This window comes from Acartia tonsa, chromosome 9, assembly GCF_053477335.1.
Source record: "Acartia tonsa isolate MP-2025a chromosome 9, ASM5347733v1, whole genome shotgun sequence".
In the NCBI taxonomy this organism is placed as follows: Eukaryota; Metazoa; Arthropoda; class Copepoda; order Calanoida; family Acartiidae; genus Acartia; species Acartia tonsa.
The window spans coordinates 39,681,243-39,753,331 of NC_137268.1; the positions used below are offsets into that span (position 1 = coordinate 39,681,243).

A 72,089-nucleotide genomic window follows, 5' to 3' on the forward strand; every position below is an offset into this window, starting at 1 on the left:
TTACTGGGAGGGATTTGACATTAGAATTTGAGTTAGCCTCGCACCCAAATTTTTATAAACACGCTCTCGTATTAGTTGACTTGGAAAGTTTGGGAACTTTTATTAAGTCATGATTGGTGAGTTCAAACTAGCTGTTTTAACCAAAACTTTGAATCTAAATAAGGGGAAATTTTGTTCATAATCATTAAGGATGTACATCAATCTATAGCCCATTGTCCTATTCTATATGCTTCCTTTAAGATTTGAGTTTTATTATTATACTCCGGAGTAATTCCTGTTAATTTCTCAGCTTGTGAAAAATTGTCTCAGCCAATCATCATTTAACTCTTAGACTACACAAGACTTAGATCAGTTGAAATTAAATTCTAATAGTCTTTCATTATAATTGAAATATGATTTATAGGTAAATTCATTTGTCTCTCCATTTTAGAATGAAGAGGATTGTAGATTTCGCTTTCTTGATTTCTGTTTGATAGCTGGCTGTATTTCTTTGGTTATCAGTATTCTTGGTTTGGCACAAAAGGTAACTTTTAAGTATTAACATAATATCAACACTTAATACTTATCCTGTGACAAAAAGTCAGTTTTTTTGTCTTCAGCTTAAGATTCCGATTACTACTGAACAAATTTTATATTTTAGGTAAGCTTCAAATAGGTCCCAGGATTGTTTTAGGCTATTTTATTGTTTTATTATAGTTTATTATGGTTATATCTTCGATAAAGAGCCCCTAGATGCTTGGGACGCAGCTGCTAGAAAGGAATATAATAGCATAAAAATATGTTGGTATAACTCAGGGATTGTAATGCACGATTTTTCAGTATGGCTGAGAACCAGTTCTCGTCCAGCAGATATTAATAGGTTTTGAAGCATTCTTATTATGATTAGATTATGGTTGAGGATGCCTGGGCTGATGGAATGTTGGCTGCAAAGGAAAGTACAGTTGTTTGGATTATTGTTAATACTCATCAATTTATGCTCCTTTCTCAGGTATAAAAAGATTAAGGATTGACACAAACAGGGACGTCTAAGCTTTTTATTTTAAGGGGAGTAAAAAATTAAACATCTGTGGACACAAAATAGAAAAGGAAATTACAAAGATACAGACACTTATATTTAAATTTTTTAGATATATTTTAGTATTATATCCAGGAAGGGTTGCTGGCATCTTTTCTTTCTTTCCATATTCAAAAGTCAATCAATTATGTCCTTAATTTTTTACGAACAAAAATTAGACATGAAAACCGTTTTCTTAAATTTTATTATATATAATTTTCAAGTATGGCTATAAAACCAAATGGTATTTGCTGAATATTCAGTTTTCTGCCCTACTGAAAAATCATCGTAACCTTTGGATTCCCGGGGCAAACAAAACTGATTTGAAACTTAAAATTTTTTCCTTTTTAATATCTGCGGAAAGCTTTCTATAATATGATGCGATAAATTAAGGTTGTCATTTTCTTCGTGTTTTTTGTTTACTTGATGGTGAATTATAATACAGTAAACTATACAGATAATACCAGGAATAGTTATTAAATCTTTAATTTACTTACATTAGGTTTTCTCACATGTTTGTTAAAAAATAACAAGGATGACCACATATATAAAACGAAGATCAAAGATAAAACTGTAGGACAAACGATCATTAACACTTGTAGAGTGTCAAAACTTAATAAGCATAAATATGAATTTATAAATCTAACAAAATTGTATGTAACTTTGTTGCAAAATTGCTTAAATATAGGATTCTGTTTTGGGACATACCTTAAGTTTTAAAACTTATTTGTGTAGATGCTTCGCTCAAGACATTTTACCTTGTTGTCGCATAAATCATTGATCCAAAAACCAGATGAATAGGATAAGCATAATATATTTGTATAAACTTATCAAAAAGTTAAAAAATCAACATGTTTTAAATGGACGTACAGACTTTCTGGTAAAGATAGCTTTCTAAGTCTTACCTAATTTTTACAGGAATCGTCATGCTATGCTTAAAATTAAAAAGTTTAAAATATTTCTATCCTAAAAAATGGCAATTACAGCTATTTGTTTTAGACGTACGGACACAAACAGACCGACCGAACCTAATTATAGAATAACTTTGCTTTAAAAAAAGATTTAATAAAATCTACACCAGTGAGTTTTACTGCACCCAAGGAATCTACAGAACTTCATTGACAATATCTGCACTATTCTGTGCCTCTAGCCTGTATGCTTCTCTCATGATTCTGGGATACTTGGCGTATGCTAAGATTGGATATAAAACTAAATATCCAACTAATATGAATAATGTTGAGATGGAATTATCTGATTAATTTCAAATTTATTATTTTCAATATTTGGTCAAGTTTTATTATTTGATTTAAAATTTTGAATGGTTTTCCAAAGTAAAGTTATGCTCCATAAGAATAAATAATTTACCCTAAAACTTTTCTGACAGTCCAAAAGTGTATTTTTTATTGTAAGCATTAACAAAATTTCGAAAATAAGTTCTTTTGTGTAAAAATTGTAAGGTAATATGTAAAAATAAATGTTAAGTTTTAAAAAAATGTTTTATCTACTAAATTTAAAGAATCTTATTTGCCGCTAAAAATACCTCCAACTCGCATAAATTTTGTTTTGTCATTCATCTTTTCTTGGCCTATCAGCATTTGAGGTAATATTCGTAAACATCGACGTTTTTGCGATACGCCAAATTTTATTGTTATTTATAAATTGTGCTATTGCCAATATTTTTCTTTTAGTCGCTCAGCTTCATTATAACTAGGGTATTTATGCATAAACTGAGATAGTTAGCAAAAATAACTATCATATTTCTTGATTTATTGACGTTTGCATAAAAAAATATCATAAAAAACTGGTTTTAATTTTCGAAAAAAGATGTCTATAATATGATTAACCTAACGACAACTTATAACATTATTTGCTAACATTACACATTACATATTTTTAATTTTTAGCTTACTTACAATTAGAATTTTAATTTTATAATTTTTCATATTAATATCCGCGGATAGCTGTATAATCAATATGAATATTTTATAACTATTTGCTAACAGCTGTTTTTTCTTTAAATTTGGATTTTTTGTGCGAACATATTAGATTTGAAGATTCGTAAACAAATCCTTTTTGGCGCTGAATATATTAACTTTTTAGGAGTGTTTCACTTTTCTTGCTTTAACATACCCTGTATATGAACTAAAAAGTATTAGCATGATAAATGAAATATTTATTTTTGAAGAAGCGGTGATATATGATTGTAAACAATTTTAAGATTATGTTAAACACCTTTTTAGACAATTTAATAGTGTTTTTTGGGTCATGTATGTAAAGGAATTTTCTCAACGTCTTTTGAACAGTCATTTTAGCTTAGGTTAGATAAATGTTAATGATTGCCCCGCAGGGTTATAGCCCTCCGCAGGGGCTAGAAACAGGATAAAAGCTATTGTGAAAAATGATGAAACCCGCAATTTCGTTTCATACACATGACCATAGGCGTCCAAGGGGGGGGGGTAATGGGGCGATTATCCCCCCCCATTCAAAATTTACCCCTACCCTGGGGGTGCCGTAGGCACCCCCAACCATTTAGGAGGGGGTATTTACCCCCCCAAACAATTTTGGGGGGGTAAATACCCCCCCCAAAATAAAAAATCTCTAATAAAAAAAATTTTGCGCGCTTCGCGCGCATTTTTAATACTATATATTTAATAAAATTTAAATTACCCCCCCCAAAAATTTTACCCCGGGGGTAAATTTTGGGGGGGGTAAACTAAATTTACTCCTGCCAACAGATTTCAGGGGGGGTAATTACCCCCCCCCCCAAGCAAATTTTACCCCCGGGGTAAAAATTTTGGGGGGGGGTAAAAAAAATTTGCGGCGCGCTTCGCGCGCCATTTTACCCCCCCAAACACGAATTACCCCCCCCTAAAAAAATTTTACCCCCCCCAAAATAAAAAGCTTGGACGCCCCTGCACATGACCCTTATTTTTTTGAGCAAAGCTGTTCTATTTAAAGGGTCAGTCCGTCCGTACGTACGTAACGTACATTTTTGTATGCTAGAATGATTTTTAGGTTTGTTGAAAATATTTTTTGTATAATAAAATCATTTTTACCTAATACAATTAGGCATAGCGGCACAATGTTATAAACGTGGGGGGAACTAACACTGCGGGGCATCTACCTAACCCTGCTAGGCTACCTAGTACTCAATTTGGCTTAGATGACCTAAAGTAATAAACAAACCAAAACCAGCCCAACCCCCATATTCTCAACATATCAAAACAAAAAAGGAGGGGGAGTGCTCGAGAAGACACTTTGAAGAAAATTACCAGAAAAAATAAATAAATTAAGACGGTTTGAAAATATTCCGGGAACTTCTTAACTATGCAAATTTTTGTGCTATTTTTACTAGAAGCATTCAGCAAAAAATGAATTTGGCCAAAATTCATCAAGTTTGATTCTTCATGGCTTAAAAGTGTGCTTTTACTTTCGCGCTTGTATCACATTGTCAGTATTGCAAATTATACAAAAGCCAGGGATCTAAAGGGATAAGACAAATGCCGATGAAATAATGGACATTCCAGATTCCCCAATAATTATGCACGAAATTTACTCTAATTTAGTTTACAATTAGTAGTTGAAACATTTGGACACTCAACTTAATAAACTAACCAATCAAAATTCAATAAAAGTCCCCAAAGTTGTTAAACCAACAAATAAGAAAACGTTACTATAAAACTTTGGGGACTAGAGTTATAAACAGCCCAATGTCCCCTCCCTGGGGAAAGGTTATTTTTTCTAGCTACGATTTCCATTTGGAGGTTGAAATGAAAATATACTCCCCAAAAGAGTCGTTCATCTTTCTATGAGAAGCTTCACTGTAAAGTAGAACCAGACAGACAGACAACCTATTACTTTATCTAAGGCTTACGTCTTGTTGCGTCTATAAAACCTTATGGGGAAGTAAATGTACACCCCAAAATATATGGTGTCTCCTTTTTACACTGAATGTTGCAAATATAAATTCTATGTGCAAGTTTTTCTGCAAAAAACGTACATTAGCGAATTTAAGAGATTCAACGCCGATATTTTTTTCGAGCACTGATTTTCACTCGACCTGTTAGCAAGGCTGAAATACTTAATTAACTGAATCATTTTTAAAAGCGAAGCTTTTCTATAATTAGGGTTGGACCGTCCGTCCTTACATCATAGACAGATAGCTCTTTTCGTTAATTTAAATAGGTTATAATTGTCCTATTGATTCAAAACTTTGTATAATGATTCCTGTAGCAGTTAGGTACGATTTAGAAAGCGTAGCAACTCTATGCCCGTTACAGGAATGTCCGTACGTCCATTTTAAACATGTTGATTTTTAACAACAAATAATTATGTGATAAAATTATCCGATTGATCTGATTTTTGGAATACTGATTCCTAGGACAACAAAGTACAATGCTATAAGCGAAGCATCTCTATAATCAAGTCCTCAAAATGTAAGTATGTCCTTTAAAATATCCTGTAGTTACGTAGTTTTTTAATAAATTTACTTACAATTTTGATTCTACTTTTATACATTTTTATTCTCATTATTCAGTTCTGATACTCTTCAATTATTAATGTACGTTTGTCTTACCGTTTCAGAGCTTCGCTTTTATGGATGTTGTCCTTGTTTATGATGATTCAAATTCTTTCTTAATAAATAGTAAAAAAGATGGGCTTTTTGTGGATATACTTGGCATCGCCTAACAGTATGCATGTTGACATCTTTATTGAAGGTTGCTGTAAACTGTTTTATGTCATAAATTCACTGAGTGAAAAAGTCTTTGATACTTCTTAGTTATTGTTTATTGAAATATATTTCGGTGGACATTGCACCCTCTTAAGTCTTGAGTTTAGTTGGATGTTAAAAGTAAACCCTGTCAAATAAAATACTTCCAGTTTTATCAGTATTTTAAAGATTAAGAATATGACATAGATTCGGAGTATATCTTGCTTCGTTGCTAGAACATTATAATATTTAATATTTTTAGCATATATAGGTTTTCCAGAAGTAAAATAGTAGATGCTGTTTTTTTATGACAATATAAATAAAATTTTAAGAAATATGCTTATGTTGATATTTAAAAGAAAATTTATATAATTGATGCAGTGTATATCCTTATGATAAAGTAACAGGATGTCTATCTGTTTGTCTTTCCGTTTGTACCGAAGGATCTCGCTTACCGCTGAACCGATCGGGTTCTCTTGTTATACCTAAAAGGGAAGCTTTTCATAGTTTTTAAGGTTATTAACTATTTTGGGGGAGGGTACCACCACAATACCATGAGAAATCACAAAAAAATCGAAAAAACAAACATTTAAAGTGCACTAGAGGCCTCTAGGGGGACTTTAGGATGTTTGTCTTTCTGTACCGAGGGGTCTCGCTTACCGCTGAACCGATCGGGTTCTCCTTTACAGGGTAACTTCTCTAAGTCCCCGTAAGGTTTATAACTATTTTGGAGAGGGTACCACCACCCTCCCATGAGAAATCACAAAAAATCGAAAATTTTAAAAATATTCTCGCTTTTGCGTAGAGACTTGAACGCAACATAGACAAGTTATTTCTTAAATTAGATATTTGAAATTTAACAAATATATTTAAAGTGCCACTAGAGAGGCCTCTAGGGGCACTTATTATGTTTGTCTTTCTGTACTTAAGGATCTCGCTAACCGCTGAACCGATATGGTTCTACTATACTGGGTAGCTTATAATAAGTCCAGGGAAGGCTTATAACTATTTTGTGGGGGGGAACCTCTACCCTCCCAAGAAAAAAAATATTGAACAATAATAAGCTAAATCCTATTAAAGTTCCTGAGCTTTTGCAGAATTCAAATTATTTTATTTTCTTTATTTCGTGCTAAAAAATTATTTAAATGTGTTAATTTTATTTGTTTATAGTTTTTTGAATGAGTTAAAGTAATATCCCAAAGGAATCTTGCAGGGAGGAAGGGGATATTGGGCTGTTTTATTACACTAGTCCCCAAAGTTTTATGATATGGCTTAGAAACTTTAGGGAGTTTCATTGAACTTTGTCTGAACGTTTCAACCACCAATTACAATATACAGTAGGGGTAATTTGTGATCATGATTGGGGATGTAAATATTGTCTTATCCCTTTAGATCCCTGGTTATCTTGTGCTAAAAACATATAGGAAACGAGGGATAGGAAAATAAGAATAAATATTCTTCCCCTGGCAAAAAGTCATATTTTTGTAATTATGTCATTGGTCATTGTTAAATTTTGGGGAATAATTGAGTTGTGAATTAATTAAAATAGCATTGTTCCTTTCATTTTCTGTAAAAGTTACAATATGTATATTAAACTATGCTAGTTGCTTCGTCTTGAGCCTCTAGGCATTTTACCCCTAGAGAGGAGAAATCAAGAAAAATAGGATGGGAAGTATTTTTTTCTTGTTGGAGTTGGGGTGTCCACGGACCACCATCCTCAAAAATTAGCCTAAATTATTACAGAATGCTAAAAATAACGAAGGGAGATGTATAACTAAAACAGTACTTTAAGAGGCTCACTTTTTAGACAAAGTGTCTGGAAAAATCCCCTATTAGTACAGAGCAGGCCAATTATGGAAGTGCCCCTAAACCCTGCGGGCACAATATACACTTAATGAGTGTTAATTGTACTAAGTAGGAAGAAAGGTACATGTAAGTTTACAAATTGAGAAAGAAAGAGAAAAAGGATGACAACATCTATAAGTAGCGAAGCACAAAACAATCATGGATGGACAAACGGACAAAGTGAGTTATAGATTATAATGTTTAGTTGACATAATAAATATAAGAAACAGAAAGAGATAGAATAGTCATAATTAGATAATAGATTATCACAATACTTTTGTAGCTTGACAGACTGACTGACCAAGTAAGTTGTATACTGGATGCTCTTGGATAATCCAAAAATCAGCAATCTATTTTATAGAACAGCCGAGAAAATTACAATTTACCCATAATATAAGAACAAGCAAAGTGAATTATAAAGTAGATTCGCTATTAAAAAGGTAATACACAATTAAAAAGAGAGAAAAAATAAGCCATATAGAAAGAATATGAAAGAAAGGAAAAGATAGCCAAAGAAAATAAATTAAAAAGAAAGAAAGGTATAAAAATAGTGAAAGAACGAAAGAGAAAGAAAGAAAAAGACTGAAAATGAGAAAAAAAACACAATTGCAATTTTTGATTTTTAAACTAAAATACTTAGCATTTTATCTCTAGGTAAACCAAATTCATTGGGGGATTTTTTGAATGGTATTTTACTTTTAGCTTCTTGACCATTGAAAGTTGTTTAGTTTAGTCCTTAATATTAAACTTATCCATATATGAAAGTAACGGAATGTATGTCTGTCTTTCTATGTGTGAGTCTGTAGCTTAAGATCTAGCAAATATGGTTTTCCTTAACAGTGAAGCTTCTTATAGGTCCAGGTAAGGTTTATAACTACTTCGGGGTAGGGTACCTACGAGAAATCGACCTTGGAAACCATCCCTGAAAATATTTTTAAAAATTTTGATTGCTATAACAATCTACAAACAGAAAGAAATGAGAGGGGACATTGGACTGTAAATTATAATGGTACCCAAAGTTTTATAATTAATACTTCGTCTCATTTGATGGCTAAAAAACTTTGGGTGGAACTGATTGGTTGAGTGGTTAACCACCCCACTTTCGGGACCTATTGGAAGCTTCACGGTAAAGAAGAGCAATTTAGACCCTGCTAAAGAAACACAGACAGATAAACTGACGGAAAGACAGACATCCTGTTACTTTTACAAAAGCATTGTACACAAATATTCTAAACGAATTATAGAATATCTTTTATACTGACAAAATTCCAATTCGTGCCAAACCCTTTAGAATTAAGATTTGAATTTTATCCTCTACAAATCAATGTGTGAAAAGAGAAAAATGTTTTGCATACCACTTTGGAGTTTTGTGAGGTCTTTATTTTGTTGGATTGCTAATCTATATATTCTAATGGTGGGTACGCCCCTAGAGGCTTCTGGGGACAATGAAGTTGGAGAGTTACACTGTAAAGGAGAACCTTATCAGTTCAGCGTTTGGTAAGATCCTTCAGTGCACACAGACAGATCCTGTTACTTTTATATAAAAATATTTTACATAGTTTTTATGATTTAAAAAAAATCTTATTTGTCTAATTTTCTTGAGATGTACTTTTAACAGTAATTGCCTGCTTGTCAATAGCGAAGCTACACTATAATTAACGTTGTCTCTCATTAATTCTATTATTCTTTCAGTCCACCCGTAAAGCAATGGAAAATGTGATTTTCTCGGCTGCTAATTCAGATAGACTACTGATTTTTCTGGTAAAGATACACTTTACAAAAGAGCATTCAACTTACTTTTGTAGTCTGCTTGTCATACTACAAAACATATATTCGTGCTTCGCTACTTCTACTGGATATTGTCATCCTTGTTAATTTAAAAAAAAAAATAGTTTGTTCTTTTTTATAATTTTGATAAAGGGGCGGGTTTAAGAAATGCGTTACAGGGGGGGAGGGAATTTTATTAAAAGGGTAGGAAATTAATTAAAGAAATAAAGGGGTGGGGGGGGGGGGGGACTAAGGTGAAGATTAAAAAACCTATAAAATATAATTAAAATAATAATCTTAAGACATCTGCCTCTTGCAGCCAAGGTTAGTGAAAAGTAATCTCAAAAACAATTTTTTTATTAATCAAGAAAATAAATAAAAAAAAGTCAAATAAAAAATCTGAAGGCTCTATACTCGAAGAAGAGGCAACGAAACTGATTTAAAAATAAAATGGCCTAAAACTACCAAAAAAATTCGGATTCCTCCTATATTTTTTAAATCCTGGACTGTAATAAACCTTCCTAAAAGTTGTGATCGAAAAGTACAGTCGTTTACGAGAACTTATTGGTCATTATATTACATCTACACAACTTATTACTTTTTAAATTACTAGTGGCTGTAGCATCTAGGGGCGCTGTATTCAAAGGGGCAAAAATTGGCTGCTAGAAAAATACCTGAAAACCATCCCAGGACTTAAATCTAATATAAAAAAGCCTAAAACCATCACTAGACCGGTGTGAAGCTTACCTAAAATTGAGAACCCAATCTATCAAGTAATTATTGAGATCTAAAGCTTCATACAAACAAAAAAACCTTAGGATTGGATAGGATTGAATTAATGTACATATATTTGTCCCTACTGCTGGTATGGCAGGTTCTTGGCACTACAGGTGACCATGGTATTACGTTGGGTGGAGTTCAATTCAAATATTTTTACCTACATCCTTGTTCAAATTTAACAGAGGGGGGGGGGGACAGGGATGAGAAAAATATTCTTTCCAGTATGGCTTCGAAACCGATTAATATCCGCTGAATTAGAACCGGTTCTCCACCTAGGGTCTAACAAAACTGATTTTAATTAATAATTTTTCATTTCAAAGTCCACGGAAAGCTGTTTATAATACCATGTGATAAATAACTATTTACTTTGATATTTATTTTACTATAGACTTGGTAGTGCTTATAGAGTTACTATGCTTAATAAATTGTACCTAACTTTTACAGAAATCAACATGCCAAGTTATAAATCTATAGGACAGTTCTGACATGGCTAAATCAATCAAAAGGCTGTCCGTTACGTAGAGATAGACATATGAACAGACCCTAATTAGAAAAAAGCTTCGCTTTTCAAAATCGCGCCCTTTTATTAAATTGTCAAAAAGAGCACGTATATCTTCTGTAGCATTATAAACGTTAACGCGAAAAAATGTATACATTTTTAATACTGTTTAAAAGAGTCTTTCTTTATGTCTAATGCCCTTTATATGTTTCAGAAAAGCTTCTTAGTGGTCATAATTAGGTTTTACCTCTAGATTTTTCTAAAGATAGATTGGAATAGATAATAGTTATTTCTCGCATCGTACTATAAACGGCTTTTCGCGGATATAGAATGTAATTATAAGTTTAAAACCAGATTTTTATATTCGTAGAAAGCTGGATATAATACGATGCTAGACAAAGTTTTTTCGTATGGATGAGAACCGGTTCCTATCCACCGGATTCGAATGAATACGAGAAAAAAATTAGCTTGAACAATCTGAAGCTTGACTGAAAAGAAGAATCCGATAGTTAAGGCAGATAGACAAATATATTAAACATCATCCTTTTTGTATTAATGTAAAAAAAAATTCAAGTGACATTTTGAAAGGCTAGCATTTTATTGAATAATGGGGTTCTTAAAAGGAACATTCAAGCAACAATTTTAAAAAAAGAATTATAATGGAAAACCACATAAAAGTAGAATAGGGGGTTTTAGTTCCAACCTAGGATTTTGCTTTTTATGTTTCAAGCATTTTTTTTGTTTTATGAATTAAAAACTGCCAGTAATTGAGGAAGACACAATTAGTTTTGAAGGACGATATGCTATTACTTTTTTTGCTAGTGGCTGTTCCCCCCAGCATCTGAAGGGAGAAGGAGTTAGTGTAAAAGAAGCATAAAACCATCAATTTAAAACAAATAGCCTGAAACCATCCCGGAACCAATATCAAGCTTTCCTATAAAACAAGGATGACAACATCCATAAAAGCGAAGCTCTGAAATTATAGAACTGAATAAGCCGAATATTAATGCATTAATCTAAACATAATTGTAAGTAAATTTGTTGTAAAACTTCTTAAATACAGGATACTGTTTACGGAATTAGTTACATTTTTAGGAGTTGATTATAGAGATACTTCGCTTATAACATTATATCTTGTGCTAATATGAATCAGTATTTCAAAATTCGAAAGGACGATGCTAACCTAATTAAATTGACGAAAACAGCTACATGTCCGTGACAGACGGACCGACCCTTATCATAGAAAAGCTTTAATAAAACAAAATTAGATTAAAAATTATTTTATTAAAAACCTGTGTTTGAATGTTCTTTTTTGATAATGTTAGGGTAGCCATATGTTAAACCTTTGCTTTTTTCAATAAAACATGAGTTGTTAATTTTTTGGCCTTTTTTCAATGATTATTTTTTGTCTTTTTAAAAGCGAAGCTTTTCTATAATTAGGGTCGGTCCGTCCGTACGTCCGTACGTCCGTCCGTACGTCCGTACGTCCGTACGTCCGTAACGGATAGCTTTTTCCGTTAATTTAGGCATGTTAGAATTGTCCTATCGATTTCAAATTTTGCATGGTGATTCCTTTAGTAATTAGGTACGATTTAGAAAGCGTAGCAACTCTATAATCATTACCAAAATGTCCGTACGTCCATTTTAAACATGTTGATTTTTTTACTTTTTTAACAACAAATTTTTATGTGATCTAATCATCGGATTGATCTGATTTTTGGTATATTGATTCCTGGGACAACAAAGTATAATGTATTAAGCGAAGCAACTCTATAATCAAGTCCTAAAAATGTAAGTATGTCCATAACAATTTTCCTGTATCAAGCAGTTTTTCAACAAATTTACTTACAATTTTGCTTTGACTCTTATAAATTTATATTATGATAATTAAGTTCTAACACTATACAAGTGTTAATGTCCGTTTGTCCTACCGTTTCAGTGCTTCGCTTTTATGGATGTTTTTCATCCTTGTTTCAGTTAGATTAAAGGGAGGGAATTTAATGTGACGTTTTTTTTTTTATTAACAAAGCTACTTTTTAACTAGTGGCTGTTCGTAAGTACGCCATTATATTGTTAGACGCTTAGGTTGGCAGAGTAAAATGATCTTATAGCAAGAAGCCAACTTCCCAAATAAACCCGATAAACCTATCCTATTTTTGTTAACCTAAAATTATTCTAAATATAAAGGTTTTAATTGTAGATGTTTAATGCCTCAAGACACAGATCAGAGGTTTGATAGAGGTTAAGGCTATTTTTCTTTCTGTCCTATGTGAGTCTATTTGATAAAGATATTAGCTTGAAAATATTGGATTAAAAATCAAAACAAGGATGACAACATCCATAAAAGCGAAGCACTGAAACGGTAGGACAAACGGACATTAACACTTGTATAGTGTCAGAACTGAATAATCAGAATGTAAATGTATAAGAGTCGAAGCAAAATTGTCAGTAAAATTGTTGAAAAACTGCTTGATACAGAATAATGTTTATGGACATACTTACATTTTTAGGACTTGATTATAGAGTTGCTTCGCTTATAATGTTGTACTTTGTTGTCCCAGGAATCAGTATACCAAAAATCAGATCAATCGGATTATTAGATCACATAAAAAATTTGTTGTTAAAAAAGTAAAAAATCAACATGTTTAAAATGAACGTACGAACATTCTGGTAATGATTATAGAGTTGCTACGCTTTTTAAATTGTACCTAACTGCTACAGGAATCACCATGCAAAGTTTGAAATCAATAGGACAATTCTAACATGCCTAAATTAACACAAAAAGCTATCCGTTACGGACGGACCGACCCTAATTATAGAAAAGCTTCGTTTTTAATAACTGTCATTGCCCTACCTCTACTTATTTCTTCTGGGATGTTATTAACCCTTGAAATCTTAAAATGTCTATTTGAAGAAAGGGGGAGGAAGAAAATCTTAAAGGGTTAAGAAATTTGTTCCCCGGGAGAAAGAGAAAAAAAGAAAGAAGAAATGGGGAAAGAGAGAGAGAGAGGAAAAGAGAAAGGAGAAGAAAGGGGGCAGGTGCAGGAAATAGGGTCCTGACGCTCCCACAAACCCGAGAATAATAAAGCAAAAAAAATAAGATAAGGGGGTAGGAGTGTAGATAAAAATTCAAATATTACTTTAAGTAAGGGTTAAGAGAGCCCATTAATGCTAGGATCCCCGAAAGGGTTAGAAACAAATTTCCAGTATCGCTTCGAAACCTATTAATGCCCGCTGTATTAGAACCAGTTCTCAGCCATACTGAAAAATCATGTTTAGTATCGTGTTACAGACAATTTTCCACAAATATTAAAATAAAAATCATAAATTAATATCAGAGCTAATAAAACAGGTTTAAATCTTTTATTTTTTCATAACATAAAAAAAAGAACTATAACATTTTGTGTAATTCTTTATGATCTTTTATCCTTTACATAAACATTTAATATAATTTTAATAAGACATTTAAACTTTTTTGCTGTAGGTATTTTTTCTAAAGGGCTTTAATGTCAGAATGTTACAAATATTTAAAACCTTTAGGGTTTTGAATTGTGAATCGGTATTTGTAATTTTAAGGTTAGGTTTTTAATTTGATTTGTTATTTTGGCTAAAAAATATTAATGAAAATGAATTGAATTAAAATTTGAAATTTTTCTGTTAAATTTATTGTATAACTGCTAATGTATAAAAAAGCATTATTATAAAAACACATATGAAAATTGGTTGACACGTCATTCCAAAAATTTACTTTTGGGAGGTTCAAATTTCAAAATATAGCTTTCTTGGACTATACAACAGATCGTGAAATTATTCCAAAATGTTTCATAAAAAGTAGTTTTTTTTTGACAAAAAGTAAACAAGTCTTTTGGTGGTTTTGGTCCATTTCTCTGTTATTTTAACTCCTTTGAATACAATTGATTTAAAACGTCTTTACTCCTCTAGATTTAACAATTTCTGAAACACACACATACTTAAACTTTAAAGGAGAATTGAGAGAGAGAGAGAATAATTCGTGAAATAGACATATAAAGGCAAAGAAAATATGCTTCGGAGAAGTGGGAAAGAAAAGGGGCTCAGCCAAGGGAAGGGGGGAGGGGGTGATGGTAGCTACTTACTACTTTTACTAGCAGACTATGATGGCAGAAGCTTTCAAGCAACCCGTACCTAAACTCCCGTCTTATAAACTACAATTTCGGTACTTTTACAAAACAGCTAATATTAATTTCAAAATAGCAAAATTGCTGAATCTAAGAATATTTATAAATAGAAAATTGTTAATTGATTGTTCATTAAGAAATCTAGAAAATTATTGTTTTCGTAGATTTTCGCTTTTTTCATAGAATAGCTGTATTTTATAATGCACTTAAATTTTCCCCGGTATTAAACCCCATCTCCATTTTCCCCTTCTTTCCTTCCCCCTTATATTAGTTGTTAGTAGTAGTAGCTGTGCTTCTTAATAATGGCTCGCGTCTATTGTCCCCCTCCCCTATTAGGTTCCCCCTTTTTTATACTCACCTCTATTTTGGCTGTTATCTTTACAACTCCATAGATAATTTTCCCCTTTTTCCTTAGAAAGAGGGGAGGTGGGACGTGCCGGGTTGGAACTCGTTCCGCCCGAACTAAGTGAGACAGCGCCATTAAAGTTAGTTGATTTCTAGACCTGTAAGAGTAAAGAGAGTGTGTATGTAGTATTTGGTGATTTTTCCATAACACATTCAAATAAACAAAAGTTATGATATAAATATTGCAAAAAAAGTGATAATAAATATATAGAACCAAAATTTTGCCTAAAAAAGTGATTTTTTGAAACTTTCAAAATGTGTAAAATGAAATTTTTAAGGTGATTTTTGTGCTAAGATTTCATAAAAACAACATATAAATAAACAATAAGGTAATTAATATTTTAAAATAATTTTATCATTAAATCAAAATATAAAAAAAATGTATTTTGAAAAAAAACCTTTTTTTGCATTTTACAACTTTGCTTTTATACCAAACAATAAATTTATTTTTACTTGGATCTTCACCAGATTATAATGTACTCTAATAAAATGAAACTTGTAGATGGCTAAAGTTACCCCCCCTCCATTCATCCACTGTTACCCCATTTCGTCCCTTCTATTAGATGAGTGAACTGGCCAATAAGTGAAATCTATGATAGCAACCCAAATTGACGACAATTATTCCCCTATCATAACGTCCACGTATATTCTATATTCATTTGCAAAACATTTAAAATAACTAAATATTTCTTTATTTCAGCTTGTAGACGTATACGGAGGCTGCAGGTTTTAGCCTCACAAACCATCACAATGAATTCTTTTACAAGATTTCTTTGTACCTCAGCTCTAGTCCTTTCTTTATCACAGGTAATATTTGAGATAGTAAACATTTTTCTTATAAAATATATTTTAAAAAAAAGAATTCAATAAGTAAATACATAGTGTTTCATAAAAACCATATAACTTATTTTTTTTATTTTTCAGACGTCACATTGCCGTGACTCGGAACCGCAGGGCGTGTTTCAGCTGAGATTAAACAAATTTACAACAGACATAACCGACCCAAAATGCTGTGATAACGCCGTTACAAATAACGGTTTGCGGCGGACTAATAATAACGGTTGTGATTGTGATATAAAGTTCCGCGTGTGTTTTAGAAATTATATGCAAAATATCGGTGGCAATAGTGAGGAGGAGTGCACGTTTGGCAAGGCGGAAACGGCGGTGGTTAGCGGGAGAAGCGGCGACCTATCCGCCCGCCTTCAGCCCATTACATTTGATATTAACTTTAAATGGCCGGTAAGTTATTTTGTCTAATTTAAGGCATTGTCTTATGTTAGAAAATTTTCTTATTGATGATATATTTAAAATTGTTTTATTACTGTTTTCCGCTCTTTTCAAAACAAAACATCTTGTAGAAATAATTTTCAATTATATAGCAATGAAAAATCCACAAAATTGTAACCTATATTTTTATAAAAAATCGCAATTGTATAAAAAATGAAATTGTATGTTTAATGTTAGCTTCTAGACAAATGTCGTTTTTAACACAATAAAATTGTCTGAGACTTAATGTTTTATGCATACAATAGTTTAATAGATTTATTAAGCGATATAAACTTTAATCATTTTATTCTTTCATTTTTAAATTTATTGCGATTTTAATTCATTCTTAAATAATACTTTAATATTTGGACTTTTTAAAGCATTTTATATACCCTCAATTTTTTTTTTTGGGAGGTAAAAATGGGATTAATGAACTCGAGTATTGACTAATTTGACTAAAATAAGAGACATGTCTTCTTAAGGCACAATATCTTTGTCACGAAAGTCTAAAAAAATGCTTTATTTCTGCGAATTTTTTGCCTCTAGAACATGTCGTTTTTTTATTTAGGGAGGGAGGGGATAATGAAATATAAATTGTTAGAATGTACACATAGGTTAATTTTGTTGATTTTAATCGGATTTGGGGGATATTAATTCAGCGTCTAGTGTCGTATACCTTGAATTTACTGATTTTTTGTTCAAAGAAGATTTGAATATTGCCTAAAAAAATTTATTAGTTTGATAACCTTAAAAAAATTGTGTTGATCTTTAAAACATGAAACAAGTTTATTCTCTACTTGTTCCACATATTTATTTTTCATTTTAATTCTCAAATAATATCGATAATTGTCAATAGCTTGAACAATAATTTATTAGTTTTATATGTGCATATATTTATTTTATATATGAATTTTTAAAGAAAACATATGAATTGAAACTGATGAAAAGTACAGATAAAAATTGATAATTTTTAAATGTTTAATTTCGACTTGACGGCGGCCCCCCATGTTTTTGTAGCAAATGAGTTTCATTATTTTGAATTATGCATTTTATTCATTAATGCAAATTTTATCAACAAGTTGTTATTTTAATTAATTCATATCATTATATGGAACACAGTAATAGTGTCTGACTGATTATGACGTAACAAAAAAAATTAGCCAATGAGAGGCCACTATAAATTTTACCATTGGTCAATAACGGCCTCTCATTGGCTAATTTTTTTTGTTACGTCATAATCAGTCAGACACTATTACTGTGTTCATTATATGTTTTTCTTTATATCAAAATTATCTTTTTTTTCAGGGTGATTTTAGTCTGATTATCGAAGCTATTCATACACGACGCAATGAAAGTAAGTATTTTCATAAATTTTACATAATCAATTTTTAGTTTAGATAATTATATATATAGAAGAATGTTAAAAAGTCCAAGAATTTACTTTTTTTGGTAGAATGAATTGACCTTAAAGTAGCCCAAAAAATGAGGTCCATTTTAATAGCTCCATACATTGAAACTTTTATTATCTCTAATGACCACCTTTTCAAGTCTTGGAAACTTTTGCAAAGAATTTTTAGAGACTGTTTTGCCCCTTTTTGCAGTATTAAGGCCTTTTTCGCCCATTTTAAGTTCCAGACATGTCGTTATTTATCATTTTTTTTGGCAAAGGCATTTTGTTGGTGAACAGTAGCAAAAAAAATTGGCTGTGATAATTTTGGCACTTTTTTTGACTGAAATTAGTAGTTTTTAAAGCTAAATAACTTTCTAGTTTAAAAAAAAAACTGTTAAAAATGCCTAAAAAATGATATAGCATCAAATGTTATAGCGTAACAAACCAAGATTTTTTCGCCATTGTTCGTCAAATGATGGTAAGGAATTTTCAAACATTAAACTCCTGTATATAAAAATACAGCGAGAAGGGGGATTAATGACAATTTTTTGTTACCCCTTCCACTTAAAAAGCCACCCCTTTTTATTCTTGTATTATGATGAGGAATGAAGAAAAAAAAGGTTCTCCTACTTGATGTAACTACTTATTATTTGCCGCAAGCGAACTTGCTTTACAGTTGAACTAAACTCAAAAAAAAAGTTCATCAAAATTTTTGACCATTTTACTACATACACACATTATCCCCATTATGCTCTACCCCTTTTCTCATTTCATTTTTATATTCGACATAAAATAGATTTTAAGTCATACTTTGAGTGTCTTGAAATCATTGTAATTTTCAGAAAAGTTCCCCCTAAAATACTTTCTTTTATGAATTTTAAGACACTTAATGTTGCATGAAAATAGAATATAAAAACATTTTTTTTTGTATAACAATCAAAAAGCTTGAAAAAAAGTGTTTCACTTGATAGACCTTACATTTATTATACACTAGTTTATGTAAAAATTATACATTTATTAACATATTAAACATGGGTTTGAATGAGTTTATGTTTTAAATCACAGAAGCCTGTTATCTGTCAATTTTTTGTTTCCATAAAAAGTTACATTTGTGATCAGAAAACAATACTTTTTATGTCACTATTGATTCTGTATAATTTGTATAATATATATAAGTGGGTTTATTTATTATTATATAATTTTATATAGGCCCTAAAGGTCATATAAACCAATATAATTTTAAAATGAATGGGATGATTTTCGGTGGTAAGCGTAAAATTAAAGTTTTGGATCAATTCAAATCAATCAAAATTCGCGCAATTTTATTTGAGGGGGGGTTAAGAGTACATATCAATTTTATTTGGGGGGATGGGGGGGGGGGGATAATTTCAACATACATATTAAGGTTTGGGTTACTTTAGGTACTTACTTATTTAATTCAGGGTGAGCATACTAAAGGTATGAAATTAAGGAATTTTTTCGTCAATACCCGCTAAAATATATTGTTTCATACTGTTTGGCATATTTTTATAAAAAGCAAAATAAGATATAAATATTTTTTTTGGAACTTAAATTTTCAAAACTTTGGGTACCTTATTCTTTTATCAGTTTCTTGGATCATGAGGGGGGGGGGCAAATGAATGATTACAGACCCAAAACAAAATCACCCCCCTACATTCTGCCTGTGTGGCTTTGGGTAATTGCAATCTAATAACAGACCAATCATCGGAATAATCACAAAATTGGGGAGGGGGGGGGGGGGCCTGGGGTTGTAAGGTAGGGGTGCCCCGAAAGAAATAAAGTTTAGTTGTTTATATGTAGTTATGTACTTATATGAAATACTTTTTATACAACTTAAAATAATGTGAAAGTAAGAAAAATTTTATAATTTTTATATAATACATAAACATTAATTGCTCAAAGGCTACCCCAAAAACCACTAATTTCTATCAATACTCCCCCCAGGCGTTGTTTTCCCCCCATTATTACTTTATTTTTCTGATAATTTATGAATTGCGTCTTCACCACACCCACCCCCCCTCACACACACAAACAGTGCTACCCCACACACGAATTTAATGAAGCTTGATTATCCTCTGAAAAGAGTTGAACTTTTGTTTAATTACTTACACACTACTAACAGCTAATATACTTCGGTTACCTTATGGTGCCAGGTGTAAATACAAAACCTACAAAAATTTGGATTTTTAAAAATTAAAGCCTCTAAAAGCAATATTTTGTATATATAAATAGTGTTAACAAACATTTTCTATAGCTAAAAGTTTTACATTTTTTCTGCTAAATAATTATTTAGTTTTAAAAGAACACTCGTAAGTGATATATGCTATGAAAGAAGTCTTTCATTATACTTTTAACATCTTTTAGTTTTGCATAGTTAATTATCAAGGCTTTAGATAAGGTTGCTTTATTAGTTTTCTTAGTTTTGAAAAGTATAACAATTATGTAAAATTAAACAAATCATAAAAAGTTCAACCTTTTTTTGAAAACTTTGAATTCACTTGGTCATTATTACTTGAACCTTTATACACCAGGGAGGAAGGAAACATTGGGCTGTTTATTTCACATGTCAACAAAATTGTATATCAACGTTTACTCATTGGTTGGCTAGACAACATTGGGGACTTATATTGAATTTTGATTGATTGGTTCATTAAGTAAAATGTTCAAACATTTCAACCACTGATTGTAATCTACAGAAGGGGCAAATTCGTTTATAATCATTGTGAGATATATCAATTTATCGGCCATTGTCTTATCCCTTTAGATCCCTGACTTCAACCCTTATACACCCTTGCTAATTATGCAAAATGCTCCCCCCCCCCCTTTGTTCAAACCCTTGAAAACTATTTTAATCTTAACTAACCAACTTTTATATGCTATGATTAAAGGTTTCAGCGCTATAAATTTTCTTTAGATCAATATCTTTAACATCCTTCTAACCAATTGTTGGCTACTTGCTTAGGCTTAGCTTTTTTCTGTAATAATTATATATTAAATTTTTATGTTTTGTAAGCTTTATTTTTAGCAATTTTTAACATATGTGCTTAATAGAACCGTAGGGACTAATAACTATTTTAAGGATTCTGTTTTTAGGACAATATGGAAAATCAAGGGGGAGGGGGAGAGTTATGAAAGCAATATGTGGCTTTAAAAGGGGTCACTGAAAAGGCCATTTTTTTCGAGGGGTATGTTGAGGGGGGAGGGAATGAAATTCAATCCGCCATAAAGCATTTTTTGACATTTCTACAAATTTTAACAGCGTCATTTTTCGCATTTAACCCCCCTTAAAATTTCCTATAACTTTTTTATGTCTTCTCTAAATTTAAATTAGATTATGTTTGTAAAAAGATATCAGAACATCTTAATATACCAAATATAAAATTCTCCTCTATATTTTAGTCTCATAAAGATAAAGATGTTTTGGTATGATATTGTCTCATTTTTGGCCAACAACTATCATTTTCTGACCCGATCACCTACTGGGGAAGGGGCATGGCTTGTATATTCCCGCTAAAAAGGGCAGGAAACATGCCCTAAAAAGAGTCATAAGACAGCAAAAAAGTGTATGTTAATGTTGTGTCATAAATAATAAAAAGTAATGTTGTCACAGTGTATTTATCTTAGGGTTTGTTATGGCTTAATATGCTATTTCTCTATAGGCGTCCTTTTTTTTTGGGGGGGGGGGAGGGGGAGGAGACGTGTTGATATTTTTACACATCTTAAACCAAACGTGTTTTGAATATTAAATAACATTTAAGCAATTTCTCGGGTTGTTTAGATAGTTTAAGCATTATATAATGAATGTTAAAGATCAGTAATGATTTTGAATGAAAATTTACGATCTAAAATATTTTTGAAAACATTCCTTTAATTCATAATGTCCCCTTCTCCCCCCAAGGACTTAAATTCTCTTTCCCTTTGTCTTGGGGTCCTTGTGGGATCATAGTTTTGGCATAGTTATGTGGACTTGTAGATAATCTTGATAAAATAATATGAGTAATGTATGGGTATGATTTATGATAGATGCATGGATTACCAGTCCCATGCATCGGCCTGGACAGGTTAGCCAATAAAACATAAAAAATCTTCAAAATAATTTCAGAAAAATCTTCTAATTTTAAAACAGAAAATCCTCCAAAAGTTTAGAAAAAATTCTTTGATATATGGAGCAAAAAATCTTCCATAATCAATTGCAAGATGTTTGCTGTTTTGAATTGACATAAAATTTTCGTCCAGGAAGGCAGGAAAGTGGCCTATGGATGTACCTAAAGATGCCTATCAAAATATTTTTTTTTGACATATGACATATGGTATATCATATTTACTATTACTTAACCCGTATTTTCAAGCAAAAATTTCAAAATTTTGCTGAATTATATCGAATTTCATGGTAGAAATTGTTATCTTTTTTTCTGTGCGTTTTTTAAGAAGAAAAATATCCAATTTCAGTGTCCCATCATAAAAAAATCCATTGGTTAGATTATTTTACAATGGCCCCTTGGTCCTGGGTAAGATTTTATTTGCCCCCCATAACCATTGGAAGATGGTAGAATTTTACAATGTGGTTGACATGCCCGTTTTAAGCCTTGTATAATTTTTAGGGATTGGGCTGTTTAAGTGGCGAGGATGTAAACTTTATTGGAAATTGGTTTTAAAAACCATTTTATTGAGCAATAGGCTTTCTTTTGGAAATATGTGTTTTACTGTAAGTAGTTGGTTTTAAGGTATATTAAAATTTAGTAGGCCAAAAAGGGTTATAGCATGGTAGTAAACACTTAAATAAATCATCTTTTTTATGCTCCTTTCAACTTAAAATCATAACAAAAATCTTTAAAGAAGAATGTCTGTTATTCAAAAATGTTGAAGGGTTCTTGAAATGTTGAAAAAAACACATTATGTTATTTTACTCTCATTTTTTGTTGTTAGAATTTTCCTAAACTTGGATAAAATCAAAGACAAAATTCTAAAATCTGTGGGGGCTTTGATTTTTGGTTTGATAGTGCCCTACCCCCTGTGGAGTGCACCCTTTACACCCCTTTTTCAGGAGGTGTAACCCCTCCCCCCGCAGGGGTAGTGTTAGTATATGTTGTCTCCATATGCTACTATCTAAGTTAAAATCACATAAGATATTGGTTTGGGGTAAAACTAAGAGTTACTACCAAATTCCATACTACCCCTTCTACCATCCTTATACCCCATTTTTCTGTTTTGGGTTATTTTTCTTAAATATTTGGGACATCTTCCAAAAACATTGAAATATTTGTGTGTATGTTTTTATAAGAAATTTTAAATTTTTGAGGACATAATGTTTTTATTGGAAATAATGTAAAGCAAACATTGCTTTATTTGATAGGTGTTAACGCTTAATTTGCGGGGATTTGAAGTGGGGGTGGGGGGCAGAGATTTTTGAGTTGGACTTCCGTTCGATGATTCAAATTGTTATGTGTTATGTTTGTTTTGATGTAGAAAATATGAGGCTATGTCAATATGTCATCTCACATTAGATTTCATCGCTTTTCCTGGGAAGTGGGGGGGGGGGGGGGTGTATGTACACCCCACCCTTTAGTTTCCTGTAATTTTATTCTTACATGGTACGCCTTTTGTAATCAAACATAAAACATCCCTTGACCTTTTAATAAGATGCTATAAATTTTATGAAACAAAAGCCTAAAAATAAAAAAGTTCATTACATATTCAAAATTATCCAAAAATCTCATTAAGATTTTGGTCGTTGATAAAAATTCTCGTGGCCGCACATTTTTTCATTTACTTTCTTGAAACCAGTTAATTTTTCCTTCTTGTTTTGATAGCTAATTTCTTGTGTATAAGATCTATTTAGACTTTTTCTTGTTAGCTAGCTAGAGTGGATAGGTGGAAGGGTTTAATTAAAAATTATGACAAAAAACGCTTCTCGCGGCCATATAAGCCCTAGACGTGTCTTGGGCTAAATGAAAAATTGATTGTATTTTGTAAGTAAAAATTGCTTTAGTTTACTAACTACAAAGCCTTATAGAAATTGGTTGAAAATTGGATACCAAAATTCAAATAAGATATAATGTTTGTGTGACTTCTTAAAGGTAGGTCTGATGGGCTTCAAAGTGCCCCATAATTAATTTGACAAAGGTCCCCACACAATGAAGCCCAAATTACACCCTTCAAATGACATCAAATGTCTTCTAGAATTGAAATTAAATTATATACACACACACACACACACACAGGCCCTGTGACTCAATAGTCGAAGATATTATAGGTTATTTAGCTTCCATTATATTTCAATATTTCATTGTCTGCTAGTCGTTAGATTGGTAAATAATTTGATTCTCATTCAAAAATAAAATCGTTTATTTTACGCAATTTCTTATAATAAATACGCAAATTTTAACGTACTTAAAGAAACTACTTAATACATACACCCTTTATTTTTTAATTTAACCACAAAAATTTTTCTCAGGGCGATAACATATACCTGCAGATAACTATCACTATGTTAATTGTATTAAAAACAGAGGAATAAACATAACAAAACACATAATAATTATCAAGTATGAAAATTAAAGTTTTAGCTTTTGCGTTATATTTTTCAATTAACTTTGGTATTCCGCAAAAAAGTGTGAATTGGGGGGGGGGGGGGTTAGTAAGAAGAAAGTGTTACATACTTTAATAGAAATTTTAGCAATTTTTTTAGGGATTATATACAGCTTTGAAAAGGTATGAAAGTGACGGACGGTAGGGGGGTTTCAAAATTCGGGGGCTATAAAACAGCTCGTGTTAGCGTTATTTATACCATTACAAAGTTCAATTTACCGAATTAAATAAAGGTATGGGGGACAAGGTTTTTTGAGGGGGGTAATTTAAGATTGAAAAGTTGCCTTTATCATTCTGTCATTATGTATCTACCCAAAAATGGCTGAGGTTTTATGTTAAATGAAACTGTTAAGTGTTAGAAAGTTATAATTAAATTTGATGACTGTGTCGTAAATACTTGGATAGAAAGATAGATAATTAGATAGATAGAAGAAAAAACTGTTTTTATCATCATATTTTTTATGATACACCTAATTTAATAACCAAAAAGTAAATATAAAAAATAAGAAAGCTTTACTAATTGATTTTAAAAGTAGCCAAATTTAAAAATGCTGCATATAGTAGTATAAAGGGGGTAGGGTATAACTTGGTATAAACAGATTTTTATAGGTTTAGCTAAGCACGACTAACAAATAAACGCTCTGGTGCTAATTTTCTATGCTTTGCTACACTATAATACAAAACTATTTAGCTAGATTTCTATTTTTTAGATTCATTCAATATCATTCGAATTTGTTTGTATGATTAAAAGATTACATGAAATATGATTATTTTGAATTATTTGTTATTGATTTTATTCTAATGCCTACTTTAGTATTATTTTACATATGTTCGCTTACACTTAAATAAAAGATTATCTTATGATTAAAAGTTAATAGCTTGAATCACATATAATTTAGGTATATCCATCTAAAAGAATGGATGTTCTTATTCAGGGATCTAAAGGGATAAGACAATTAACGATAAATTGATGTACATCCCAAATGATGATATATACAAAATTACACCTTCAGTGAATAAAAGTAAGTGGTTAAATAGTTTTAACACTTTTTTTTATCATTCTTGCTATAATAATCATTTCTTTTCAGGAAACGAGACCATGGTCCATCGCGTGATAAAATCCAGAACCTTGGACGCTGGCGAGGGCTGGTCTTACGGCGGCGATGACCGGTTAGACTACGACTATCGCCTTATCTGCTCTGAAAACTACTACGGCCGTGATTGTTATAAGCACTGTAAGGATAGGGACGATAACTTTGGCCATTATAAGTGTGATAACAACGGTAGGAAGGTGTGTCTGCCTGGATGGACTGGCGGTGATTACTGTACTACACGTAAGTAAACTTTATTTTCTATGATTTTTTTTCATTAACAAATGTTTTGATCTAGGTTTATCATAGCGCGATTAGTTAACGATCAATCTTTGCTTGTCGTATCCGGTTTTTGGCTTTATTTTAGATTTTATTTAGGGGAAATGTATTTATCTATTTATAAAAAATTTGGCCGGAAATTTGCCATATGTTTAGGGTCAGCTTTGTTATATAATGTCCACAGGTGACAGCAAAGCGATTAATAACTTTATAAAAGAGCTTCGCTCTTTGTTTTTAAATCTATTCTTGTTAGATTTTGTTTTCTGGCCAAAATATTAGAGACATATAATTATAACAGTTTGTAAAACATGTAAAGCTTCTCAAAAAGTTGAAAAAGAAAGCATTTTTGTTCAGAGTCTGCAATTATATTCTGATTTTTCCAAACAAGTAAAATTTTATTTGCAAAAAAAGGGCTGGCAAGGCCCGTTATTTTCATATCATATGCCTCGCCCACGACTAAAAATTGTCTAAATTTAATTATACGACTTTAAAATTACCAACAATGCCTTATCTTGTTTTAAGAGTTTTGAAAAGCGCAGTGTTTGACCATTTCAGAAGTTCATAAAGATAATCTTTAAAATTTTGCGCCTTAAATTTGAATTTAACACATTTTAAAAATGAAGTAAAGTCCTAAAATTGTATTTCAAGGTCCTTTTTGTTAACAAATTTTGTTGCTGTTTATGTCCAGTAATGTTTCATGTTCTATGGGAGGTTTTAGGTTTTTTTCAGGGAACTAGGGATGGGATGAATTAATATTGCTCCTAATTCTTTTGTGTGAAATTCTATTTTTTTCTAGCCCAAAATCATTCAATAGGAGAGAGGGATGTAAATAATTTTCAAGCAAGTGACCCCTCTCTCCCTGAAAGTACATATATTACAGCTACTAAAAGTTTAGATGCTTTTAGGTGATAAATTTTCATGTTTGGAATACATAAAGGTTGAAAAATTAATACTTTCCCCCAATACTAATCTATGAATCATTAGAAAATTATTATAGGTATTTTCTAGTGTTTTTTTTTATTTTTTTAAACTTTTAGTAAAATATCCTTGAAATGGGCCAATCCACAAGGGATATGCGATACCATATGTGTTAAAAGTTCTAAATATTATATGGCTTCAAAGATACAATGTAATTATAACATAAACAAGATCAAAATAAAGATAAAATTGTTGACTTTTCACCAAATATCATTGAAAATTTGCTTCAAAATTTTTGTATCTTTCTACAATTCTGATAATAAATTGATAACAAACAATTTTATATGTTTTTAATCTGTATTACATAGAAATAAGACACTTTAAGCTTTGAAATTGAAATAAGTAAGGGAGAGGTTAGGGGGGGAGGGTTTATAGCTAAGCTTGGCTTTAGAAATAGTAATATAGTATTCTGTATTCTCTATATAGAGCCGGAAACATGAAAACATCTGGTTATAGTACAACAGGGCATATTCTAATACTTTAATTAGGGTCATAATTACATTTTTAATTATCAACTACATGTTTCTTTTTTGTTACTACATTTTTTGGTTTATAAATATTTTTTTTGTGCTATATAATCCCCTGTAAAATAGTAAAAGTTTAATAAAACTTCCTTCTATTTCCTTTCCTTAAATGAAAAAGGGGGAATAGAAGGGTTTAGGGAAAATTTTTGTTAGGGATTTATTATTTGTATTGCGCAATTCAGAGCTTTGGTTTTCATGTTTCTAGTTGCTATATGCTTTAATTTCTTTCATACATTATTAAATATGTTAAAAAAAGCCCTCATATAAAAGTAGGCTAACTCAAATATCCATCATTTTTTATAACTGAACAATTATCCATATTTTGACAACTATGTTATATTAACATTTTGCATTTCAATCAAAATCTTTTCTAGTTCAATTATGAATTGTTGTATATTATATAAGATAACATGAAAAAAATGAGACAGAAGTTAAGATTTGTAAATTCATCCCCGGCTAGATTAGAATTTTTATGCTTTAAGCATATTTTTATTAATTTTATTGCGAATATTAACATTTTAATGTCTGATTTTTCTATCTTGTACTTTTTAAAAAGCTTTTAATTTTGTTTTGATATTGTGCATAAATTTTGGCCTAAAAAATGTTAAATTTTGCCCTTGAATTGTTCAGAACTGGTTTTTGTGTTTTTAATTATTTTTCATGAAGGAGAGAAAGGATTTATAAATGGAGAATAAAAAGGAAAGGGACGCTGAAATCAGCTGTTATTTCTGTGTTTAAAAGTTGCAGCTGTCGACCCCCTTCCCTCTCATCCACTCCCTTTCCCCCCTAAAAACCTTTCTAAAGAAACCCCTAGTAATAATATCCCCTTCCCCTTAGATCTATGTAAAAATTTACCATCTGCGACCCTCGGTTTCTATTCATCCAAGTATCTATCTATCTAGGTTTAGCCTGTTGTTTCATATTTTACCCCAATTCTAAATCATTTATACCTAGCAAGATAGCAATTATATTCCATTTAAATAATTCTACATCTATACTTTTAAAACATCCATTAAAACGAAACTATTCCATCATATTTAGGTTAGGTTTTTAGGCTAATTTAGGCACATGTTAATTAATTTTTAATTTCCCGCTTAAAATTTTAGAAAAATCTTCTAAAATTTGCATTAAAAATGTTCCAATTTCTCGCACCTACCCCCTCGGACCCTCCTGACCCTTATCTACATACCAATGGGTTGGAATTATTCTCTTAAACCAATTCATATGAATAAGAAATGCGATCAATCTTATAGTTTGAATAATTTTTATGCAAATGAAATTAGGAAATACACATTGAAAAGGAATTCAGAGGAAATATTCATCAATTCTAAATTTCCGATAATTTTCTTTGTAAATGATAAAAAATAGGAAAAATCAATATTGCTTAATGATTATACAATATAATATCAATGAATCTGTTTACTTACAAATATGTTTTATTTATTATTCATTTACAATGGGCGACTTTTCATAAAAATTGTAACACACACATTCATGTTTAATCTTATATCGTTACCGACTTCCTTATAATTGTTATTGCAATGAAAAAAAGAAAAATAACATGGTTTTTATATTAATTCCATGTAATCCTTTTATATTATATAACTTTTACATAAATTAGTTTTAGTATGTTATAGTTTAATTGTCAGGAAAAGGTGTAAAAGGTTGTTTTTAGGTCCATATAGATTGTGGGAAAAATGTAAACACTTTTAGGGACAGACAATGTCTTAAAAATCTCTTTATTTTCGCTAATTGACAGGTTTTTTTCAGTTGTCCAAAATATCTTTGGTACTTATGCTTTTGAGGGGTATTGGTTCTTAATAGGGAAGGGTAAAGTTCAATAACTTCAAAATGGTCAAAGAATTTTTCCAGTTTTGTAAAAAAAAAAGAATTAAAATATTGTCCCCTATTATTTGACAAACTCTTTTTTTTAGTTGAAAATTTGCCCCAAACCATTGTTATCATTCATTTCAAGTAAAGAGCTATAAATAGGTCAATTTAGGGACTGATAAGCGATTTACAGCACAAAATATAACCATTATAGAAAGGGTTCAGGTAGAATTGGGGGAGAAGGGATTAATATTTAATGCTATTTATAATTATTATTTCTGACACGGGCCAGATTTTTAGATTTTATAACAATAAACACTTTCTAAATAAATCGCAGCTGTATATCCAAAACTTTTCCATTTCATACTTTAATAAATTTTTTTTAATGTTATGCATATTACAAGAGTAAATGACAGCCAAATCGAATTAAGGAAATAACGTTTCATTTTATTTTGAAATGAAGCCCCCCCCCCCTCATAAATATGATTTATATATATGTTTTATATGATTAAGGAAATGAAATCAGATCTCCTCCTACATATTTTTTTCCTCAAATATTTCATATTTGTGTGTTTTATTTACCCCCCTAGATGTGTTTTACAAGGGTGAAATTATTAAAAAGAAATTTTTAAACTTCCTGTATGGATTGCATGAACAAAAATCATTGCATTCTGACATTTATTATCGAATCGTATTATAGACAGCTTTCCGCGGATATTAAAATAAAAAATTATTAGATTAAAAGCAGTTTTGTTAGCCACGAGGGATCGAAAGCACAGGCTTATGAAACTGGTATTAATTTCACGAGTTTTATTTTAATATTCGTGGAAAATTGTCTGTAATACTTTAAATGATTTTTTAGCATGACTGAGAACCAGTTCTAATCCAGCGGATATTAATAGGTTTCTCATCCATACTGGAAAGACAATTATATTTGTTGTACGCATATTTGGTATCCTAGAACATGTAAATACTGGCAGACAATGGCTTGACCAATATGAAAGAAAATCAGAACCTATTGTTCAGCTAAAAATTTCTCCCAACTCGAATGAAAAGGTGGAAATGCCATTTGAAACCCTTGGTTAAACAAACTTAAAATTCTATTCAAAAGTAATTCACTGTTGACTTTTCTCGTCCTTATTATACAAATTAGAATTTTTGAAAAATTAAACTTAAATTCATGTTTCTTGCTTTCACTTTTTTTTGTGTAAGAAAAAGTGTAAAAATTCCATCCACCTACCAAATTTTAAACAGTTAGCATCTATTTGAAACATTCTTAGTATTGTAATAGATAAAATAACAACCCCTTCCCCAACTTTTTTAGAGACCTAAATTTTCTTTTTATTGAACCTAAAAGTGGTATTGTACCATAAAATTGAAAATTAGGTTGATAAAAATCATATAATTTATTTCTTAATTTCTACCAAATGTCATATTTTCATAGCTCACTTAATTTTTCATCTAATTACATAAGTGCTTAAGAGTTTAATAAAATCTTAATGTATCTTTAAAAGCTAGCCCCAGTTATCGTAATTAAAGCTTTTAATTGTAGAATTATCTGCTAGAAAATTTGATCGATGGCTTGAGTATTTGCTTTAAAGTGTCTCCTCTCTCCTATAATTCCTATACACCATATGCTTAACTCTCTTTATCTCCCCTCCCTCCACCCTCCTTGTTAACTCTTAATAAGCGGGGTAGGGGAGGGGGTGTAACTCTGAGGGTGGGGATTATGAAAGCCCACTCTACTATCTCTGTGCCATATGCTAGACAAAAAGTTTAATTAGAAATACACAAAAAATTGAAACAGCAAATCACACTTATTTTAATTTTAAATTTTAAATTTGTAAAAATGATAAAACTACAAACATAGGCTCGTTCAGATAATGTTTAAATTTTCTTTGGCTAATTTAAAAAGTAGCATTCTTACAGTTTGTGGGAACACTTTTGTATCCTAAGATAGCTTGGGGTGGGTAAAGTGAGCTATGGTGTTTGTTTAATCAATTATTATGCCCCCCCCCCCTTTATTTCTTTTCTTAAAATTATAAATTATTTTTTGATAAACAAAATATACTTTAAGCTATATGCTAAAATGCAATAGTTACTTATTTTAAAAAGTTGATATTTGAACGAAAAAAATGACATCCTTTTTAAAGCCACAAAGGACGGAAAAATATCCTGAAACGTTTAATTTTGACGACCTTTTTTTGTGACATTTTGGGTGATCTTTAACTTAGATATATTATCTAAAGATAGATAGATATGTTTCCCCTATAAATTTTATATTTTATCAATCTTAGAGTAAGGGTTATCTTACAAAGAGAGATAAGGTGTTTAACCCTACAACTGTGGCCCTTTTAAAGTCATTTGTGATATTTAAGTCATTTGTTTTAAGTTTTAGATAATTTTCTTTCTTTTATTTCAGCTGTCTGTTCGCCTGGATGTAGCAAACAAAACGGATTCTGCAAGCAACCTGGAGAGTGCATGTAAGTTTTTTTTCACGCTTTTTTTGTGTCGCTTCAAAAATGTTTGCAATTTTTGAGTTAACCTTGTATTTGACCCAATTTTTGGCTATATTTATGAGGCAAAAAGGAAGCAATAGTTTGTAATTGAGGTCTAAACCAGTAGCTATCTAAAATACGGGTATAAGCATTTCAATTAGCACGTAGAAAAACACTTTTTCAGCCTAACAGCCTTGGAAATAAATATAGTATACAGTGCTAAAAAAATAACACACATATTTTTAAATCAACCCGTTGGCCAACTGTTATTTTTGGGTGGGTTATCCTTTTGGGATCATGTAACTTGTCGATGCAGCGCTTATCACATGTTACTTGTAGATGCAGCAAACTCATACATGTTACTTGTAGATGCAGCAATATCCCCCCTCCATTCCCTATAGCGATACTAATAAAATTATAAATAGAAACAATTAAGGTTAATTCGTTAGCTAAACATTTATTAGTAATGGTTTTGAATATATGCAAAAATATTATTAAATAATTACACATGATAGTGAATAGCAATCTGGTTTAATTTGATTGGAATAGAAGGGAGGGGGTTGTACATGAAATTGCCCTGAGTTATGTTTTTCAGAGGGCGGAGATTTTTTTTAATCAAAGGTTTAATTTATAAATTGGTGGAAATTTCACAGGAGAAAAAGAGTGGGAGGAGTTTTCCTTGTATAGTTTGGTTCAAGATGAAGGAAGTTGTTTGGGGTTTTGAAGTTCTTTAGAAATGACTAAAAAGCTTATTTTCAATAAAAAATATAACTAACATTGTCTGCCTATCTCCTTTTTTTTATCTCCCTTTAACATGTTACTTGTAAGTGCAGCAAAGTTAAACATGTTACTTGTAAGTGCAGCGCTGCATCGACAAGTAACATGATCCTCCTTTTGTTTTTTGTTTATTTCAAAGTATACTAGCGGAAAACAAGGATAAAAGCATTAAAAAGCAGTACAGCTTTGTTTATTTAAAGAAGTTGCGGCTATAATATGTTTTCATCTTGTTTATGAGAGATGTTAAGTTTTCTAGGGGGATTATGACAAGGTTTTTAAAAAAAGTGTTGGTTCGTTACATCAAATGATTGCTGAGAAATTGGCTATTCATTTGTAATTCTAAACTTGTTTTTGACAAATTTTGTTGTTTTCATTGATATTTAAGGGTTAAGATTGAGGGGGGGGGGGTTACTTTGGGCGGGTAAAAGATAATAGAAAGGATTAGAGGTATGAAGGGTCATATTTTCAGAGAAAGAGAGAGAGGGGGGGGGTAGAAGAGTCATATTGCCCCGTCAGTCTGTCGCGCGGGGATAGGGTTAACAATAATAAGAGGACCTAGATTAATCCTTTAAAACCCTCCTTTCACAAATCTGCCGATAACCCCCCCCCCCCCCCCTCCCATCCTCCTTTAGATTCTAGATTTGGGGACATCATTTGGTTAAACCTGTCTTTCTCACTCAATCTCCCTCTCTTCTCCCTCGTATCTCCCTCCATCTCTCTCTCTCCCTCATGTGAATTGGTAGAGTTCTGAACAGCAAAATTAATTCCCATCCCCCAAAATCTTTTGTCTTTTATCGTTGGGAAAATCTTTTATTTGTACTTATGAATTAGTCCCCCACCCTCCCCCCTACATGTATTTCTACATATGTTATAGAACCAAACAAATTTTATTTGTCCCAAAAATTGCTGATAAAAATTGGCACTTAAAAAATCGTGTTCTAAAAGCACTTTTAGTATATTTGTTATCATGTTTAGTGGGTTGTTTTTGGCAGAGAGGACTTAAAATTCCATTTAGACTCTTGAAATACTTGTTTCCAAATAGATAACATAATAATTTAATACAAAAATATCTTTGTTTTTGATAAAATAAGTTTGGCGTCCTTTGAAAGAATGTAATTATAAAATAAATATGATACTTTCTTATCATCTAAATATATGTACAATTTTTATAACGAACTTTTGGTAATTTAATACTTTTTTTCTATATGACTTTAGGTCACTTTTTATCATTTGATAACGAAAATATGATACTTTTCTCAAATTTTTAAGGTCATATTTTGAATAATTGACCCAATGAATTCTTTTGTCATTTTAATTTATTTGTGAAGAACTATTTCTTAAATTTAATATTCATAACGAATATGCATATTATTAGGCTATGGGAAAATCTCCACGTGCGAATTCAAGATTTCATCATTATTTGTAAAAAAAAATGTACAAACTACATTACAAGGAAAAAATAAATTGCCTAATGATTATAAATCACGAAATTGCGCATTTTTTGGGGTCTATGACAAATTGCATTTTGAGTGCAAAAATTTTGATTTATGCTTCTTGTAAAAGTCAACAAATCATGTTTTGTAGAATAAAATTATATTACAAGATTTACATTTAGATAAGAATACAATCATATTAAACTTTTTGGCATTCCCTTTTAGTAAGTATATAAACCTAAAGACTTATAAATAAAAGGGTTTTACTGACCCTAATCCATTTTAGAATTGGCATGGCTAGGCAATGGATTAAACTTTTTCATATCTAAAATCTGCATTGTTTGGACTAAACTACTTTATCTAAAAGGACACTAGCTAATTTTTCTATATTTCACCATTTAAAGCTATTTTATAACCAAATAAGTCGAAGTAGAATAGGTTCCTTTTTATGCCTAAGCATAAGTAATGAAACATAAGCCGATTTGAATTGTATCTTTCTTATTCAAACCGTAAGAACAAAAAATACCATTAGTTTAATATGTATATTACAATTTGAAATTGTCTGTAGCCTGTAGCAGCAATAATTTTGAATTAGCCTTTTGAATCTTTCCCCTATGTAGTAAGGTTCTTAATTAGGTAGAGGCAATTTTAGCGCTAAGTAATAATATTACACAAGGTTTCTTTTAACATAACGTTATACTATATTTAATAGTTTGTTAAAAGTCTTAGGATATATGTTTAAATCTGGAATAATGTGAAAATCTTATGAAATAATGGCCCTGTCTTAATTAGCAATTGGTTACGGGATCCCTTTTTCATAAACTTAATATATTTTAGTTATTAGATTTTATTAGTTGATTTTTTATATATATATTATATATATGTAGGCATTTTTTAGCATCAAAGCATAAGAACAATACGCCTTAAAAATAGTTTAAAAGATGCTTCTTTATTGTTGAATTGAATCACTCGACTGTGAAATATGGCAAATTCTTTTCTAAAGGACACATTTGAGTATGTATAAAATATTAATATACATGAGACGGAAGATAAATTTAAAGGGAATGGGGATCTTAAGAAGCATTTATAAAAAGGGGAAGTGGTGGAAATTTTTCTATTGTTATGTTCCAAAGGAATTCAATTCTCAGCTCTCACGACCCAACATTTGTATTATGGAACATTTCTAACATCTCTATTTCGTAACACAAATCTCAACAGACCTTTTCTGAACTGAAAATTTCTCATTTTTCATTGTCGTTGATTTTTGGGTCTTTTTTTGTATTTTTTACATTCATGTTTTTGGTCATTTTTAAAGATTTTAAAAGCCTTAAAAATACTTGTAAGCAAATACAATTCATTACTTTAAAAAAAATCATCAACCCCACCCCCCTTGCTTACCTAACCCCCATGGGGTGCCTTAAAAAATGTGGTTAGTCAGACCTTTTAATTAATGGTTCTGCTAGGGTTCAAATTTGTTTTATGTTTCCATGAAAAGAATGAAAAAAGAGAAGGAGAGAAAAAATATATATATATTATAGATATACATATATTATATGTATAGGTAGCTTAAATCAATGGGGGGTCTCCCGACCATGTAAATTTGAAGGCAGGGAGGAGGCTAAAAAAAGTTAAAATCAAGGGTTGTTTTTCTTCATATTAAAGACCAAGTGAATTTAGACCAATCATTTTGATCTAATGATATTTTCTACTTCACTTTATTCTAACTAAGTAACGGCTTTAAATTAGCAAATTTTTCCGATTTTTTAAATATTTTTTTTTTTTTGGGGGGGGGGGGATATAACTCTAACTTAACTCTTTTTCATCCCTATAAAAAATGCGAGGGGAGGAACCTTCAAAATCTTGCACTAAAATACCATGCCCCCCAAAGATCTTAACCATTGATAATGTCTTTACTAACATCAATGTACATATATGTGCTTGTTTAAGTACATGTACCTGTACTAAATGCATGTTTTGAAGTAAAGATATATTGACTTTTTGTTTGGTTTAAAAGGTCGCCACGTCTTCATGTATTGTTTACCCCAAATATGGAATGTTATGGCTGTCAAATAGTTGATTTCTTAATCCATGAATACATATTTTTAAAATCCGCCAATGTTCTTTGAAAAAATCCACTATTTTTTTTCTCTGAAATTGTGCATTTTTCATATAATTTTTGTTTGTTTAGGTGTCGCGAGGGATGGCAAGGCGCAAACTGCGACGAGTGTATGAGATACCCCGGCTGCGTCCACGGTACTTGTTCCGCCCCGTTCAAATGCGAGTGCAAAACTGGCTGGGGCGGACTCCTGTGCAACAAGGACCTCAACTTCTGCACCAACCACAGGCCCTGCCAGAATGGAGCTTCCTGCTACAATACAGGCGATGATTATACCTGTTCTTGTCCGATTGGTTTTTCCGGAAGAAATTGCGAAGTTAGGGTAGAGAATAAGTGCCTTGAAAGCCCTTGCCTTAACGATGGCGAATGTTTGGTAAGATTTTTATATTTTTATTCTATTAAATAGATTCTATAAGCATTATATTGTATATTGAAACTGTTAAGCAAACCATATCAATTCTCCATTGAATCCGAATTTGTTTGGTCAAATGGCCATTTCATGGTTTAATTTGGTTTTGCTAAGAATTGGAATTAGAAAAGGAATCATGGAAGGAAAAGCACACTTCAATGAATGGCTTGCCACTTACTTAGATAGATTGATACAGGGTTGCTTTTCTGTCAGGTGTTCAAACATTCTGACATAAGTTGATTATTATGTAGAAATTAGTTAAATTTACATACTTCTTGAATGCATTTTGTGCCTAAAATGTAAGTTGTTATATTTTAATGATGTAATTTTTTCTGTTGGAATGATTGAACACCATAAAACTGTCTGTAAATTGGTAAGAAAAGCTATGTAGCGTAACAGTTACGCTCAGTGAGCTCGTATAAAGCTACATAAACCTGTAGAACGCTTTGTGCGCGGGTTTTTAAAAATATTTTACACTTTTTTATGCCATTATTGGTTCATTTTTTGTAGCAGCAAAACTAGAATTCAATATCTATAGAAGTCAATAAAAAATTTTAAAAACTGATCAAAGAACTATTTGACTACTGCCTTTAGAAGTGTAACATTTACAAGTAATTATAAGGAAGGGTTGGTTGTACAAATATTGTAGGAAAGGATGGATGTTAATTTGAAGGGGTTGCAGGGTTGTTAAAAGAAACTATAAACCCCATGCTTATTTCCTGTCTGAAAAAGTACCCTGTTTGTTTTTGAAGTAGGCTTAAGTTTTATTTTTGTACTTACTTTTGCTTTAAAGCTAAAATTTTAATTTTATATATGATAAAAGTACGAATTTTTTGACATTTATTTCTGTACTTCATAAGAAATATTACACGCTAAATTGTATGTATTAAGCAACTTAAATAAACTTTTTTGTTACTTAAAAACAGCCGTAAACCAAAAGCAATCTCCGGTTATGGTTTAGCCTTTACTACTTTTCCTTTTTTAACCTTCCTCTTAGTTTATTTTAAGCGGGGGGGGGGGGATGAGTACTGGCTACAAATCAAACTAATCGTCATTTACTGTGACAGCTTTAAGGTTATTATGCATTCCATTTCTCATACTATGAACTGTTAAAAAAAGCAATATTTTGGTTCATAATTGAAATGAATTAGAACCAAAAAACCTTACTGTTCAAAAAAGTTACTTTAACATTTTAAAGCGATATATTGTAATTAAGAAGAAAGTATAAATTTTAAAGCCTAGAAACTGTTATATGATTTAGAAGAAAAGGTTCCTAACTCTAAATTACTATTTGAAAAGCTCTGCGCACGCAATGTTCAATTGAACGAGCGTTAGGATTAACCATTTCAAAGTTCCCTTTAATAATTTGACCATTTGGAAGTATGTTTTCTTAAGCCGCATGATAAAGTCAGCATCCTAATTCTTGTTGTAAAATAGTATGAAATATGGACTACTAGAAGCAAACAGTTTTTGCCCAAGTTTCATAAATAAAATTTCAAGTCTTTTTTTCTCCCTTTCCCCCTTACTCTTTTTTGACTGTTTTATGTAGTCTACTTATTTTAAAGATATGGTCAGCTTATGTTTTGGTCATTATACAGTAAAATATTATGCAGTTCTTACATTTTTTTGTCTTGGAACACTAATATATTTCATTCTTCTCTTATGCTTTGGTTAAATATAAAAAAAAGCAAACAATGAACTTCTAAATTCATTATTAAAGAAGACTGTCCCAAGTTATAGAGTAGCTCTGTGCTTGTATAAAAACTGTCATCAAAAATGACACCCTTTAACAACTGCCTAATATAAAAAGGTTAATAATGATCCTCATAAATATAAAAATTGTCAACTGTCTTCTTTTATATACACAGACACACAACTCTTTTTATAATAAACACTTCTCTCATAGAATGACTAGGATAATTTATCTACCATATGTAACTTAAATTCTATATATATAAATCATTCCTTTTTTATTAACAATTTTAAGGCTTTTAAAACACCTATATCAAGCTGATTTTATTTTTGATCCCCTATCGCATAAATGTCCGGTTAAAAAAGGTTTTAACAATATTTATATTTGAATTAACAAGTTTCAACTTATATAGCACAGTTGGAAGCAGATTGTTAACTTAAAATCTTGAGCTATGAGCTACCCTTTCAGTCAGGAAGAAGGGATGGGTAAATTGAAGTTAATTTAATCTTTCCGCTATTCTCCCCTTCACAAAGTTAAGATTTTTTTGCCATCTGGGTTGAAAATAAGAAATTTTTTTTATCCATTTTACTATCCCTGTAATCTAACTGCCCCATTGGACAGTTAAGGTCTTCTAAACGCCAGGAAAATGTGTTTTGGTTTCAATCACAGCAGGCTCTAAGACATATAGGTTAATGGTGTTTATGCAATGCCTAAAGTTTTCAGAATAGCCAGATTCAGGAAATTAAAGCAATTTTATTATCAATTAAGCAAGTTTATCGTAGATTATAGCAAAAAATAAGTACACACGGCTAAAAAATGCGCAAAAATTTACCAATTTTGCGGGAACACTTTTGTTATAAGCATTTGATTAAAAGAGCGGGGTGGGCAAACTAACCCAACTTGTAGAACCCAGCAGGAATTAAGATTAATCCTATGAATTTTTAAACTTTTGTCTTACCCAACCATTTTCATGGACAGTAATTTATCTAAACTGTTATTGACCTACATTTATCATTAGAATAAAATTTAAACATTTTATTTAAAAACCGCGCTCCTTATTTAATCCATGAATTCTTTTAAAGATGATATCTTTTGCTATTGTATTTGTCAAATATAATAAATAAAGCTTGTCCGTTTGTCTATCTAGCTATATATCTATTTTATATTTATCTATCTATTATCTATTGTTTGGTATATATAAAACATACAATTTCTAAATCAGATTAATGTACAATTGTTTTATTTTTTTGTCAATGAATTTAATTTATTTTTATTTTTCAGCCTGGCGCGAAGGATGATTACCAATGCCGGTGCAAGGCTGGTTATGCTGGCCATCATTGCGAGGTTGTAGTGGCCACCCTGGCAGCCCAGGATTCCTGCAATGTAAATCCTTGTGAAAATTCTGGCACCTGTATTGAATCTCTGGCTGGATATACCTGTACCTGCCCCCCAGGATTTGAGGGCAAAAACTGTGAAATTAATACAAACGATTGCATTGATGACCCTTGCCAACATGGCGGAACCTGTTTTGACTTTATCAACTCATATAAATGTATCTGTCCCAACGGCTATATTGGAACACATTGTGAGGAGAACTATGACGACTGCAAGAACGAGCCGTGCGCAAACGGCGGCGTGTGCACAGACGGAGTCAATGACTTTACCTGCGCGTGCACACCAGGTTTTACCGGCAAAGATTGTTCCCTAGAAATCAACGAATGTGACTCAGACCCCTGCCTCAATGGCGGCTTTTGTATAGATGGAAATAACACCTTTACCTGCCGTTGTCTGCCAAGGCATTCCGGCAAATATTGTGAAATTTTACCCGATGGATCTATAGATCCTAAATATTATGAACTGCATATTGAGCCGACAAGTAATGATGATAGCGCCAACCATGCTCTTATTGGAACCTTCAGTGCTCTGGTGCCTATAATAGCTCTTGTAGCTGCTTTAGTCATCTACTGCATGAAACAGAACCGCAAACGGGAACAACAACGCGCCGACTTTGAAGCCCAATTAGAAAATGAACTGAACGCAGTTAACTCAATGAATAAAACAAAAATGTTGGATGACCATATGATTGTTAATTCTTTGGACTTTCCCAAACAGAAATCTATTAATACAAACCCAAATATAACCGATGAAATGAAGTTTCAAGCAAAAGAGGATTCCTATAACCAGATGTCACGCGCCAAATCAACAAAACAGCTGAACACAGACAACTTGTACAACACAGCAGTCACAGCTGGTCATCGGGCGGCCGGTGCAGCTGTTACATACTGTGAAAGCTCATCCGTGCAGTATGTGAGATCGAGTCCCGTCAAAAATATGAATGCCGAACGGTCAAGATTAATAACAACGAAAAATACAAACTTAGATCTGTCTTCCTCTACTTTGTGTAGTTCCTCTAGGTAAATATATTTGTTTATTGTTGCTCTATCATAAAGAAGTAAAAAATGAAGAAAAAATTGTATATTTATCATTAGAATAACATATGATATCTTATTTGAATTACGGTGTTAATTATCTTATGAATCATTTTTCTAACAATTTCATGTGAAAAATAGGAAAAAAACACAATAAACATAGGGGTGTCTTTTAGATAGCTAGATAGCAAGTGGGGGATAGAAAGATAGTTAGGCAGATAGATAGATAGTCTTTTCATGAATCTATAACTTTTTCCCATGATTGCTCATGTCCAGTAATTTTCACAAAATCTCATTTTATGTTCACACAGTAGTTATACCACCTCATCCCCTTTATCATGCCTAAAAAAATGCTTTATATATACGCCAAAAAAGCGTCGCATTAAATGGAATAGGAAATCATGATATAATTCTGAGAAATTTAAAAATCAACAATACAATACATAAAATACAATGAAAAATGATCATATTTTTTTGCCCACTGTAATCGTTTGCCCAAATCTTTGATCACAATTGTAGATGTTTTTTTCTCTACACCCCCCCCCCCCCTCAACATACAAAAAAATTAAATATCTATAAGAAATGGGGTGGAAGACATTTAGGAGATAATTACCCAACAAAAATTACAACGTGTGCCCGTTTTTAACTTGTCATTTGAAGGCAGCGACATGACTTTTTGCTCTTTTTCATTTTGTAGTTTAAAAAATTTTTAACATTAGAAGAAAATAAATTTATGGTCAAAAAAGAAAATTCTACTTGTAATTTTGAGGAATTTATTATGACAAAAACAAACTAAACTGTTTGGTCACCAATAAAAAAGGGTTTTGTTTACTATAGACAAAGTTTTATGACCATTACAATTGGGACACTATTGTTTTAAGAAGCTTAGAAATGTTTTTTGGGGTTTAAAATATTTATAAAATATTGAAAATTTGATTGGTGATTAATCTTTAAGAGGATGTATGAAAAGGGATGCGCTACTGTTTAATCATAGACCTAAATTCTATAAAAGGAAAGAGGTTTGATTAACATTTAGTTAAATTTTTTTTTTCAACGGGGGGGATAAATCACAAATTATCGTAATATAAGGGGGGGGGGGGGAGGAGGGTTGTCAGGTTTTTATAAAATTTGTTAAAGGTAGAAGAGTGAGATTGAAAAGGGGGATGATTGAACTAGGGGATATAGAAATTGGAAAGAAAGGGGAGGTTTAAATAAATGGTGAGAACCAAGTCGCTTAGAGCCGCAGGGACAGGAAGTCGGTTATTTACAATTTCTCCCCCCCCCCTCCCTCCCCCCTATCTTCTTCCCATTGTTTCTACCTAAACCTTAAGTTTTATTAAGTACAACCCCTTGTAATTTTTTGCCCCCCTAAAGCCAAGGACAACAGATGAAGGGGGGAGGGGGGTAAGGTAAGGTTTGGTTTATGAAGTATAGCAATTTACAACTTTATATCTCACCCTCTCATAACACACATACATACATACATTATACTACTTAATTTTCTCATATTAGTGGATTTTAAATTTGTTGGGAAAGTGTAGCAAGCAGTAAGGGAAATGATTTGTGTCTAATGAATGCATAATAAAGATAATTAGCTGCCAATAACACCACCAATATTCAAACCAATAAAATTAAAAGTCAGATTTTGTATCCCAAAGATCAGTTGATAAAGGGAGCCGAGGTCATGTAATAAAGCCAATGGTTTCTGTCAATCTGTCATAACTAATAAGTTCTGAGTTAAATCAAAGGCTTAATTTTCAACCATAATTTCAAGTAATATTTTTCAATGAATGTTTGAAAAAGACGAACTTTTTGAATAAACCAAACAAAAATTTTAGTAGTTTAGTATGTGCCAATTTCCTCTGAGCACAAAAACAAACAAGCTCACAACTTTTTTGCACTGTAATTTTTAGGTGTAGCTTTCTTAGCCTCAAATTTTATAACCTATTATTTTCTTTTTAACACTATGCTTACTTTTTTTTAGTTTTTAACTTTTTTTATGATTTTTGGGTATTTTTTTGCTACTTATTGGATCAACTAATTAACCTTACCCAATATCTTTTTGAAATATAATCATGAAATGTATAAAAACTTGATGTTGAGCTTGTTTAAATGGTCCTGCCCTAGATCATAACAATTCTTCATTAAATGAGAAATTCCTCGGGTTCCAAATTATATGAGATTTTCTTCTAACAAAAGGTGGTCACCCAAAACTGCACAATTTTTCTGCTTTATTGTATAAATATAAGATATCTTACATTTGAAGGTTTTTGATTTAATTCTTAGATCTTTATAGTGGCAAATGTTTGTTTTTGTAAATTTTTTATGCAATTTTTTGTTAAAAATCCTGTTTACTCATTTCAAGGGACACCTTTTAGACAAGGTGGGGTCATACGGGTCGTGGACATATAAACACACACACACACACCCATGGGCTCCTAGAACTCAGTAACTAAGACCTTTCGACCCCTCTTAGATAGAATTTAGGATCTCGCCTTAAAAATTGTTGCACAAAAAAGGTTCATGCTTAAGAAAATTAACACTGCTTGGATTTTAAGACACTTTGAAACCATTTTATCTTCATTTTTTACTTTTGAATATTTGTTTTACTAAACTACTTAAAATTTTGTTCCCAAAAATGGCGCTAAAATCATTAATTATTCCTTTTTTTGTCCATTTTTCGTATTTTAAAGAATAATTAATCTTATGCCACTTTTTTTAACTTAAAAAACTAATTATTTTTTCTTTTTTCAGTGAGAAGTCTGGGTACAAGAAAGATTTGAACCAGCAATACCTGTCAGGGGGCGTGTCCTGTGGCACCCCCTCTCCCGCTCCCAGCAGCGCTTATAACGACGACAATTATTGCAACAGCCAGCAGACAAAATGTTCCGTGGACGACGACCTTTTAGCCACAGAAGTTTAAAATTGTTTTCCCTGATTTTTTTAGTGGAAAAATCTATCACAAATTAATGTCAAATCTTCCTCGTTACAATGGCTGTGCTTTTGTGCATTTTTTCTCGTTTAAAAAGACAATTTAAAAAACCTGAAGAAAAAATGCACAATTACCAAAGATAGAGAATTCTCGCTATATACTACACACACAAGAATATGAATCAGATAATCACATTTTTATTTACGGGAGATGTACAAAGTTACCCCAAATCTTAATTGTCAGATATAATTAGGTTGAAAAATATAATAAAACATCTTTTAAGCAAATAATTGTCAAGTGATAAATGACATTTTTTCAACAAAAAAAAGATGTAAAAAAAAGACTAAAATATTGCATTTTTTGATCTCACTAATCTACCTTTAGACAGTATAGAAAAAGTGAAACATCTTGATAGAAAATTGTCTATCTAGATATCTAAATTAATTAATATTTCTGATTAAAGAAATATGTTTAAAAGAGCTTTATATGTTATGAGAGTTTTAAATGAATTATTCATCCAGAATGTAATAAATTATTATTATTAGACCTTATTATTGTTATATTAATTGTTATTATCAAATAAATTATTATTGTAAAGGCACTTTTAATGTAATATTAAAATTTTATTGACCTTTTTTATATAAAAATACACAATTTTAAATAATTTACAGAACTTAATGTATTTTTTTTGCTTTTACAATGAATTTGACAGTCAGAAAATAGTTTTTTTTTACATTTTTGTCAATGATTAAATGTTAAAAATTATACACCACATGAAAAGATAATGTTATATACAATAAATATGAAATCCGAAATTTGAATTTGTTTCTTTTTAAATTAAAAATAACATAAAAATAAAAAAGTAGAGCAGGACATGGGTTTAATAACTGCATGTATGTTCACAGGGTCGGGACTCCGTGCCGACTTTTAATTGGGTCTTTGAATATCAGCCTACAGCGTCGGAAATAATAACACATCCAATTCGCTACGAAAGAAAAATAGAAAGCAATTTGCTAGCAGACGAAAAAGGTGCCCACTACTGGAACAGGGTAGTTATCTAGATTATACATTTATTGAAATAACTATAAAGATTACGACCACTAGTGCAAGTACTTCCAAGTGAGTGATGTGTATAATATTTAGTAACAAAGCTACTCAATAGTTCCATTTCATATGTCTGAAATGTCATATGGCAAAGATTTTTTGGTGTAAATTTCTCTGACCAATAAGCATAGATAATTGTCTGTCAGTTCATCGGCAGTGCTATTTTTAGTAGACACAAGTTTTTTAGTTTGTCTAAAAAAACTGTCTGCTGTACAAGTTTCTTTTTTATATCCTATTGTATTAAGTAGAAATGTTATTTTTTCTAAAGCTTAAGATTTCGATAACTACTGAATCGATCGAGTTTATAATTTAGGGAAGTTTCACATAGATCCCGGTTTTAGGCTATCAATTTTGATCTAAGTCTTTAAATACATAGATTGTTTATGGTAAGGGCGCAACCGCCAATTTTCCATAAATAAGTAGGCAGTTAAAAATATATATCTATAAAAAGAAAGGGTACCATTTACAAAATAAAATCCACGAATATATGGATAGGTCAATGAAACACAAATTTATATTCCCTTAATTCTGGGTGTTTGCAAGAATAAACGGTCTGGCAAACCTAGAAACATTGTGTTGAAACAATTTACATGGCTTTATCGATAATTTGCGTATGAATAACTGAATGATCATAACTGACGTTTTGTAGATATGGTTCAATCAATCAACATTTATTGTGCAATGTTACAGAATGTTGGGTGCTTTCCCATAAATTGCCTGTGGAACAATGAACTCAACCAAACTAATATTTGATATAACCCCTGCGAAACCTATACGTACCGTGTCCTAATCCTGCAGGGAAACCTAGTTCCTAACATAACCTAACTTAACCTGACCTAAAATATTAAACGAATAAACGAAAAACTATCCCCTTCCTCACTTTTATCAATTTTGTTATAAATATAAGGAGGAAAGGTTTCTGTGCTTTGGAAAGGTAGGGAATAGTTATTAATCGGATCGTATTATAGACAGTTTTCCGCGGATATTAAAAAGTAAGTTCGGTCTAACAAAACTGGTATTAATTGTAAGATTTTCAATGAAATATTCGTATAAAATTGTCTGTAATACAATGCAATGCAATACAAGCTTTATTAGTATGGCTTAGAACTGTTTCTAAACCAGCGGATAGTAATCGGTTTCTTAGTTATACTGGATTAACCTATCCCTATTTCCCTGTAGAAATGACATACCAATATCTTGAAAAACAAATATCAGAATTATAGAGTGGGAGAAACAAGGATAAAAATATCTTAAACAAGCGAATCAATAAAATAAAGAAAATTTGATAAAGATCTGTGTTTTTATGAGTCATAATATTGTAATCTGGGGCGTGCAGAAGAGAGTTGTATTCACCCATCAGGCAAAATAATGGGGTGGTTAGATCCCCTGGAGATGCGACATCCAAATTTCAAAATTCTTTGAACGTACAGACAAGATTCTTATAGAAATGCTTAGCATCTAGTTCACTTTATTTATACCCTCTATAAATTTAACATAATATAAGACTTTGATCTAAATATTGATTGACAGCTCATAGTAATTATCTCGCGCACTTCAGGCATAAGACACAGATAATCTGGTCAGCCATCAGGCAGTTTTAATGTATTTTTATGCATTTTCAAGTCTATTATTACCAATATACCACCATATATGGGTAATACTAGCCTAACCATGGTAATCTATATGTGATTGAATATTGTTATATGCTTATATAAAACATTATATCTATTGTTGAAGTAATATGTAAAACTAAGTATACCTATAGCCATAGCTACATTTACATAACTAGATCCTGGTAAATAGTTGTCGTTATAACTTGCACTTCTTAAAATCACTCAGTTATTCATTGACTCTTGAACTATTAAGTTCTTCTCCTGGCTTAAAGGTAATGATCTTAGTTAATTTGGCATGCATTGTAGTTTAAATTTAGGTTCCTTAGTACTTAGCATGAATTGTGCCTAGGTCTTATGTTAGAGATCTAACTCTATGCACAATTAGATGCTTTGGACTTAAGGCACTTATACCACTTTATAAAGCCATCTTCCTTCTTAAGTGCTTGATATACTTATATGATATAGATCGAACATCATAACCAGCCATTTATTCTTAAATTAAAGCAATATAATACCGCGTGTGGGTATTTGTTGAACTGCCACAGGTTCAACCAAATTCGTATCATACTTGTGGGAATAAAAGGAAAAGCATTCTTCACTGAGAAGCCGACGCTGAGAATGTCTATGTGTATTGCAGTAAAAGTAGGATTTAAGTAGTACTCATAGAAGAGCGATCTCCATTCGTAGATTTTGGACAAGCGCCCCATTCGCACTACCACCCCTAGGTGTTCATTCCCATACACAAGGGTCACCTCCCCCTAATACAGCCAATGGGGGTGTCAAGGTAAAAAATCCATACACTCATTTAAATTTAAGGGGATGCGAAGAAAAAAAAATACGCGTTTTTTTGCGTCAATTATCCAATTAAGGACATTTTTTGACGTTTAAGAAAATTTTTGACACCTATGAAACCCCTTTATTCTAAAATTACACCCATATTGTTGTCTGTATTACACCCCCCTTCCATTTGGGTTTAAGGAGGGTGTCAAAAAGCGTAAGGCGGATGTTAACATTTTGGGGTTGCTTCGTGCACGTCACTGCATTGAACTTAAATAAACTTTGAGTTTTTGGGCTATAGATAAAAACATAGTGATTATTATCATTCTAGAGTAGCTACACTCAAAATATCCAGAAAAAGAAACCGAAACTATAAATTATTGAATTATTGCGTGATCACCAATAAACTTGTATTTATTTGGAGAAAAAATTTAAACATGTCTTCGGCAGCCGCCCATTCAAGGACCACTTTCTGCAGCTGAAGATTGTCAGCTGAAATTTTTTTTATAAAAAGAGCCAATGGACGATAAATTGATGCACACCCACAAAAATTATTACCCAAATTACCCATCCTGTAATTTAAAATTATTGGTTTAAAAGTTTAGACACTACTAGTATGTAACCAACCAATCACAACTTAATAAAAGTACCCATAGTCTTTGAGCTAAAAAATAAGAAAGCGTGGATATAAAACTTTGGACACTAGTGTAATTTACAATCAAATGTCCCCTCCCTGTCTGAAAAATGTCGACATTGTTGGCACTTCAGAAGTTTTAGAAAATTTATGGCTTTGCTTTTATGGATGTTGTCGCCCTTGTATTTTAACACATTTTATGTAGTACACGTACTTTGGGATAAAAAGGGCACAATTCATAATTCAGTATGCTCAAAATCAAATAAAAACGATAAAAGATAAATTTGTGTAAATCGATTAACTGAAGGCCGATTAAATGTATTTTTAACCCAGTTAGCAAATATTTAATGGGCACAAAAAACTTAAATTTTAATCAGAAAACATCGTTTTACAATAATTTGTACTCTTTAAGTTTTTTTAAAGACAATATGCTGAAGATGACAACTTTATTAAATAGCGAAGCCCATAAATGTATACTATTCTTTTATTAAGAGCGTAAATGACCAACAATGTCAAATAACAAGAAAACTGTTAAGAGCATTACAGACAGACTGACTGACCAAGTGAGTTATATGAAAGATGCTTATAATAGTCATATGAATGTATAAAATAAATAAGTTAATTTTTATCTTAGGACGTCCAAGGACAAACAGACAGACGACATGTTATGCTAGTTAACTTCGCTTCTAAAGATGCTAATAGCATCATAAATATATAAAATTATGTATAAAATGATAGATGAATTGTCTTTTTAAAAAGACTATAATTCCCCATTTTTTGGTGACAAGTTCTTTCCCTTTTTAGGAGACATTTTCTCCCCCTAAAAAGACAATATTTCATTAACACCTTTTCTTCATTTTATAGCTATTTGCTAACGATAATATAAGGGGAACACTTTTAAATATTATGGCTTAGTGTCTTTGGAAAAAGCTTAAAAAAGATATTCAAATGCTTCATTTTTACATTAAAGTAAATAAGTATCACATAAATAACATATTTTTATTTGTGAAAATCAGTAAAATAGTTGAAAGCGATTAGAAAGCTGCTTAAAAGCAGTCGGACAGCCAGGAGTGTTAAATATGCTCTATAATGTTGAGAATAATGTTAGAAAATATCAGATGTCTAGCTCTTATAGCAGCTGAGTAAATCTCATTTTCCCCATAGCGTTACGGCCTTACAGGCGTTCAGACAAAGTGAATTATAGAGTAGTTTCTCTACTAAAAATAAACTTTGTCTGTCTGTGTGTCTGTCTGTGTGTACCGAAGGATCTCGCTAACCGCTGAACCGATCGGGTTCTCCTTAACAGGGTAGCTTCTCATAAGTCCCGGGAAGGTTTATAACTATTTTGGGGGAGGGTACCACCACCCTCCCAAGAGAAATGACAAAAAAATCAAAATGTTTCAAAATTTTGGGGAGACTTCAACGTCAAATAAGGTGGTATCGTACATAAAAAATTAACTTTAACAAACAAAAACATTTAAAGTGCCACTAGAGGCCTCTAGGGGCGTAGCCGCTAGTATAATAATAAAGTAACAGGATGTTTGTGTGTTTGTGTGTTAGTGTGTTTGTGTGTTTGTCTGTACCTAAGGATCTTGCTAACCGCTGAACCGATCGGGTTCTCCTTAACAGGGTAGCTTCTCATAGGTCCCGGGAAGGTTTATAACTATTTTGTTGGGGGGTAGGACACCCCCAACAAAAAAATGAAAAATCCCCCTCCCAAATTTTTTTTTTTAACTAAAATTAAAAATTTGGGGGGGGGGCGTATCCGCTAGTTTACATATATTTCGTCCGTGAATATGTATGAACACTACGGGGGAAATAATAGGTGGTGATAAATTGTCTTTTTTCCTGTGTTTTCTTAATTCAACATATGCGCTTTTTAAAAGCGAATCTTTTCTATAATTACGGTTTGTCCGTCCTTCCATAAAAATAAGCTGCTTTTGTTAATTTAGACATGATACAATTGTCCTATTGATTCCAAGCTTTTGATGATGATGCCTACAAATTTATGTACAATTTTGTTTAGACTTACAAATTAATGTTCTGCTAATCAAGTTCTTACACGTTACAAGAGTTACTGTTCGTTTGTCCTTCCGTCGCTTTTATGGATGTTGTCATCCATGTTAGATATGTAGCTTTTCTTTAATTCCAGATGTCCGTAAATTTGGTAAAATTCCCAATACAAAATGGATCAGTAATATTTGACATAATATCATTTGCCATAAATTCATTTCACATAAAACATTTGACATAAAATCATTTCACATAAAGGTACATTTGACATAAAAACATTTCACATAAAGGTACATTTGACATAAAGGTACACTTCACATAAAAACGTTTCACATAAAGATACATTTCACATAAAGGTACATTTGACATAAAGGTACACTTCACATAAAGGTACATTTGGCATAAAGGTACACTTCACATAAAGGTACATTTGACATAAAGGTACATTTGCCATAAAGGTACACTTCACATAAAAACGTTTCACATAAAGGTACATTTAACATAAAGGTACATATGATATAAAAGTACATTTGACATAAAGGTAAATTTGACATAAAGGTACATTTGCCATAAAGGTACACTTCACATAAAAACGTTTCACATAAAGGTACATATGATATAAAAGTACATTTGACATAAAGGTACATATGATATAAAGGTACGTTTGACATATAGGTACAATTCACATAAAGGTAAATTTGCCATAAAGCTACATTTGACATAAAGGTACATTTCATATAAGGTTAACTTCCCTTTCTGTTCACTTTCCATAAAGGTATACTTGACATAAAGTAACTTTTGGCATAAAGGTATATTTGACATAAAAAAAATGTTTCACATAAAGTTACACTTACCATAATATTTCATACCTTTAGCATGGAAAAGAATAAAGACCAACATTTGACATAAAAAAAAACTTTGTATTCATTTTCTAAATTTAAAAATTTATTTTAAAAACAAAAGCAAAAAGAAAACCAAACAATTGTATATTGAAATTGTAACAAAAATTTTGATATCAAATAAGCACCAGTTATACATTGTGCCAATAAACATTTCAAGCATGTGAGGCTAGGCAGTGTGCCACCAAAGTTAAGTACTCTGTTTCTGGTAGATACTTGAATCGGGAAACTAAAGTCTGCAGTGTTTTAACCTTGGCCTCGGCCAGCAGCTTCCTGCCTGTGTTGGTTGTCAGGTCACGGCCCTGGGCATTTGAAAACATCAAGCGTTTTGTTTCGGCCTCCAACTTGACAAAAACTTTCAACACTTTCCATAGGTTTGGTCGTATTCCAACCTAAAATAGAAACATGTATAATTAACAAGCAATGTTTGAACTAAGGAAAATATAATAAAAACCTTGTATCCTTTAACTGTTCAAATGCCTTAATGAATTATTATATTTCAGCATTTTTTTTATTGTTTCACTTAAAATAAAACCTTCAGAGTTCTTTATTTTGGACTATAACATAAGTCTGTTGATGGTTTAAGTTTTTTTTTAAACTTTAGTCTGGAGATGGTTGTATACTAATTTACTCCCCCCTCCCCCCTCCCCTTCAACTAAAGAAAAAGTTATTTGCTTACCTGACTATTGTACACCCTGTTGAAGGATTCCAGCTGGTTGTTGGTAGAAACACAGCCTGGTTGGTTGATTGATTTAAACTGGTTCCACGTATTTAGAGGGAACACACTTGGCCTGCGCAGTCTTGGAGCTCCGTCTCCCAACATTAAATTTTGGTTTGCCAACCCAGAAGTTCAGGTAGTTTAGGAAATTTAACAGGTTGGTGGAAAGTTCTATCCATGCTGGGTCGCCAGTTTCTTTGTTTATCATCATTTGAATGTAGTCAAGGATGTTCTTATTGAACAGGTCGACCACCTTCTCTTCTGGAACATAGCTCAGTGCAAGGAATTTGTGCACAAGCTCATTAAACTCCAAGCTTCTATCGTAGAACGTTTTTAGTCCACAATCGCCAATGTGCTTGTTGACGGCGGAGGCCAGGTGGTATTTGCATCCCATCATGTTTGCGCTGGGAAAGACTATCTCGATAGCATTGAATACGGCTATTTCGTAATCGCACATTGTTGTCAAAGTAGGCATCTCCTAAAAATTACATCAATCTATTAGAAGCTTTAAGTATAATGTTTAATTGGTGTTTTACACGTTAATAAAAGCCTAAGAAGTGTGTAGCTTTGTATGTAATTTGTACATAAAAGATATAAGAGATATAAAAACATTTGTTTGGTGCATTTTTTAAGACACATGTAAGAATCTTACCTTCAAGTCTAGGGTCCTTTTTATCACTTGAAGCATTAAAACATAGGTGGTCTGTTGTTTGTTGGGCAACAAAGCACAACAGCATGGAAGGCCAGTCTTACCCTCATCTTGAGAGGCCATAATAATGTACACCTAGATATGAAATTTATATGCATATGTATTTATGTGTATAATGTAATGTGTTTTCTTCGAAGTGGCGTAGCTCCTCTAAATTTATATCTTGTTATGTGCGTCCGTCCTAATTTGGTATTAACAAACACTGTTCATTTATTGATGATTTTAGATGCCTAACAAATATTTTATCATTAAAATATCGGCTTAAATTGTACTTAATCTAGTTTTAGTTTTTTTTTCAAATAAAAAGTATCTAAATATCTTTGCTACTATGGACAGAATTGCCCTTGCTTTCAAATTGATTATCTTTATGTAAAATAAGGAAATGGACACCTGTTTAAAGGGTTCTGGTGCAGACATAAAAGTTCCATCCATCAACCAAATCTTGTTTTTCTTTAACACCTCGGCACCGAAGTCACTTATAAAGATCATTAGGCCGTCCTCCTTGTCCTTATTGCTCCAGTCGTGAAAACGCAAAAATTCCATGTTGTTGCTTGTCAGCGTGTATTCAACAGGCACAGGGTTGTAAAAAACATCTGCAAAAGTTTTAGGAAGTGCTGGAATTTTGTGGATGGCCTAAAGTAGTATGATTTAATAATAAAACATTTATTATACTCTTATGACTTTCTTTTAATTCTGAAAATTTGAGTAACCCTCCTTCACCCCCCCCTCCCCCCCCCGACAAAACTTTATCTCTGGCCGCAGCGCTCGGCTCCCTAGCCTGCCTAGCCGCGGGCGCTCGGCTCCCTAGCCTATAACCTAACCTAACCTAATTATAGTTCTCGCCAATAAAACTTTTTGCATTATATTCTCATGATTTTTTTTTCAAGTTTGAAAATTTTTATACCTTTCCCCACCCACCCCCTCGGGCCCTCCCCCCCGTGAAGTTTTTTATTTAATTAGGTTAGGTTAGGTTATAGGCTAGGGGGCCGAGCGCCCGCGGCTAGGCAGGCTAGGGGGCCTAGCACTGCGGCCAGGGGGCAGCAGGGTTAAAAAAATTGCAAAAAATTGCAAAGAAAATTAGAGGAGGATAACAGTTTTTTTAGTCTAAATTGCATGCCACAGAAGCTGTGAGCATTTAACTAATTTGAAGCTATTAAAAGTGGCTGACTCAGATTAAGACGTCAAGAAAATAAAACAATGAGAGGCCACTATAAATTTTACCATTGGTCAATTACTGGCCTCTCATTGGACAATTTTTTTGCGTCATAATCTGAGTCAGCCACTTTTACCAGCTTCACTAATTTCAAAGAAATATTTATTTTGCTGTATATGAACTAGTGGCTGCGACCCTAGCATCAAGCAGCTCTGTATTCGAAGTTTATACAACTACTTTTCTATTACCTGTTTTGTTCTCCGATGAGCTTGTTTTATAGCACCCTGGCTGCGTGCACTACAGATCAGTGATGCCCCAGGGCGGGCCTGAATATATGTACATATATATGTGTTTGTGTGTATAGCCCAAGTATGGTTCACTTAATTTAAAATATTACAAAACATTTCTACAATAAATTCAGCTATGATCAGACTTTTAAACGTTTTTATACCATCACACTTTCACTAAATGGTCTGTTTTTGTATACTATAAAAATTATTGTTATAATAATTCATACTATTTTATTTATTGCAAAAAGTATAAACGTTTGTTTATTTTTCATAATGTTATATTAACAACGGATTCTTACCTCTAAGTTGTAGCTGATTTCTGTTAAAACATTCTTCAATGTTACACCAGGCATTGCAGCCATGCGCTTTATAACGTCATTCTCCATAGTTGTCGCAGCTCGCTTGAGAACTTGGTTGTTAAAATGGGTGTGGGTCTCCGGTATTTCGCCAACAAGTTTGAAATCTACAGTTGTCTTCAGCCGTGCGTTGCAGCCTTTCACTGCACAAAGCCAGGATTTGTGAGTGTAACCTTCTTTGTAATTGTTGAGGTGATAACAGTGGTTATTCTTGTCCATAATACAGGTTTTACCCTTGGACGTGGTCGATAATGAAATTGACTCCGCCATTGTCGAAACAAGAATAACATATATCCCATATTTTAAAAGATTTTTGCAAAAAGTTTAACAGATTTTCATTCTTAAAGAAGTTGTATCAACTTTTTTGCTTTTTATTTAAGATAGCTAGCCGGTCCTTTCAGTAAGTAGTAGATGTAAAATTTTTCATAGAATTCAGATATGCAATCGGTTTTTTTTGTAGACCTCTTATTTTTTAAGTAATTTAAGTTTTAAAAAAAAAATAATTAAGTCGGTTTTAAGGTACTAAAACGCAACAAAATAAAAGAAGAAAATAGCCAGTATAAACAAAAATAGTAAGATCTTTAATTTGACACCTTACTTTTAAAATTCTGTTGAGTAATTGTTGAAAAAATCTATTTTTTTAACCTCGGTTTAATAAAAACTTTAGACCTAAATATTTTCTCAAACAGACATAAAAAACATGGATTCATATATACCTTTAGAATCAGAAAAATATTATGAATCTATTCTAAGCAAAATTGAAAAAGTTTTATAAAACTATAATAAAAAAAATAAGTTTATTTTAAGAATCATAATTTTCGGCTTTAAAGGGTTAGCTTGAACAAAACCTAAACAAAAGACAATGCAATGTAGCAGATATTTTTTAAACACAAGAAACAATAATGTATTTTTAACTGCATTGTTTTGAAGTTTATAAACAGACTGATGCATATTTGTTCATAATTTTTCATTCTTTACATGTTCTTTAATATCACTATATTTATTGTAGTATCTATTGTATATATTGTATGAACGTTCTCCTTTTTTTCTGGCAATTCTATAGGTTAATTTTATAGATTAAGCTTCCCGATTCGTCAATTTTTGCGATTTGTGATTGGCTAGTTTAGTAGTTACAATTCTTAAAATAACTTTTTTATTTTTTCTATCTTTTATTACAATTTTTTTAAACTTTTTCAATTTTGCTTACAATGGATTCATATTATTTTTCTCATTCTAATGGTATATATGAACCCATATTTTTTATGTCTGTATGAGAAAATATTTAGGTTTAATGTTTTGATTAAACCGAGGTTAAAAAATAGATTTTTTCAACAATTACTCAACAGAATTTTAAAAGTAAGGTGTCAAATTAAAGATCTTACTATTTTTGTTTATACTGGCTATTTTCTTCTTTTATTTTGTTGCGTTTTAGTACCTTAAAACTGACTTAATTATCTTTTTAAAAAACTTAAATTACTTAAAAAATAAGAGGTCTAAAAAAAACTGATTGCATATCTGAATTCTATGAAAAATTTTACATCTACTACTTACTGAAAGGACCGGCTAGCTATCTTAAATAAAAAGCAAAAAAGTTAATACAACTTCTTTGGAAGATTTTTTTTGCATTAAAAACATTTTGAAGAAAAAAACATGATTTTATGCGAAGTGTAGTTTTATATGAAATGTACCTTTATGTCATATTTTTATACTGGTACCCAAAGTTTTATACTGGTACCCAAAGTTTATACTAGTACCCAAAATTTTACACTGATACCCAAAGTTTTATATGGGCACCCAAAGTTCTTATACTGGTACTCAAAGTTTTATACTATTACCCAAAGTTTTATACTGGTACCCAAAGTTTAATACTGGTACCCAAAGTTTTAAACTCGTACATAAAGTTTTATACTGGTACTCAAAGTTTTATACAGGTACCCAAAGTTATATACTGGTTTCCAAAGTTTTATACCTTTATGTCATATTTTTGTACTGGTACCCAAATTTTTATACTGGTACCCAAAGTTTATACTAGTACCTAAATTTTACACTGATAACCAAAGTTTTATATGGGCACTCAAAGTTCTTATACTGGTACCCAAAGTTTTATACTATTACCCAAAGTTTTATACTGGTACCCAAAGTTTAATACTGGTACCCAAAGTTTTAAACTCGTACATAAAGTTTTATACTGGTACTCAAAGTTTTATACAGGTACCCAAAGTTATATACTGGTTTCCAAAGTTTTATACTGGTGCCCAAAGTTTTATATTGGTACCCAACGTTTTGTATTGGTACCCAAAGTTTTACACTAGTACCCAAAGTTTTATATTTTATGTGAAATGTATCTTTATGTGAAACGTTCTTATGTGAAATGTACTTTTATGTGATGTATACCTTTATGTGAAATGTACCTCTATGCCAAGTGTATCTTTATGTCAAATATATCAAATATATTGAATGTTTTTATGTGAAATGTATCTTTATGTGAAGTGTACATTTATGTGAAAATGTAACTTTATGAAGCTGGTACCCAAAGTTTTATACTGGTGCCCAAATTTTTATATTTTTATGTGAAATGTATCTTTATGTGAAACGTTTTTATGTGAAATATACCATTATGTGATATATACCTTTATATGATATATACCTTTATGTGAAATGTACTTTTATGCCAAGTGTATCTTTATGCCAAATATATCTTCATGTTAAATGTTTTATGTGAAATGTATCTTTATGTGAAGTGTTCCTTTATGTGAAATGTAACTTTATGCCAAGTGTACCTTTATGTCAAATGTACCTTTATGTCAAGTGTACCTTTATGTGAAATGTACCTTTATGTGAAATGTACCTTTATGTAAAATGTACCTTTATGTCAAATGTACCTTTATGTCAAATGTACCTTTATGTCAAACGTACCTTTATGTCAAATGTATCTTTATGTCAAATGTACCTTTATGTCAAATGTACCTTTATGCCAAATGTACCTTTATGCCAAATGTACCTTTATGTCAAATGTACCTTTATGTCAAATGAGTTTATGTGAAACGTTTTTATGTGAAGTGTACCTTTATGTCAAATGAGTTTATGTCAAATGATACTTTATGTCAAATGTTTTATGTGAAATGAATTTATGTGAAGTAATATTATGTCAAATATTACTGATCCATACAAAATAGCAACTACTGAAGTTTACTACTACTTAATATATATTTCAGCGTATACATTTAAATATTGATATAAAATTAATCAAATATATATGTAAATGATTTTGATATGTGTTCTACATAAATTAATATTAATGTATCGGCGCCTAATTCTTGATTGTTTTTTCGGCACGTGGCGATATTATTATAATATCTGTAGTAGCAAATCTACTCTATAATTAATTTCTACAATGCACTTTTAGAACTTTCAGACGAAGGTCGAGAGAGAGATAGAGAGAGAGAGAGAGAGAGAGCGAGAGAGTGAGAGAGAGAGAGAGAGAGAGAGAGAGAGAGAGAGAGAAGAGAGAGATTAAGAGAAGAGAGAGAGAGAGAGAGAAAGAGAGAGAAGAGAAAGATAGAGAGAATGAGAGAGAGAGACAGAGAGACAGAGAGAGAGAGAGAGAGAGAGAGAGAGAGAGAGAGAGAGAGAGAGAGGGAGAGAGATAGAAGAGAGAAAGAGAGAGATTAAGAGAAGAGAGAGAGAGAGAGAGAAAAAGAGAGAGAAAAGAAAAAAAGAAAGAGATAAAAAGAAAAGAAAAGAAAAAGATAGATAGATACATAGATAGATAGATAGATAGATAGATAGATAGATAGATAGATAGATAGATAGATAGAGAGAGAGAGAGAGAGAGAGAGAGAGAGAGAGAGAGAGAGAGAGAGAGAGAGAGAGAGAGAGATAACGAGAGAGAGAGAGAGAAAGAAAGAGAGAGAGAGACAGACTGACAGACAGAGAGAGACTACAGAAGGATAAATAGATGGATAGAAAAGGAGTTGAATAAAATTAGCATAATGAAATCAAACCAAATTTGTAATACATCAGATGATCACTGTTCAAGCTACTGGTGAAAATTTTGACTTTGCAGCTCAGCAAAAGATCTGAGCATTCAGATTAAAAAGATGAATTCGTGGCCTTTAAGATATCCGAATGGCAAAAAGGAATAGTTAAATGCATATCAAAGGAGCAAAGTATGGTACTTTAATTTAAACAAAGACGGACACACATAATGAATTATAGAATGGATATTCATTTGTAAACGGCTAAAACTTAACTAATAAATAGAAAAACCTTTTATGTACAGACAGACAGACGGATAACAAAGTATGTAAAATTCTTGCAAAATAATTGCAGAGTTATAAACTTACAGATGGACAAAGTAGATGCTAAAATTTCTTTAATTTTGCTTGCTATGCTACTATGGACCATTATTTTTCTTGTTGAAAATTGTAAACAAAGTATGAATTTATAATATTGAAATATAATACCATAATATAGTTGCCTTTTATTACAAATGCCGTGCTTCCTGTATATGTTTACAGGGAGGAAGGGGACAATGGGTCGTTTATTACACTAGTCCCCAAAGTTTTATAATAGCGTTTTTTTTATTGTTGGTTAACAACTTTGGGGAGAATTTTGATTAATTGGTTCATTATGTTGAGTGTCCAAAGTCCAAACGTTTCAAATTCAAGGGTAATTTTGTGGATCATCAATGGGGATGTACATTAATTTATCGGCCATTGTCTTATCCCTTTAGATCCCTGATATGTTTATAACAAAAGCTTATTAGCGGCTATACTTTTATACATTTCATACTAGCAGCGTTGTAAACTCTACTTCCCCAATAGCTTAAAGGACGAACTGACAACCGATATTTACATAGATATAGAGTATATTTGCTTCTTAAAAACAGGACTTTTACGAGACATTTTCGCCTTGGTTAAAACTTATATGTTGGTGTACATTATAAATTAACATATAAATACAGTAATAATACCTCTAAACATATAATTTAGCTATAGATAGTCAGGGATCTAAAGGGATAAGACAAGACCGATAAATTTATAATAATACACAATATTACACCTTCTGTAGATTACAATTAGTAGTTGAAACGTTTGGACACCTAACTTCATGAACCAACCAGTCAAAGTTCAATGAAATTCAAAGTTGAGATAAAGTCGACGAATAAGAGAAGTTTGGGGATAATTGAAACAAACAGCCCAATGTCCCTTTTCTCCCTGCTACGTAGTATTAAGAACAAAAGGTTGAGAACCTAAAACAATGTACCCTACAACTAGATCTTATCTGCAACCAACAAATCATAAAAAAATCAATTTTTCCGTTGGCCGATATAATTTCTATCTTCTTCAAGAATGTAAAATTCCTTATAAAATATTATCAGCGTATTAAAGAGGGCATTATAAATATAAAAAAATCAATCAATAATTATCCGTATAAAAAAATAACAGATTGTCTAAATATATATATGTGTATTTCTGTCTGTACTGAAGGATCTTGCTAACCGCTGAATCAATCAGGTTCTTCTTTAAAATATATACTCTCATAGGTCCTGAAAAGGTTTATAACTATTTTTGGGGAGAGTACCACTGACCTACCAATAAAAAATCGCTCCTTTTACGCTTGGTTACCTCTCCCCATCCCCTTTTAGCCCCTTGAAAATTCTGGGGGCGTAACCGCTTTTTTAGAACTTCAATTCAGATTTTTATACCTTCACGTCGCGTCGTTAAGAAGTATATAATAGTTATTATAGATAGCTTTCCGCGGATATTAAAATGAAAAATTGTAAGATTAAAATCAGTTTTTCTAGCCCCTAGGGGCCGGGCTAAAAAAAATTGGTATTAATTTTATTTTTTTTATTCTATATTCATGGAAAATTGTCCATAATCCGATGCTATACACGATTTTTCAGTATGGCTAAGAACCAGTTCTACTCCAGAGGATATTAATCGGTTCCAAAGCCAAAATGGAAACATGCTTAATATAACAATCTTTTCATGTATGATACTAAATAATCTCTTAAAACATTTTTTATCCCCCTTAAAAAAATTCTAATACCGCCCTTGTAAAATAATCACTTTTGGTTAGTTGTAAGTGAATCTATAATTTTAAATAAAGAACAATTTCTTTCCAATAACGAGGAAGCACATTTTTTAGGTTAAAGTTGGGTTATCTCAACACAAATTGATTTTGTTTTTTGTTATGGCAAAATAAGTTTCAAAATCCCATATCATAAAATAACTAACAGCTTTTCCCCTAGCATTCTGGTATCAATATCCAAAGTTTGAATTCGATAGGACAATTTTTTCATGCCTAAATTAACCAAAAAGAGCTTACTCTGAAATAAGTAAGACGGATGAACGTACTGACTCTATTTATAAAAAGCTTCGCTTTCAAAAGTATGTTATTTTTTTGTATTTTTGCTATTCCAAACCCAGTCTAATAATTTTTTATCGAAAGAATTGTTTAAAATTATTTGAAGTTATCACGAGATTAATATTTAGTTCAATAAATTTGGTGCTTTACCTCAAATTGCCTATCGAGCATCTAACACCCCATCCCTTATTTTTTCAATATATTGAAAGTAAAGAGGGCCCTAACACTGTGCTCTATATACCCTAACCCAACCAGACATCAGGGAGGAAGAAACAAACAAACAATTATATATACCCCAACTTATTTTCAATTAATTTCAAAGTTTGGGGGGGGAGGGGGAGGATTTCTGTGCTCGAATAAGAATTTTAAGGGAGTATTTTCCTTATTAATTTATATTATAGTTATCTTCTTTAGCTTTACTCCATTGATTAGGACTTGACTAGTACTAGGCAGTCTTCTTTAGGTCCTCCAGTTCTTTGTCCATGGTCCTGTGCCAGGTCCCCTTTGGCCTCCAGCGTCTCCTGCTCAGTCCTGGTTTTCAGTCTGTTTAGGAATCATGCTTTCTGCATCCTTATGGCTCTCTCCAATAATGTTTGTTACTTCCATAACTCAAAGATATGTTGTCTTGGAATAGTTATGTAAAAAATATAAGTGTCTGCACCCCTAGCATCTGTGGGAGGGGGCAGAAAAATAGCCAAAAACAATCATAAAAAAATAGTCCAAAATCAAACCCGAGACCCAAGGACGTTCAAACTTTTTTATTCTATTTTTTTTGTGGGGGGGGGGGGTTGAGGGTGGTGAAAGGTTTTTTAACTTTTTTTTTTTTTGGGGGGGGGTATGGGAAATTTATTTTTAAAAACTACCATTCCCCCCTCAACCCTTGAACGTCATTGCGGGGACCTAAGTAAAGCTTCCTAAAATGAAGATATCTATCGGTTCAGTGGTAAGCATAGCGTTCAAAGCATAAAAAATAATTGAATATATAACTTGAAGACAAGCAGCTATCCTTGAGGGATGTAAAGACTAACATTAAGACATCTATAATACAAAGTAGAACGATGTCTGTCTGTCCGTCTGTCCGTCTGTCCGTCTGTCTGTCCGTCTGAAGCTTAAGATCTCAGTAACCACTGAACCGATTGGGCTCTACTCTTCAGGGAATATACCTACTGGTCCTGTGATGGTTTTAAGCTATTTTCTTGGGGGGTGGGACACCCCCAACCCCCCCAAAAAATGAAAAATACCCCCCCCCAAAAAAAAAAAAAATTTTTTTACTTTTCTTTTTAAATCTAAAATACGAAAAATTAGGTTGATCAAACCTCTTGGGGTAAGCCCCTAGAGGCTAGGGGCGAAGCCGCTAGTATCTTTATAAAAGATCAACAAATAAATTTGGATATAATTTATTAGAAAATATTAAAATACAAGAAGATTAATGTATAGCTATCATTTCACTTGATAATTGTGTCATCGGATGCTAGATAAAACAACAACAAATATCTTCATCTTATATTTTCAGAGAGACATAACTCTTTTTAAAAGCGAAGCTTTTCTATAATTAGGGTCGGTCCGTCCGTAAGTCCGTCCATACGTCCGTAACGGATAGCTTTATTCGTTAATTTAGGCATGTTAGAATTGTCCTATCGATTTCAAACTTTCCATGGTGATTCCTTTAATAGTTAAGTATGATTTAGAAATTGTAGCAACTCTATAATTTGTACCAGAATGTCCGTACGTACATTTTAAACATGTTGATTTTTAAAATTTTTAACAACAAAGTTTTATGGGATCTAATTATCCGATTGATTTGATTTTTGGTATGTTGACTCCTGGGACAACAAAGTATACTGTTATAAGCGAAGCAACTCTATAATCAAGTCCTAAAAATGTAAGTATGTCCATAAACATTATCCTGTATCAAGCAGTTTTTCAACAAATTTACTTACAATTTTGCTTCAAATCTTACACATTTATATTCTGATTATTTAGTTCTGACACTATACAAGTAGTAATGTCCGTTTGTCCTACCGTTTCAGTGCTTCGCTTTTATGGATGTTGTCATCCTTGTTTCGTTGTATTTATTCTTAATTGTTAGATAGTGCATGGGTTCCAAACACAAGTTTACCTAGATGATAAAACATACCAAACCTACGCCCCCTTTATTTTGATTTCTTGAAGGATTATAAGGTGGACTGGGGGGGGGGGAGTTACGCTCGCATGACACTTTATGGAAAACCGCTAAAAACTATAATGCAGCATTGCATGAATATATATCTAAATTATTTTCTCTACATTTAATCAACTTAAATTCTAAGAAAAAGTCAATATTTAAGGCTTAATACGTAGCGCATCCGCTCGTCGTCGGGAAGGTGATGTAATCGAACATGATAGGACTCCCAGACAAAGTTTGTGCGATCAAAGAGTTAGTTGTCTGTTGGGTTTTACCTAACTTAATACCCATGGCGATACAATATAAAATAAACGCCAAATTAAACTTATAAAGCAGCTGTGCTATAAAAAAAATCCGCAAAGAATGAAGTAATAAAAAGTAATGTCTAATTTGAACTTGATATGAACTATTAAAAGTTGTGAATATTACTTTTTATTAGGGTTGGGCCGGATATCCGGTGTGGCCGGATATCCGGCAATAAAATCTTTTATATTTTACAACAAAAATCTGTTTTTTTTTTAAATCTTCAATGGCTTTAATTTTCTTATTATTGAAGCTAGAAGAAATGTAAATTTTATATTAGAAATCTCAAAACATAAATTTTGGCGGTGGCAGCAGTACTTGGCAGCTGCTAGCCGCAAACCGACGGTTGGCAGGTAAACGGCAACAGATTTTATGAAATTGTAATATGTCATGAAGATATATAAAAAAGCCTAAGTTTAAAATTTGAAATCTTCAAGTAAAAATTTGCGGTCACAGGAACCGTTTAAAGATATCTGGAGACCTGGAGGTTCAGGACTTGCAGGATTATACCTGGAACCTGAAATCGACTTGAACACCTATATTACATATGAGGATGTACGACTATAGGATATTTTAGTATTAGATAACATGAAATGCTTTGTTTAAGTAAAAAATATTTTTACTTTTTACCTAAATGACCTTACCAGATTTGCTGGTATCCTGTGCCCGCCAGGAAGGAGGAGGTATTAAAAAAATTTCAACTCTCAGTTATGGGTCATACCCATATTTCGAAAGTCACTCAGTTATAGCCCTCTACCTTTTATACACAGAAAATGGGATAGAAAAAAATCAGAGGGGGGGGGGAGGCATTCAACGCCAACTCCCCGCCAATCCTCCAACCGTTAGAGATTGATATTACAAATTGAGAGTAGTAATAGTTAATTAGATTTATTTACTAAGCTTTTTTTGTCTGTAGCAAAGGATCTTGCTAACTGCTGAACTGATATGGTTCTCCTTTAGAGTAAAGCTTCTTATAAGTCCCAGGGTGGTTTTAGGCGGCTGTTTAATTTTTATAAAAAAGTCGTTGTAAGGTTTTAAGTTATTTTTCTGCACTTTCATGTCCCTTCTAATATATATCCCTAGATACTAGGGACGCAGACGCTAGTATAATATAAAACACCAGTTTATGAAGAAATTCTTTTTGCGGGAATAGTCCCTTTCGTGGCAACGCCCCTTAAGGAGCAATTATTCGTATTTTCACAGTAGCGTATCTCCTATTTCTAGCCCCTCGCGGGGGACTCTAACCTTGCGGGGCCAATTGCCTTACCCTGCGGGGAAATCACCTTACCAAATATAACCTAACCTAACCTAAAATAACCTATTAAAAGCAATTTAAAAAATAAAACGAATCGCCCCTTAAGGTGCGTTGCCACGAAAGGGACTATATCCTTTTTTAATACTTTAATGTGTAGTAATTTGGCCGGTTATCCGGCCGGATATCCGGTAATTTAGCCGGATAACCGGATATTTGCCGGATATCCGGCGTTGGACGGATATCCGGCCGGATACCGGATATCCGGTATTTGAAATTAGCCGGATATCCGGTATCAGGTATCCGGCCAAAAAAATATCCGGCTTAACCCTACTTTTTATTACCTCTCATAATTACTCAGTATTACCCAATTTAGATTATTTTGCATAACAATGGACATTAAATTTAAAAAAACATTATTTTTGTAAATTTTAACTTAAAATTATACTTTAGCTAAAAATAAAAATTTCCTGAAAAAAACTGCATTTCTAGAATAGTTTTTTTTATTGCATCGTTTTATAGACAGCTTTCCGCGGATATTAAAATGAGTATTGTTAGTCCCGAGTAGCCTAAGGCCCGGGCTAACAAACGTAGAAATAATATTATGTTTTTTATTTTAGTAATCGTGGAAAATTGTTTGTGATTGCTATACATGATTTTTCAGTATGCTCAGAACTGGTTCTAATTCAGCTGATATTAATCATATCTTTTTTCAGAATAAAGGCATCTCCAGTCAAAAATTACTAAATATAAAAAGGCGGAGAGAGCAAAAAATGGGAAAAACCTTTGGTAGAACATTTTAAAATTCTAATAACCAATTTATTCGCCAATTTGTTGGAATTTTATGCAGCAATGTCCAGGGAGAACTGGATAGTGAAATGGATGATAGCTCTTTTACTATAGCTGCTACGCTCCTAAAGGTCCATAGTTATACTTAAATGGAGGGGGACGTAAGAAAAATTTGTGGCACCCTTGAAGGATATAAAAACCAGTGAGTTATACAGTTGCACCGCCTAGCGGGACTTTTTGGCAATTTATTTTGGGAGAGTGGTAGTGCCCTACCCAAAAATAGCTATCAACCCTCCGATGACCTATGAGAAGCTTCACTGTAAATGAGAACCCTATCGGTTCAGCAAATAGCGAAATCATTTCGTACAGACAGACATGCACACACATAAAGATCCTGTTACTTTTGAAGACGAAGAAAGTCTCTAAAAAAATCAGCCTGTGACATCATGAAAATTAGGGATTATCCATCTCTTTTTTAGGGGTTTTCTTTCCCACTCCTCCTCTTCTAATCCCTCATTTTTATGACGTCAGAATTTTTTTTGAGGGACTTTCTTCGTCTTCCTTCCCTCCCTGATTAACCTCATAAAAATTGATTAGAGTAATAACTAGTATTCATCATGTATCAAAAATGATTAAATTGGTCAAAACGGGTTCAGATACTCATTTTGCAGATCTTCTTTTTATGAAACTAGATAATTTAAATATGTACCACCGGCTGCGCTCCTGGCATCTAGGATCTCTGTTTTTGAAGGAGTAATGAAAGTAGGATAATAGCCAAAAACCAAAAAAATAAATAGGAACCTTCCGTCTGAAGCTTAAGATCTCAGTAACCGCTTAACCGATTGGACTCTACTTTTCAGGTTTATGCGGTAGTTTTAAGCTATTTTCTTTGAGGGTAGGACACCATCCCCCCCCCCCTCCAAAAAAAAGGAACCCCCCCAAATTTCAAAGTTTGAGGGTGGTAAACACCCCCTAACTAATATTTTCAGCATTACAAATTGCCTTTTAGAATAAAAAACAACCTATCTCTGCACAGAAGCCTTTAAAGATTTGATCTTTAGTTTCCAACCGAGTATTTGATCATTATGCAGAAATATTTCAATAACCACTTCATTTCAACAGAGATAAATATTAGGAATTAATTAAATCATAATGTATCTATCTATACTGTTGATCTTTTCTAAAATCTATCTGATCTGTTTCATATATATTTTATATATATACTAGCGGCTACGCCCCTAGAGGCCTCTAGGGGCACTTGAGGAGGGGGGAGTCGAATTTGATGACCCAATTTCTTATTTTAGATTTTAAAAGAAAAAGTAAAAAAAATATTTTGAGGAGTGGAAATTTTTTTTGTTTTTTTTTGGGGGGGGGGTATTTTTCATTTTTGGGGGATGTGGGGTGTCCCATCCCCCAAGAAAATAGTTATAAACCTTCCCGGGATCTATGAGAAGCTACCCTGTTAAGGAGAACCCGATCGGTTCAGCGGTTAGCGAGATCCTTCGGTACAGACACACAGACAGAAACATAGAATGACACACAAATAAATATACAAACACCCTGTTACTTTAGTATAAGAATTTCTTTGACTATAAATGTATTTTTTTCCAGTTTGGCTTCGAAACCGTTTTCAGAAATACTGAGAATTCTTGTATATCATCGTATTACCGACAATATCCTACGAATATTTAAATAAAAATCATAAAAACACGGGACTAACAAAACTGGTCTTGATCTAATAAGATTTCATTTTAATATCCGCGGAAAGCTGTCTAAAATACGATGCGATAAATAACTATTATGTTTATCAGGGAGTAAGGGAGGGGACAATGGATCGAATATTCAATTTTTAGGAGTCTCAGACTTTGGGGACTGGCTTAAAGGGAATGTGCAAGAATTGAGCAGTTTCTGACTGAGTTTGGGGACTTGCGCATGAAATGCCGCTACTCGTTATGTATGTTTTAAATATTGCAGACGGGGAGAAGGTATAAGGGAAGTGGGGGCAAGGGAAATAAACACTCATTGTGTTAGTTTGGAATGTAGCAGACGGGGAGAAGGGAGAAGGGAGGTGGGGGCAAGGGGCAAGGGAAATAAACAGAATAAAAAGGGGCAGTCATATTCTTGCTAGCAGCTGGCTGGGTCCAATAATCTTTTAATATAAAAATCACACCAAAAAACCTCAATATATTTCATCAAAAACAAGTTGTGATTTCACTTTACATGACGCTATGAAAATCTATTATTCAATTAACAATCCCTTTATAATTTCCTACAAATTTATTGGATTAAACTGGATTTCATGTCCTTTCTTTGATAACTCTTATATTAAATTAATTGCCCATTGTCCCCTCCCTTACTCCCTGTATGTTTATGCTATAATTTTTTTTTCTATATCAAATTCGTGATTGTGTTTAAAATTAAAGGCTAGAATTCTTAGAAAAGTGCAACTAATTTAGATTTTTGACCACTGAACTTTTATCCGGGGAACAAGACATAAATTAATTACAAATTTTCCCTGCAAATTTTTAAAAACATATTTTTGTAAAATAATATTAATGTCAGTTAACTTTTTAAATTATTCAACCTCACCTGTGCGTTACTTGCTTATTATACTTAAACTATCTTAATCTAAAAAAGTGCCTAGTTGAGCATAGCTCCCCCCCCCCATTTTTTTTATTGCATTGAAAATCATTGGTTTGAGGTAGTTTTTCGTTTGTTTATTATTATTAAAAGTTAGGTTAGGTTAGAGGATTAACTAGAGGACAAAATACTTTTAAATACTTTTTTTGGCATGTTATTTATTTACTAAAACACAAGTCTATGTTCTTTTTATTAATAGGTAACCATGATATGCAAGTTAAGTATAATACAAATTGTAAATTTGAGAGCAATAATTTTTTTCTTCGTTTTTTTTTGGACGGAAATTCCAATGTTCGAACTCTTTGATTGTCATAATAATAACTGAATTATTATAAGTTGTATTTAGTAAATTTTTAGGACTATCAAATGCATTGAGCATATAAATGTATTTTCAGTATGGATTCGAAACCGATCATTATACTGTGGATTAGAACCAGTTCTCAGTTGTACTAAAAGATCATGTATAGCAACGATTTAAAGTCAATTTTGCACGAATATTAAAATGAAAATCATAAAATAAATATTGGTTTTGTTAGGCTAGGACTTCGACCACTCGAGACTAATAAAACTGGTTATGATTTAGTGACTTTTTATTTTAATATCTACGGAAATCTGTCTATAATTCTAGGCGATAAATAACTAAAGAAGTTGTATTAACTTTTTTGCTTTTTATTTAAGATAGCTAGCCGGTTCTTTCAGTACGTAGTAGATGTAAAATTTTTCATAGAATTCAGATATGCAATCGGTTTTTTTGTAGACCTCTTATTTTTAAAGTAATTTAAGTTTTTAAAAAAAATAATTAAGTCGGTTTTAAGGTACTAAAACGCAACAAAATAAAAGAAGAAAATAGCCAGTATGAACAAAAATAGTAAGATCTTTAATTTGACACCTTACTTTTAAAATTCTGTTGAGTAATTGTTGAAAAAATCTATTTTTTTAACCTCGGTTTAATCAAAACATTAAACCTAAATATTTTCTCATACAGACATAAAAAACATGGGTTCATATATACCTTTAGAATCAGAAAAATATTACGAATCTAATCTAAGCAAAATTGAAAAAGTTTTATAAAACTATAATAAAAAAAATAAGTTGTTTTTAAGAATCATAATTTTTGGCTTTAAAGGGTTAGCTTGAACCAAACCTGAACAAAACCTAAACAAAAGACAATGCAATGTAGCAGATATTTTTTAAACACAAGAAACAATAATGTATTTTTAACTGCATTGTTTTGAAGTTTATAAACAGACTGATGCATATTTGTTCATAATTTTTCATTCTTTACATGTTCTTTAATATCACTGTATTTATTGTAGTATCTATTGTATATATTGTATGAACGTTCTCCTTTTTTTCTGGCAATTCTATAGGTTAATCTTATAGGTTAAGCTTCCCGATTCGTCAATTTTTGCGATTTGTTATTGGCTAGTTTAGTAGTTACAATTCTTAAAATAAACTTTTTATTTTTTCTATTTTTTATTACAATTTTTTTAAACTTTTTCAATTTTGCTTAGAATGGATTCATATTATTTTTCTCATTCTAATGGTATATATGAACCCATATTTTTATGTCTGTATGAGAAAATATTTAGGTTTAATGTTTTGATTAAACCGAGGTTAAAAAAATAGATTTTTTCAACAATTACTCAACAGAATTTTAAAAGTAAGGTGTCAAATTAAAGATCTTACTATTTTTGTTCATACTGGCTATTTTATTCTTTTATTTTGTTGCGTTTTAGTACCTTAAAACCGACTTAATTATTTTTTTAAAAAACTTAAATTACTTAAAAAATAAGAGGTCTACAAAAAAAACCGATTGCATATCTGAATTCTATGAAAAATTTTACATCTACTGCTTACTGAAAGAACCGGCCTGCTATCTTAAATAAAAAGCAAAAAAGTTGATACAACTTCTTTAAGTGCATATCTATACCTCAAAAAGGTTATTAACATTCAACAAACAGACAAAAAGTTATTAGCAATTTAATCTCTAAGAAAAAATACTTGGATAGTAAAAATCAAAAAGATACTTTTACGTATTTGCAATCCTTTAACTATCTTTATAACCGTGGGAAAAAATGCTAAAATTAAGGAACTGGTAAATTGGTTTCAAAAAGTAAAGTTCAGGATATCATTAACAAATAATACAAATTAAAAAATCACATATTTCAAAAGAATATAAGACATAATATCTTTGCTAATAATTGCTGATTTTTTGACGAACAAGAGTTTTTAAGGTTTTTTATTTTTCCTTATCCCTATATTCCAGGAAAAATCTTTAGGCCCTTTTTTATGGATCTATATATTTTACAAATAAAGGCATTTATGTGAACTAATAAAGGCTAATTGGCCATTCTTAACAAATTCTAACTAATATGTGATTCATAATAATAAGTAGTATGTTTGTATACAAGAATTGATATAGTAGCATGATATATACTTTTTTTTATGTCTAGCGACTACGCCCCCTAAAGGCTTCTAGGGGCACTTGAGATGGATGGGTTTAGGTAAGTAGACCCCTCTCATTAAATTAGATAAGGAAAATAAGTTTTTAGTTACTCATTTTATTAAGACAACAATGCATAAATCCAAAGTTCTACAAATTTGATATTCGTTTAAATTAGATTTGATTTTTATTTTCTCTTTTTATGCAGTCGTCGGATGTGCACCTTTGTTTTTTTTATGAATACACACAAAAAATGACCGAGGAAAAAAGGATAGTTGTTAGATGTTAGGATATCAATTCTTATATAAAAGTCACAAGAAGTATGTCTGTCTGATTGCACAAGCGGATCTCGCTAACCGCTGAACTGATATGAATTTCCTTAACAGCTAAACTTCTCATAGGTCTTAGTAAAAATTATAACTATTTTGGGGAGGTTAAAAACCCTCTGAAGAGAAACTGCCCCTAGAAAAAAGCGACCCCAATATTTTTTTTTATTAAACTAAAAGCAAGAGTGGAGGGTTCTTTATAACTACTTCCTTCAAATGCCCCTAGAGGCTCCTAGGGGGCGTAGCAGTTAGTATTGCATTTAATACTAATATTTTAACTATCATTAACGACTATCTATAATGATAATAAACTTCGGCAATTTAATTAAAACACATAGGAGAGCGTGTGAAAATATATTTTTAAATCCTTAAATAAATAGTGATTAATAAAATATATAGAACATCTTCTACTGTAAAAAGCAATATATATATAATATAATTAATAAAATAGGCGTATTATGTCGATGTTAAAGATTCATATCTAAATATTTATAAATCCTTCTTTTAACTTCATTATAAATTTATTGAAGCAAAGGATATAGATGCATATATCTTTAGCAAAAACGACTATTTTTAGTATTTTAGGGATGTATCTTGAAAGGGCTGGCTTTAGACTATTTTTAAGAGGTTAGGTTAATAACCCTAATTTATAGGTCAAAATTTCCATTTTTATTTCAAGTTGATTTTGAATTATTAAGGAGAGAGACGGGATAAGGAGCAATTCATCACCCACCATTTTTTAAGCACCTCGAGGCTGTAGTTTAAGCCTCCAATGGTTAGATGTGGTGGTGTGTAAACCCCCTTTTTAGTAGCGAAGCTACTCTATAATTTGAAATGTCCGTCTGTCCGTCTGTCCGTATGTCCGTCTGTCCGTCTGTCCGTATGTCCGTCTTAGTTTGGGGGAAACGTGATTTTCTCGGCTCCTATAAAAGATAAAAGGCTGAAATTTTTTGACAACATTCCCATTATCAAGGAGCACAATTAACTATAAAACATCAATGTCGATAGGACCGCTTTTTAGCAGGTTTTAGGCTATTTTTGTATTTTTCACATTTTTCTCCATATCTTTGGTGTTTATGGTCCGATTTCCAAAATTTTTTCAGTTATAGAATCAAAATTAAATTTCCTGTCGTTTCAAGAAAACAACTATGACGGTCAGACTGCCTTTAAGCAGGTTTTAGGCTATTTTTTATTTTTCACATTTTCCTCCATACCTTTGGTGTTTATGGCCCAATTTCCAAAGTTTTTCAGTTATAGATATCAAGATTAAATTTCCTTTCGTTTCAAGAACACATCAATGGCGGTCAGACTGCCTTTTTGCAGGTTTTTGGCTATTTTTATATTTTTCACATTTTTCTTCATATCTTTGGTGTTTATGGTCCTTTTTTAAAAATTTTTGTAGTTATAAATATCAAAATTAAATTTCCCGTTGTTTTGAGCATCCAGTATGTAATTTACTTTGACCGTCAGTCTGTTAGTCATAGTACTGAAATATAAATAAATATTAAGAAATTAACAAATGTTGAAAAGGTTTCGTGATTTTTTCCTAATATGCATGCTTTTGTCAACTAATATATAAATTCTTATTTAATTGTTTATGCTTCGCTACTTATGGATGTTGTCATCCTTGTTTAATTGTTTGCTATATGTCAACACAATGCAAGTAAGAGAAATGGGAAAAGGTTTCTTTTGTAATTCAGAACATTGTAATGTTAAAAGGTATCTAATGAGATAAGACAATGACCGATAAATTAATGTACATCATAAGAATGAAACACAAAATCTTCTGAAGATTACAATTATTGGTTGGAATGTTTGGACACTAAAGTAAATAAACACACACAAAAAATTAATAAAAGTCACCAAAGTACTTAAGCCAACGAATAAGATAACGTTATAATAAAACTTTGGGGACTAGTGTAATACACAGCCCAATTTAACCTCTCTCACTGAAACAGGCCACAGAAAATTCTATACCCCTACTTTAACTGACCTAACATAAACATCAAAGATGTCCATTTGCCAATATATAATTCAAAATTAACTATCACCTATT

General features: G+C 31.8%; 3 protein-coding genes across 3 annotated transcripts in view; 2 read left to right on the forward strand and 1 right to left on the reverse strand.

Moving 5' to 3' along the window:
• Positions 1-2,316, forward strand: part of LOC145327874 (uncharacterized) — a 3,120-nt gene extending 804 nt beyond the window's left edge. Inside the window, exons 3-6 of the mRNA XM_080171405.1 lie at positions 431-523; positions 887-988; positions 1,448-1,516; positions 2,131-2,316. Of these exons, the coding sequence (XP_080027531.1) occupies positions 431-523; positions 887-988; positions 1,448-1,516; positions 2,131-2,313 (447 nt within the window). The 3' untranslated portion in view covers positions 2,314-2,316. The remainder of the gene's footprint in view (positions 1-430; positions 524-886; positions 989-1,447; positions 1,517-2,130) is intronic.
• Positions 2,317-15,275: 12,959 nt separating this feature from the next.
• LOC145328903 (uncharacterized) lies at positions 15,276-44,287 on the forward strand. The gene is made up of 9 exons (XM_080172846.1): positions 15,276-15,547; positions 15,919-16,025; positions 16,143-16,457; positions 17,790-17,838; positions 25,572-25,817; positions 31,608-31,668; positions 36,082-36,382; positions 39,393-40,525; positions 43,295-44,287. Exons 2-9 carry the CDS (start codon positions 15,969-15,971, stop codon positions 43,461-43,463), a joined length of 2,331 nt encoding a protein of 776 aa, XP_080028972.1. The 5' UTR covers positions 15,276-15,547; positions 15,919-15,968; the 3' UTR covers positions 43,464-44,287.
• Positions 44,288-50,540: 6,253 nt separating this feature from the next.
• On the reverse strand, positions 50,541-54,008 carry LOC145327535 (uncharacterized). The gene is made up of 6 exons (XM_080171079.1): positions 53,682-54,008; positions 53,341-53,418; positions 52,330-52,572; positions 51,883-52,014; positions 51,192-51,708; positions 50,541-50,904 (listed from the first exon to the last, which is right to left on the reverse strand). Exons 1-5 carry the CDS (start codon positions 54,006-54,008, stop codon positions 51,265-51,267), a joined length of 1,224 nt encoding a protein of 407 aa, XP_080027205.1. The 3' UTR covers positions 50,541-50,904; positions 51,192-51,264.
• Positions 54,009-72,089: the final 18,081 nt, after the last annotated feature.

Excerpts from the sequence above, each read along its gene's own strand:
- LOC145328903 (XM_080172846.1), top strand. The coding sequence starts at position 15,969 with ATGAATTCTTTTACAAGATTTCTTTGTACCTCAGCTCTAGTCCTTTCT. Across the intron at positions 17,839-25,571 it reads TCATACACGACGCAATGAAA|GAAACGAGACCATGGTCCAT; the intron begins GTAAGTATTTTC and ends ATTTCTTTTCAG. Across the intron at positions 40,526-43,294 it reads ACTTTGTGTAGTTCCTCTAG|TGAGAAGTCTGGGTACAAGA; the intron begins GTAAATATATTT and ends TTCTTTTTTCAG.
- LOC145327535 (XM_080171079.1), bottom strand. The coding sequence starts at position 54,008 with ATGGCGGAGTCAATTTCATTATCGACCACGTCCAAGGGTAAAACCTGT. Across the intron at positions 53,419-53,681 it reads AAATCAGCTACAACTTAGAG|GCCCGCCCTGGGGCATCACT; the intron begins GTAAGAATCCGT and ends ACATATATTCAG. Across the intron at positions 52,015-52,329 it reads CACCAGAACCCTTTAAACAG|GTGTACATTATTATGGCCTC; the intron begins GTGTCCATTTCC and ends TTTCATATCTAG.